Source organism: Parambassis ranga, chromosome 22 (genome assembly GCF_900634625.1).
Source record: "Parambassis ranga chromosome 22, fParRan2.1, whole genome shotgun sequence".
Lineage (NCBI taxonomy): Eukaryota > Metazoa > Chordata > Actinopteri > Ambassidae > Parambassis > Parambassis ranga.
The window spans coordinates 10,492,591-10,564,679 of NC_041042.1; the positions used below are offsets into that span (position 1 = coordinate 10,492,591).

At 39.6% G+C, this 72,089-nt stretch overlaps 1 protein-coding gene across 1 annotated transcript; it reads left to right on the forward strand.

Moving 5' to 3' along the window:
- The first annotated feature begins 4,228 nt into the window (after nt 1-4,228).
- lrfn5a (leucine rich repeat and fibronectin type III domain containing 5a) lies at nt 4,229-39,772 on the forward strand. Its single transcript, XM_028395295.1, has 9 exons — nt 4,229-4,275; nt 23,875-24,100; nt 24,825-24,953; nt 25,034-25,214; nt 25,310-25,465; nt 25,752-26,011; nt 27,387-27,854; nt 37,228-37,501; nt 38,073-39,772. Exons 2-9 carry the CDS (start codon nt 23,904-23,906, stop codon nt 39,000-39,002), a joined length of 2,595 nt encoding a protein of 864 aa, XP_028251096.1. The 5' UTR covers nt 4,229-4,275; nt 23,875-23,903; the 3' UTR covers nt 39,003-39,772.
- Nucleotides 39,773-72,089: the final 32,317 nt, after the last annotated feature.

A 72,089-nucleotide genomic window follows, 5' to 3' on the forward strand; every position in this document is an offset into this window, starting at 1 on the left:
TGAGTGGGTTTGACTTACAGATAACACAGCACTAATTAGACTTACTCATCTTGCGGTTCACTCCTGCACAGATTTGCATTTGTAAGGTAAGCTGAGTCAGGATCATCTTTATTGTCACAAAGAGGGCAGCAACAAAGAATAGAGGTGTAAATTGGAGACTAAAAGAAGCGAAGAGAGTGCATAAATTATCTTAGTTATTGTGATAATAAAATAACAGCTTCCTGGCAAAGGGTAATGAAACTGCGAACGCCTTTAGACAAGCAGAGATTGTATAAAAGAAGCGGAAAAAAAAGCAGCATATGCTTCAAAAACTTTGTATATACAAAGAAAAAAGAGGTCTTTCATCCTAATGGTTACACAACATGCTTCAAAAGAATCATGCAATCAAAAAAAAGAGTAAGTATTGCAAAACTCAAGCAACTTTCAGCAAACTTTACTCATAACTCGCATAACTGTGCCACATTTATGCTGTTTTTTTCTTCCCTTTACTTTTTTGTTTAAGCACTTGTTTGTGCATTCGATCCATTGGTGCATTAAATATCACAGCGGCGCAGATCAGAAGCTCCGCCTGCCTTCTTTATATTTATCACATCTAGGGACATTGGCTACCCTTGGTATTTAATCTGCCGCACTGTTTATTTGAGGGCTGTTTGCATGGAAGGAAAAAAAAAAAGAAAAACACTCAGGGACAACATGAAGAGCTAGGAGAGTGCTGTTAATCATCAACATTTCTAATACTATCATTCACTCTTTACAGAAGTAGTTTTCAGGTGGAGCAAGTCCAATGCCTTTAAGCTAATGGTATTTTTTTTTTTACATGTTTTCTCTTTGTATGTTTAGAAGTAAAATAAGCACAGGCATTGATTCCCTCTTTGCAGTGCTGGAATAGAGCAGAAAGCTTAATCTGTGAATCTGCAGACAGACAATTGGAAAACACACACATACAGACACTGTTCTCCTCCTGCTTACTGACCTGTTTCAATAATTGAGAAGAGTGACTTGCTGGATGGTTGGCAATGGGCTCTATCCATGGATTCAGTCAAGCATTACACACAGACAAACACACACACAAACAAGCAAACACACATAAACAAAACAAGCTGCAGAAATTTGATCCCATAACTTTTATGATGTATGCATGCATGCATATGTATTTTTGATGCAAAATGCCTCCTGCATGTGAGCTACAGCTCAGCAACCACAAGCGCTAACCATGTAGCGGTAAACGACAGCTAAGGGTGTTGGCTAACTAATGGACTGTGTGCATGTTTGAGGTGGTCAGCAGTCTGTTCTGCATTTATGCTCATGCCTCTGTGTGTGTGTGTGTGTGTTGCATGTATACATGTGTACATGCACAGGAAGTCAGACACTATAAATTGTGTCCTGGTGATTTTAGAGAATAATAATATTCTTATGTTTTAATGAAAAATATTGTGATTTGTTAGTTAATAGTTTCAGAATGCAAAATTTTAAATAAAGATGTTTTCATTCATTAAACTTGTTTTGTTTGCTAAAATAATTCTGTTGTAGACTGCATGTTTTTATAGGTTAACTTTTTAATTTTGTGTTTCTAACTTGAAGCCCACAGAGCCAGCTGGCATGTAAAACAGTTGGAAGGACTCAGACTCAGATGTAGATTGACTCATTACTGATTCCAAAACACATGTTTGTACAGAGGGTGGATCACTTTGTCATGGTTGAGGTTTGGGACTTGTGTGCATCTGCTGCCAGTAGAGTTACTGTATCCTAGCTGAGTCATTATTCCAGTTGGTGCCTGGTCAGAAGGTAAACACACTAGGCCAAATGTGTCCCATTGGCTGCCATGCTGTATTTTCTTTGGCATGGGCGTCTGTTTTAGCTAGAATTGAAGCTTATTTTATGAAATTAAAAAAGGCAAAACTACATAGAAGCAGTGGCAAAGTTTCAGAAGCAGACAATTAGCATTAAGCAAAAAGAGAGTAAAATGAGCCAACAGCGATGTGCATTAAGAAGTTGCTAATAATATGTTAAAGACATTTCTGGCTGCCATTTTCAGTCTGGAAAACCATTTGAGAGACTTAAAAGTGAAGTATCTTCCCTGTAAATGACCTTACTGTAATGGTAACTCTGCTAAGTTTCTCAGCTTTTACTTTATTGCCTACTCAAGCTGAATAGATGTATTCCCATAAAACAGTACAGTCAAGCCAAGCATTTTTTTTCCTCTATAAATTATAACGTTGCTATGATTACATACCTCCTGGCTGTGGCTGCAAGAAATCTACGTGTGTCTATGTTGTCTCTCCAAAGTATCCATGCTGTGAACTCTAAAAAGAAAAAAAAAACATTTTATAATTTAGCAGACTTCCTGCAGCTGCTCAGCCTAGTTAGAGCATTTCCAAGTTTGTAGTTACATAAGATATTAAATAATTGAAAGGTATTATTTTTAGGAGACCTTTTTCTTTTGGATTGGTCTTTCAAATGGGGATCATTGGAAGCTCGTAATCCATGTTATTTCACCCCAGGTACCAAGGCCTCATTAACAGATTCATGTGCAAAGTCAAGACTCAGTTGGAGTCAATAGCCTCACCTTAGAGATGCAGGTTTATTAGTCTGAACTGGTTGCATTACAATAGAGATAATCGACAATAAACTGCTAACCCACAGTTTTGTAATGCTGTTTGATGCAACATGAATATATAGTTTCAGAATGTTTCAGTAGAGTTGGGCAACATACATTAGCTTGGATTCAATAGATGACTTGTATTCCACCGTGCCTGTAAATAGCTGCAGCTACAAAGTTTGGTGTGGAGTTACATAATAGCCTTGGACTAGATTCTGCTGCACAAGCAAATTAGGAGAAGACTTTCCACTTTGTAGTGCAGTTGAGTTTCTTTCAGGGTCATTGTAAGGGTGGGACCGCATTCAAAATCTCATAAATAACAAATATATAGACGACGGAGCTGATTATGATTAATTCACTAAATCAATCATTCTTTAATTTGTGTTATTTAGCAATAAGTTAAGAACTAGCAAAACTAGATTTGCTGAACACACAGTATGTCTACTCAAACGTGGCAAATGGATGTAAAGCTCATGCCCTTGCATGCAGGTCAGGGTGTGGTTGCGAATATCAATAGCAGTCAGTCACTTTTGCTGCTACTGACAGATTTGCTGACAAAAACACTCTTTTACCACAGCTGCAGTGTACTTTTAAGGTCATATTAAGCTAAAAAACTCAAAACACTCATCCATCAGTGGGTCCACTCATATATTTTAAAGGTTTCATTTCAGTGCTCTGCATGTGATAAAATGAGTGCATGTGTTTGTGCTGCACTGGGCAGATTTCATAATGGGCTGTGTGATAATTCCTGTGTGTGTGTGTGTGTGAGAGAGAGAGAGAGAGATCCTGCTGATACCATACACTGCCACACTATCGATGTGAGAGCAATCTCTTAACTCTCCTCTGCATCTATCTTTATCCTCTTATTCTTCTCTTTCTCACTTCCACATACATCCACATTTCAATGTGCTTTTATCTCCATCATATCTCTTCTCTATCTCTCTCTGCTCATTATTGCCTCCATTTTGTTTTTAACCCTGTCCCACTCACCCTCTCTTCCACCCTACACTTTGCCCTCCTTCTTTTCCTCCTTTCCTCGTTTTTGATCCCTCCCTACCGCCTTCCCTCTGTGCTGGCTCAGCTGGTATAGAAGAGGCCTTTGTTTTAGCTGTGTCCTCTATCCTTTGAAGGAGGAAAGCTGCAAAGCAAGAGGGAGGGAGGGATAGAGAGAAGACATGGATGAGGGAAAGAGGGAGAAAAATCCAAGAGGGAAAATAAGTTAAAATAAAAAGAAGGACGGGAAGAAGCAAGGAGGGTAGAAAGGGGGGGGGGGTATCTCTGGATCAATGGCTAGGGTTGTTCAAGTCATTGATATCCAGTAGCAACAGCATGTGAGGGCAGATTTCCTGTGCAGGAGTATCCGTCTATGCACGATGTGCTTTCAACTTTGCTCGGTTCAATGGTGCACAGTTGCAGAGCTTTAGTTCAGCTGAAGGCCAGCCGAGCAGTTTGATGATAATTAGGCTGTTTTTGAATACAGTCAATGCTGCATAACCCTGAACACCTAGTGTTTCTTAAATTTGCCTGATTTTGAAACTTTTTTTTCTCTCTTTTTGTTCTATAGTAAGTAAAAACCCAACAGAAGATTCTGGACCTGCATCCTCATCCATGATGTTGTAGCCATGGTATCATGTGATTCCTGAAGTAGAGTCTTATCCACTATTACATCTCTGAAGGTAAGCTACTTTTTTTTTTACTTTTTTTTTCCTGCAAGAGCATTCGAAGAATTTGCCATCTGCCTCTTTTGTTCTTATTTAATGTCAATAAACAACCAGATCCAGTCTGTAAGTCTGGTCCAGCCTGGGTAAATGCAGCTGACTTTCAAGCAGGTGCCTGGATGCCAAATTAACCTAGTTTGGCCTTCTTAAAGAAACTGAGATCTAGTGGAAACCACATCACCACATTTAGGCTGTGTTTGGCCTTGTAGTGGAAACCTGAATAGTGTTATTTAGTTCTCAGTGAGTTGGCCTTGGAGATTAGTTTGGCCCTGCAGTGGAAACAAGTGTGATTAAACAGTGGCAGCTGGAGTGTTTAACAATGCTTTGCTATGAAAATCAGCAGTGCCTGTGGTCCTAACCAGTGGTGAGATTGTTCTTTCTTTTGATTATTAAGTCTTAACACATTTCAGTCCTGCTCCTTGCTCTTCATCTCCTCACCAGTGTTTTCAGGCAGGGAAATGGCAGGTTGTCATCTTCATGTATGTTTTCCCCTTTCAGAATTCCACCTCTAACCTTCTTACCCCCTGAGACTCTGCTACTGATTTCCTCTCTCGCATGCCCTCTCTCTTTCTTGTTCTGTTTTCCCTTTTCCTTTCTTCAGCTGGCTGCTCTACACTTCTAACCTCAATATGTCCCTCTGGGATGTGGCTGCCTGCTGAACTCAGCTAGAAAGAGGCAGGAGGAAAAGAAAGGGGGGAGAAACTGGGGAGAGGAAATTAGAAGGTAGAAGGTGGGCCAAGCAATTATCTGTTCATCCATCTGTACCATATTTCAGTCACATCCACCATCAGCAATTATTGATCATATAGGCCTACTGTATATTGATATCCAGTTATTATCATTTTATGTCAATGTTATGGCCACTGGGCTGTATTTGTGTGTGAGTGTATGTGTGTGTGCACGGACATCAGTACCACTGGTACACTGCAACTGTGTGGGAACTCTGCTGTGGTTGGCTGTTGAAAGACCTTTGGCTGTGTGATTGGGTCAGGGATACACCAATGGCAGTGCTGCTTCAGCGGGAGTTATGCTTTAAAAGAGCAGCATTGTTTTCATTTTGTGGGAGGCTGTTTAGTAATATGTCACCGCTGCAGTCCTCCCCAGCATTCTGTAGCTGTGTATTGCTGCTCTGTTAATTAACTGTGTTAGAACTAGAATATGATTCTATAGTGATTCTTGTTGTGGCATCATCTTTAGTGTCAGGAAATTACAATTTACGACAAATTTTTAAACATTTTATAGACAAAAACTGTAAACTAACAAAATAGCCTCTCAACTCTCAACTATAGTTTGTTCCTGTATGTCAGGTGGTAATACATACGCGACATGCACAACAGACGATGGAGGATGCACACACGGGCTACAGTATATGGAGCTCGTTTGAGCAGAGCTGTTTGTGTGTTTCGGTTCACCTGGTTCATCTGCCTTCTCAGCACCTGTCAATCATTCAGTCATGTGAATGTTCAGACACACTCAAAATGTGAGACGTGTGGAGAGGTTTTCACTGTTCTGCAGCTTCAGGGAGAGAGGGTGATGGTGATGCAGGGGAAGAAACAGGGAGATCAAACAGCAGCCTGTTTGTTTTATCTTTCTAATGAACAAAGTGCCACACTTTTCAGTGCTTTGGAGTTCACTCAGAGGCCTGTACACCCCATGGGGGAATTCGACTCACAACCCTGTAGCTTCTGAAGGCGACTTGGACTAATGGTTATTTAGAGCTGGATCCGTCTTCTGTGTGTGTGTGTTTCTGCTGGAGCCCTGGACGGTTCAGCACACCAGATCAAAATCAAATCTCCCTGGCCCTTACTTACTATGATGGACGGATGGATGGATGGATGGATGGATGGATGGATGGATGGATGGATGGATGGATGGATGAGTAGGTGACTGAATGACTGAAAGTATAAGATATTTAGAATGAACCTGATGGAGCCATTGGACAAGTGGATGGATGCATTTAACCTTTGTGCTTTCCCATTTTCTTGTACCTCTTGCCAATTTACTCTGCTAAATACCTGTTTTGATCTTTTTAAATTTGTATTTGAGCTCTTCGTTCGTTTTGTCTTTCCTCATCTCATATCCCCCCATTTTCTACTGCTTTCTTCCATTAACCTGCTCCATACCTCCTTCTCTGGCAGCCCCACTCCCCTCCCTGAGATCATATGTGTGAGGACGTAGAAGAGGAGACATCATAAAAAGCGAAGAAAAAGCAAAGCGAGGAAAATAATTTATACATGAGAGAAAATGCAAATACATAGGATACACATCCTAAGGTATTTTAGTTAGTCATGCTTACAGTTCCCCACATCTCTCTTCCCTCTGTTGCTTTTGTGTGCAGCTGTTAGTCATGCTGAACACTTCCAAAGCGGGCTTTGCTGTTGTTTTATTCCCTTCATCTTTGTGAAAACATACAGAAGCAAACACTTCCAGGATGACACAGATATATATATATATTAGAAAACAGAGACAGATGCATTTTGGTGTGACCTTAAAATCTTCAATTTGAGAGAATTACTTTGGTATAAAGCTGAGTTATATAAGGTTGCAAATTATACATATTAATTTTTATGAGTCAGTCGTAGAGGATTTGATTAATATTCTTTGGGGACCATAATTTGATTTAGAATGAATTATCATTTGAGAATATTCACATATAACATCACTACACACTAAAGTGTGTCTTGTGTTGTGTGCATCGTGACAGACGTATTAAAGAACCTTTTGAATTTCAACAAAATCAACCATTCTTGGCAATAAAAGCTGTTTTATGTCCCATGATGCAGGGAAGGATTGTATCAAGCCACTCAGACGCAGGCATATGTACAGTAATACCTTTGGATACTAAGCCTACATAATAATAATGCCAACTTTGCATACAGGGGAAATGAGAGATAAAAATGGATGTTATTGGGTTTATTTTTGTGATCAAGCTGCCATAACGAGCGCCACCGGTCATCTTGTCCATATTGTACACACCCATTCAGATGCACAGATAATTTGGGGTTTGATATATTGATGTTCAAATGTGGAACACATGCACACAACACAAGGATGCAATGTTTATCAGACGGATGATGCTTCTGCTGTGTTAGGGCACGGAAGTTTTTATAGTTCTGAAATGTAGTGGTATTTCACAGAGAATCCCCCCTCAGGATTTTGTTTTGTTCTCGTATAGGAAGTGAATTTCTGTCACTATTGCTACCTCATCACATCGTACACGGTCATATTATTTCTGACTACCTCTCTGAAATTCTCTGCTATTCTCTCTGTTGTCCTCTCACCGTAGGCAGATGTAGGAAATGGATTGTGCGAAACAGGATGTGAGTGTAGCCGTACTTGTTTATTTCATAGTTTAAAGCCCCATAGCCCTGCTGGAAACCACAGATAGATGACAAAAACTGACTAGGACACTGAGGCAGGGGACACAGACAGATGCTGGTTTTTATTGTTTGTTTGTGTGGTGCTTTATTTTAAGGGAAATACAAATCAATCAATCAATCATGAATGTGTTGTGTTATGTGTGATGATTTACCTTGAAGTTTGTTTCTATATTGTCACTTCAGCTCATGGTAAATTACATGAACCTCCGCAGTTTCTGTAGTAAACAGGTTGTGTAACATATGTGCAGCATTACTGCCTGTTTTTGCTTTTAAAACGCATCATTTAGAACTCCGCTCTGGGCAAATTTGTGTTGTAGATATCCATTCTTAAGAGGAATGGGGGTATATTTAAAATGTGTTGGCTTTATTCCCTGTTGTGCTCACTAAATTAGCTGTTTCATCAATGCACGTCGAACTCCACGTTTATGTTTCACTCACATGACCCCCTTTTTCTTTTATAACTGATGACTTCAGTCAGACAGCTTACAGATGGATCCTACATTCCCCTAAGCTAAATGTGCCTGTACCAACACGTCTGGCACTTTTCAGAGCTTGGGTCTCTTATGTACACATTTTTTCTCCTCTCAGCTCTTTTCTTCGTACTGGATAGCTCCCAGTTTTTTCTCTTTGGTCTGTGGTCGGTTTCTCTCTCTCTATCTCTTTCTTTCTACCTCATATCTTATTGAGCACATTGGTTCAATGCTACAAGGTCTTTCTTTTTCTTTTTTCTGACACCATATGCAGTGCACACTGTTTATTTTAGTCTTTGTTGCAAACCTGTCTTTGTCTGCCCCTCTTTGTAAACCTTCACCTTTTTGTCTCCTGTGGTAAAGTAGTCTACAGAACATCCTGGATTCTGTGTTTTGCAGGATTGTTCACGTCTTTGAAAGAAATGTTACATTATAATAATAGTTTATAATAGTTTTGCTTATTAGTTGTTATTTAGGCTCAAGTGCCCTGAACAACCATTTCAGAGGCATTTCTGCAGTGCCAGTGAATGAAACGCAGGCCTGAGCTGGGTAGATAATCCCCATGTTTGTATCTGTATTCATATCCAGAGGCCTCCCCTCAGTACAGCACCTCCTAAAAAAGATACATAAAAAAGAAGAGTGCTTCTTTGCAGATAAACACCACAGAGAGCTGTCAGTGACAAATATTAAGATACAAATAATATTTCAATATTAAATGTCTGAGCAATGGCCCAGTCATAGCTCAGAAAGTCTGCCATGTTTTCTCCACATGCTTAAGCAGAGCGCTCTGAGCTGCATGAAGATGAAGATGAAAACTTACAAATGCCTGATACATTAGATACATTGCCACTTTTCATATGGACTATGTGTCACTGTTTTTGTGAGTGCACTAAGTTACTTTGTCATGCTAGATTGGATCGGCTAACACCGCAGTAGACGACAGGATGTTCTTATACACTGAAAGCACTTTTGACTGGAGGGGCTATTTAAAAAAAAAAAAAAAACGGTCTTAATTCTTCAGGTTTGGTTCAGCCTATACTCTGACAGCACACTGTGGTCCAAGTGAGACAGTAAAAGCAAGCTTATTGACAATGCAACTTGTTTCAGAGGTACAAATATAGACAGGTTGAGAACTAGTACTTTTTTTTTCCCCAGGAGAGTGATTTACAAAAGATGATCTTTACATAAACATATGAATAAACAGCCAAAGAGATGTGCAAATTTAAAAATAGATTAGGTGGGTTTATGCTCAGCTGCATCTCTGATTTCGCTTCATTCTCCCTCCTGTCCTTTTCTTTTCATCCATCTGTCCCATGATGCCTTTGTTAACTGCTGATGTATGTGGAACATTTAGACAGGAAGTGGTCTGTGGTTGCACATATATGGACTGAGATAGCTGTTCTCTTTGGAGACATATGCACACAACTCTCTCAGCAGAAAACACACTGCCTACGCCTTCTTAATGAGTTTGTGTGTGTGCACGTCATCGCCTGCATTTCTGATAGAAAGTTGAGTCATGATGATGATGACCTGATGCATTCCAATGAATGTGAAAAATGATCAGTATGGTTGCTGAATCAATCAATCATTAATCAATACTACAATAACAATAATGTGTATGATTAATGTCACCGATACAATATGCCTCCCACCCTGTCCAGAGAAGGATCTGCCACCACCGACTGGAGACGCATCACAGGCTCCACTGCACTTTCTCCTTCCTCTCTCACCAGTATAAGCTTAACCACAGCTGCCTGAAGGCAACCACCATAGACTGCAGGGAACTGCTTGAACTGAGTTCCAGATCCCAGAGGCACATCTGCACCAGGCACACTTGCAAAAGATCCACTGCTACAACCTGGACTGATGATACCAAAAGGGCCTTAGGGACAGAAACACCACCTATATGTCCCCTTACACACACACAAAAGAGAGAGTGTGTGGAATGTGCATTTTCTGTGTTAGTATTAGTACTGTAGTCTAGGAAATCTACCACTAAACCTAGGATCTAAGAAAATTCGGGTGTGATGTTGATGCAGTTTGGGTACAATAGTAGTTTTAAACAGACAGTATAGTGGGACACAGCCATGACCATGTCAGACCAGAGTACAATTGGGGGGAAAAAAACGCTTGTTGCTGTACATACAGTTTGTACAATGAACATGGAAAAGACATTATAACTCATAACATGTCCCTGTATTTGTATTTTAATCATATAGAAACATACAGGCTCCCTACTCACGTTAGAGCGATCTGTGCTAAGGGCATGTTCAGTTCAGCACCACGGAGAGCTCTTCCCTGCTACTATACAGCATTAGCAGTCTTTTCAGCTTCAGTTATGGCAGCTATGTGGTTGTTAAAGCAGCAGGATCACAGATTTAGACCTTAAACTCTCAACTGTGCTATAATTTTATGATACATTTTACTGAATGCTACAAAGTGTTTTAGCGTCTTTTTTTTTTTTCGTAGGCCAGTTGAATCTAGTTACCGGCTTTCGGAAACACAGTGTGTCAGTAATTGTGGCCCGGGAGGTCGACACATTGAGATTCAAGCTTCAGTTGTGGAAGCAGATCCATCTACATTACGTGGGTAATTCAAATTTGATCCACCCACTGGCATTGTGATCTCCTAGGGGGGCAGCTGCATTTCACAAACTGATATTATAAACCAAACAATTTGTCTTATTGATCAGATGATTACTAACAGTGTCATTGTTTTGAAGTTTTAAAGTAGTTCTAGCTTATACGGTCCACACAACAGTTTGTGACACTATTTTAAAAAGTGACATGGTTTAAAGAAAATAAAGAAAAAAATAAAAATAATAATAAATAAAGAAAGTCTGTTTTTCAGTCCAATAAGCTGTTAAAAACTGAACACTGTTTGTCCACAGTGTTAATAACATTCACCTTTGCTAATTATGGGGGTGTCTGATGCTGAAATGGTTAATTATTCACGTTATGATGGTTTCTGTGACACATTTAAAAGGACTAAGAAAAATCGCAGGGTGTGTAATTCTGCAGCTTTTTAAGACACACACCATCAGCAGCATCATCATCATCATCATCATCATCATCAGCTTCCCCTGTAGCTACTCACTGATTTCATGACTGTGAAGTGACAAGTAGCTTTTGATGGATAAATTTAGATTAGTCACACTCCCAGATATTATAATGTGTGTATTAGCACCGACATAAAAATAGGCGTGCAGGTATTTTTAGGCACCTTACACATACTGTATTCAGTCTGGCTATTCTGCTGATTGTTTGTGTAGGCTAAATATTTACAGTATGCGTCCGCACATGCAAATGAACACACACACACACATACAACAGTGATCTGTATTTAACCTAGATACTGTGGCGATTAACTAGTGGCTATTGATAAGTCTCTGGCATGTTAAAGGCAACATGGTGTTCACACACTCACACACATCCACATGTATCAGATCCCAGAGTGTTACTATCAGTGTTAATTTTGTTGATGAATCATTTTTGTCATAGTTTTCGTTACAACTTTTTTTGCTGATAGAAATGAGACGATAACTAAATAAAAACGCACGGTGCCAAAAACGAAGACGAAATGTATTGACACTTTCATCAATGAATAAAAACGAGAATTATTGATGGAGATGAGATCCAATCAGAGCAAGTTGTCACTGAAGTATTTTGCTGTAGTTATGGAGTATTCATGAAGAAGGTCATGACTGAACAGTGTATTCAGGGAGAGCAGCTCACTGTTCACTGGTGCTTTTGTCAGATTTAGTCGACTAAAATTCTTTGATATTTAGTCGACTAAAACTGTACTAAAAGTTAAAAAATGTTGATGACTAAAATGTGACTAAAATCAAATGACATTTAGTCACAAGACCAAAATAAAAACTAAATCAGAAATTGCTGCCAAAATTAACACTGGTTACTATCCATCCACATTGTGCTACTATCTAATCTGCATCAATTACTGTTTTAACTTGTTACTGTACAAAGCGTCATCTTTGGCTTTTAGATAATGATTTGTGTTCATCATTTACTCGCAGACACTTTGTTGCAAAATTTGTTGCTTATGTTAAGATCTTAAAATTTGCATAAATGTAAAAATTTTTACTTTTGTCAGCAGTGTTATGATTTGTTTATAAAACTACAGCTGAGCTGCCTCAGTGGAGCACGCAGGGCAGGAAAAAAAAGCCTTTGCTCAAGGGCACCTTGGACAAAGCTACAAAGCTATGTAGCTAAACAAAGTGTAGAAAGGTATTGTCTGTGTACTGGTGGCTTAGGGGACAAACAGCACTGGAAAACAACAGTTGACCCCCTGTACTATTTTTATTGCAATGACAGGTTGGAAATAGAAGCAGCAAAGTAAACACTGAGAAAAAGGTTTATGCAATTTTAATATTTTCCCCTCAAAGCTGCTCTCAACTGATATCTTGCTCCCCTATTCTTTTTTTGTGTGTTTCTGTGGTGTCTAATCACCAATTCCGTTTTTTTACTGTGTTTTTCCCCAATACCATAAACATTAAATTAGGAATTTTGTGTGATTGTGTGTTAAGTGTTCCCTGTGTAAATAATGAAAGAGAGTGCTCATGTTTGGTTGTGTGTTAATTATTTAGCCCAGCCCCCCCGCCACACACATACACAATGCACTGTCCCCTGCGACGGACTGCTTGCACGCCATCATCTTACCTGTCTCTTTGTGCCTGTCGCTCTCTGTATCTCATCTTTTATTGAGTACCTCAGCTGAAAATTACAAGGTCAAGACGGCTTATTTTCCAGGAAGTAAACATCTCAGTAGGCTGGCTTAAAACCAGCAGTTACCATAGTCTGTTTCACTTGATATAGTAACTTTGATAACACCATGATGCAAAATACATTCAGAACAGGCCTCATGGAAGAGTCCATGGTTAATTCAAGCACAGTCTGAGTTTGTTTGTTGTATTTTGCATTTTCATTTATTTTTTAGACATTTAGTTGGCAGTGTACCCGACGTACCTTTAGTACCTCTACTTCTTTTCTAGGATCTGGGGTCCTAAAAATTTATCACAGAGTTTAAGAGCGATCTAAGAATGCACTCACATTTTCACAACAGACACTGATAAAAGTATCTTAATGTAAGTATTTGTTTCCCCCTTGTGCTGGCCCCTGGAGGCCAAAAGGTTTTAAAGGTTGATAAGTGTGACCTAGACCTAAATCATTAATACACTGTTGTACTTTACTACAGTTTACAGTTTACATACACTCTATTTTCCATGTAGAGTACATGGTCTTTATTGTGACTATATTTTTTGCAGGTGTTGCTTTACATTTTTGGTGATGAAACATATTTAAGAGTAAATGTAAGTTAATATTAAGATTTAAGTGTTTTTTTAAATGCCTTCTTTTAAATGCCTTTAGTCGCCCAGAAAGTCTTGAATGGATTGAGCTACATAACCAGTGCTTGGATAAAATGTAAAATGGAAAGAGAAGGAATGTAAGCAGAGTTCAGAGTCCCTGAAAATAATGGTGAGGAAAATACTCTTTAGCTCGACATAACAGGTAATCAGCCTTTGCATTGATAGCCATCAATGGCGAGCTCAGACTATTGATGTAGCTGCCAATGTTTTGTTTTGACTGAGTCCCCTCAGGGATTTAAGATGTTAAGCTGTAACTTTAAAAAGTAATGATGCTAATTATTGGGTCATATGTAAATTAGAAAAGAGGAGTCCTAGGAGGAAAACAAGGTGAGATGTGCTGCTGTAAAGGTTAAAGCATTATAGCAAAATGTGAAATTAATTATTATTTTACAATATTTTTAGGTGTGTGTTTTTATAAAAAAATCTATATACATACAATATGTTAAATTATCAGGACATTGCTCTTACTGGTCTTTCAAGAGGAAATGTAGTTCAATAAGAAAAAAAAAGTCCTGCAATTCACATTCAAGGTAGCATTCAGAAGTATGGGGGCTGTTGGGGATTGTTAGAAGCTGTAGCTGTTTGATTGCTTCTGCACCAGCACAGAAAAAAGTCAATAGTTGAGATGTGAGGGCCAAACTGCAGGATGGAGAGGCATTTGGGAGGAAGAAGCTGCTTCTGTTGTAGGAAATATCCTTTCAGTGAGATTTGCCACGCTCTGGTTTTCCCAGTGAGACAGCACTGTTTTATTTTTAATTGTTTAGAAGGAAAGATGGCTGCTTCTCATTTCAACCATTCTCACACACACACACACACACACACACACACACATACAACTACACACAGCAACTGGTATCTTTGCTGTCACCGGTACAGTACAGGAGAAAGACGAGAGACAGACAGGCGTAGAGATGAGAGTCAGAGCTTTATATGCTTCCACATTGCCCACATTCTCACAATGGCTATTTTCAGATGCCACACACAAGCACACACACAGACCAACAATGTGTCATTACAACTTAATGCCATAATATGTTTGCCATGCCCTCCCACAATCCTTTGCTCCGTAGGCTAACCTCATTTACCGATCTGCATATAAACAAACAAAAACAAGGTTTGTGTGTGTGTGGCTGCACATGTGTGCTGCATTGTGTGTGTGTGTGTGTGTATTCTTATATAAGCATGCAGCCTCTTCTTGCCTCGAGGATGATGATGGAAACTGTTTGTCATCCTCCCACCTTTTTCTATCTCTCTCTCTCTCTCGCTTGCTTTCTTCATCCATTGAAATCTAACATGCTTTATTGCCATAAAAGTGGCATTTCCACAGTAACATAACGGTGCTGTCATACACAAACAGGTAATTAATTATGAATTCCACACAACAAAGATGAAGAGGAAGTAAAAGCCACGTTTGAGTGAAGGGATCAATGAATGAATGTATGCTGGACAGTCTTTCAATATTCTTATGAAACATTACAGCTGCGTTGCATTTTATGTAGCTTATTCTACAGGAAATAGTCACTTAGCTGTCATAACATGTCTGCATAAATATAAAATAATGCTCGTGTCCTATACTCCGAAGCTTTCAGCTGCTAGAGTAATGGAAGAAGGCATAGTAGTCACATTCAGTCAACCTTTCTCAACTAAGTGTGTCCATTAGGCGTCTTCTGCAGGGCACTTTGCCATATTTGGTGCAGCAATTCAATGTCACTTTTCCTAAATTGAACAATTATAGAGGGTGAGTTGAAAGATAAACTGGTCGAGTGGACTTATAAAAACACACACAAATACACACTGCTATGTGAATCTATAAATCTGTAGCAAAGATAGATTTATTAACTGAAATAGCTTGCTTTAGTCATGTTGGTATTTATGTGCATTTATCACACCAAACATTTTTTAATTTCAATTTATATGACTTACAGAGCTGTAGCTGATAAGAATTTCAGCCAAGAATGTACTTGGCATCTGAAAGCAGAGTTATTTTTCTTCAATGGCTTGGCCTCATATTTTAAAGAGGTGCCCTAAAAAACTAAGTGAAGAAAGAAGAAGATCACTGTAAACTATCAGCTAAAAACTAAATTAAGTTTTCAGCAAGGTTGTTGTAAACAGGTAAGTAGCAGGTAAAACTTAAGGAACATGATTCCACATAAATGTCTTTGCTGATAGTGTAGCTAGCTAATGCTAATGCATGACAGTTTATATGGTAATGATGTGTCAAAGGTACATGGCTTATTCTGCTATGACAAAAGATACAACAACAAAGTTTTTTTAAAAAAAAATATGTAAATACAGTACAGTTGTAGCAAATTTGAATTTTTAAGAAGAAACTTTTTGGCACTTGAATGGAAACAGCGACTCCCCCCTGTTCCTGTCTCTGTCCTGTCTCTGTCAGTCTTTGAGTCCATTAATGTCACTGTCTATTTCTCATATATTCTAATATGAAAGAGCCTGACCCAATTTAAACTGCTTCAATAAAATATTCATTGCCCTTTCCCAATTCACGCTTAATACTTTTTTCCACCCTCGAGAGCTCATTATGAAAATAAACCCTTTTTGTGTATCTTTTTTTGTCTTTTTTCCCTCTGATTTTCTTTATAGTCATCTCATTTCAACCAGCTTCTTTTTGCATTAGTTAGGTTTTTGCTTTAAAATCACACTTAAACATAATTTGCTATTCACTTTTACTTAATTTCAATATTTTTGCTTTGCAACTACACAGCATTTGTATTATAAAATATTCATACAGATTAAGCCCATCATTCATTACAGTTTCCGTAACTTTACGTTTAGTTTGTTCCAACAGGGATTTCAAGCAACTTAAAATAGGCTAAAGACATAATACATAATTTACATTACACTGTATTTTCAGAAAATGTACACGTATATGTAAGAGGGAACACATTAAACTGTTGTCCTTCCCATTAAAGCCTTACATACTTACTCTGAAAAGAGTGGAAATAAATCAGAATAAAAAGGTAGCCACACACAAGCCCATATGGTTATAGCATGTAGGTTATCCTTAACAAAACAGACTGCTCAGAATTCCTTGTGATGCTGCATCACTCATATTGTTTGAGGGTGTACATGTGTGGGGAGATGTGGGTGTTTGCTTGTGTGAATGAGACAGGAAGGTGCAGTATTAGGGAAGAGAGGTGTGCATAACTGGCAGGTTGTCTCTCAACAGTCAGTCTACAAAGCGTCATTCATTTTAGTCATAGTAGTATAAAGGCTCTTTATAATATGACATACAGACTGGTCCAGGTATAAGGATGACCAGGTTGGAACGGGTTACATCAATATATGAGCAAAATAAATTGAACTGTTTATTCCAATGTCTCTGAGATTAAAGTTGTGTTTGTAATGATGGGGAAGATTAACTGGACTTTGTTGTGTGTTCACTCTTTGTGTGTTCCTCATCCTTTATACTTCTTTCCCATTCGCTGTGTCATATTAGATGATGTAGTTTTGGCAACATCAAACTAAACCTCTGAGAGGATGAAGATACACTACACTAAAACAACTACATCAAAGGAAAACAAAATTGAAAGATTTACTGTGCAGAAAAACCTCGTCTACGATGGACATCGAAGGCTTCTTCACTGAATAAATTTACTTCTGTTGCGTCAAATTTGTGTGATGCTTCAAACCATGTTCACTATCATTGGATTACTGGGTCATTGGTGTAGGGTGTTTCTTTGCTTTGCTGACTGCGGCTCAATATTTTTCAGTTAAAGCTGATCCCTTGACCCAGAACAGGAAAAAGCTGATGCCAGTAATGATTAGATCAATTCTATTGCTTTTTTTTATGTATTCATATTTTCCATCCGAAAGCACTTTTAGACTCATAGTCAGTGAGTTCATGTTTGCGTGCTGCTGAGCGCATGTTTCTCAACATGCGCTCATGCTAAATGTCAAATCCAGTATCTTTGTTTTTAAAAGATAGCTGCATTTCAAAGGGAATTTAGTGGTCTCTTACTGCACAGTAGCAAAATGCTCCTTTCATGTATTTAGAAAAAACACCCAGATGCTCAGCAGACATTAGGCCTGTTAACCTGAAAAGTGCATCGCGGAGAATCAGTAAACTGCCCTGGAGCTACTTGTGTTGATAAACAATGCGCGTTACATACCATTCATACACTAAATGAATTAGAGCTGAGTATACAGTACTTAGTTGCTTTTTACTCTTATGTTGGACATTTTACAGGTATTGATCAAGTCTACCATGAGAAAATTGAGCTGGCAGGTTCTCAGTAAAACTTTTTTGCTTTAAAGATACTGGAATTAATGGTAATTGATTAATCGTGCCATTATTTAAGCAAATATGACAAACATTCTCCAGTGTCTGCCCAGGATTTCTGATGATTTTTTGGTAATTTCTAACTTTACAGCAGCTGGATAATTAACTAAAATTCTTGACATCTTTGTACCTGCATAGTGCATGCATTTTTTAACAGGGTAGTTCCAAATCCAGTAAGCGCTACATTCATTCATCATAAATGACAATAGCAACCTTTACCTGGATAATCTACCTAGCTTAGAAGAGCTGCATTTCACGAGCAATGAATCATCATCAGGATTCACCTTCTGGTAAACGATCAATTTCACTCTGGATAGAAGTTGAAGACCAATCAATCGAGCATTGGAGGAGAGGTCGGGTAGTTTTACATGAATTATTGCTCCTCACATACACCTCTGTCAGCGCTGCAGTATAGGTTACATGGTGTAATGCAATTGAAATAGCTTCATTCATTCAAGATTTTATCCCCCCTCACAGCACATGATGTATGGACTCCTTTACAGCCTAAACCACGCAGTCACCGATGGTCCTTGATCCCTCTTAAAACAATGAGCTGAGACACCATTTTACATCAGACGCTCTTCAGCAGCTCTGATGCATGCACTTGTATACATTTTGAGGGATGGTGATACTAATGTTATGGCACAGAAATTGTCTTGTGAACATGATATCATCTGATAGCCACTGATGGATGCACTCTGGTGCCTTTTTGAAAAATAGTGCAATGATGTAATGTTGCAGAAATGTCATTGTAGTCCAGATATTACAAAGCACCACCATGAATCAGCCACTTAAAAAACACCACCGCTAAAATCCCCTGTTACACATCCTTTATTTCTCTTTTTTCCTCTCTGTTTCACTGCTTTTCTTCCTACCCATAATACCTATGAGTGCACTTTAACTAGATCTTAAATCAATACACAAGTGGTGCACATGTGTATTGATATACATCTATGATTTTGCATTCGTGTGTGTAAGGTGCATGTTCGCGCTCTCATTTCGCTCCTATCTGACTGACCTTGGCGGGGTAGCATCTCATATTCCAGGCAGCTCCCACGTAGTCCTATAAATCACTCGGCTGGCTGTATCTGCGTTTGATTGGTTTGATTTTGACCATTAAATCCAATTCAGTCATGTAGGGAAGGAGCAGGGGAGTGGGGGGGCTTCAGCCTTCATGCAATCAGAACATGCGTGTGCAGAATGAATTGCTAGTCAATGCAACAGAATGTAATTGTAACAACCCATACAAACGTGCAGTACATCCTATCTTCGTGGTCTCGTAATGAAGGCGCACCCTTCAAAAGGTAGCAGAAGGTTGTATACGACGCAAGACACCGTAATTAAGTTTAATACAGTTCTAATGAGTGAGTTGTATAAAGATTACTAGGTTGGAATTAATGTATTCTGGTTCTGGTTCAGGGACCTCCTGGGTGGAAATGGATTAATTTAAGCCCCTTTTACAAAAGCTCGGTTAACGTTTTGTCAACTGGAGACCAAGTAAAGGAGCTAGTGGGTGTTTTAATTACCTTACTACAACTGTTAAGAGTTAATGAGATTTCTTTCTGTCTGTCAAATCAAGGAGTTATTGTTTCAAAGCTGAATGGTAAATCTATCACTTTTTATCACAGTAAATTGCCTCTGTGTGCTCTTTGCCCTGTGTGTGTGTGAGAGAGAGAGAGAGACAGTGTGTGTGTAAACACAGTATGTATTGGCTTTCCCTTTTTTTAAAAATGCAGAGCCTGCATGCAGATTAGAGTCAGTGTGGTTTAGATCGGTCTTACTTGTGTGTGTGTGTGCTCGGCCTTGCTCGGTGCAGCGGACTCACAGTGCACTAATTGAATAAAGAGTAATTGTGATGTATTTAGGCAGCTGCTGACCCCTGTTGTTCGAGTGGGTAAAGCCATTAGCTGAAGCATAAGGTTTACTCCAGTGGACATACAGATAAACAAAACCAAAGAGTGGAAGCCGGACAACGGGAAGGTGCCAGGTTTATTTAAGTGGCTTGGGCATTGGTGCATTTTTGTTGTGCATTAGATACTGGTGCAAACAACTAAGGGTACATGCTTGAAGGAACAGAAGACCGTTTAAAACTATTTATTCAGTCAAGAAAAAAAAAAAAACAAGAGCTAAAAGGTTTTCCAGCAGCAACAGCAATATGCTATAATCTCCTCCATGCTTTGAATTCAAATCTGTGTACAAACACAGGGCTAAATGCACTCTCATTTTGCTTCAGCTGGGTCTTATATGTCTTAAATCCTTTCTTAATGTCTGCTGTGTTCCAAGGGCAACTCTGAGGTACTCAGAGGTGCAATACTGAGGTGCATAATAAGTGAAATAAACAAGAGGCTGAACATTTTGCTTAATTGTATATTACATGATAAAAAAAATAAACTAGCACACATACAATGGAAATCATCTGACCTCACATATATTCTAGATTTGTATAATATCTCAGATTATGCATTAAATAGTATCTAATTTAATGGAACTTTTGCACATGTGCAAAATTGTAGTATCTACAGTTTAAGGCTTCTGATACTGATACTGCAACTGATATACAGCATATAGATGTGAATGCTGAGTGGTTATCTGCATTAACATACTTATAGTCAACTATCTAGTAATGATATGTAATTTTTTTTAATCTTAATCCCATGATTGCTGATAAAACTAGAAATGAGTTGCACCATGTAAAATGAAATAGCTGAACCACTGCAGGGATTCGCATAGGCGTCTATATTTGATTATAGAATAACATGCAGTGTGAGAGAGGCTGTTGTGAATTATAGCCTCTGTAGTGGTCTAATTTTTTGTATCACTTAAATCTCTTGAGGCTGTACGTCCGTGTGGATTTCTGTGCTGGTTGAATAGAACGTTGTGGTAAACAACATTGCTCTTCTCAACAAGAGCCCGACGCTCTGAGACTGCAGGAGAACACTTCTGCGTATGAAGTGTTTTCCTAATCCTGACGGGACTAATCTATTTTAACACAACAAGTGCCATAGTAAACTCACCTGACACTCAAAGTGCAAAGAGCCCTGCAACACGGCTGGATGACACTTTAGTGTTGTCATAGTACAGTAGCTTTCTACCTGTAATGTCATGTCCAACCCGCTTGGTTTTCTCTGTGTAAAATGGCCATCAAGCTGTCATTTGGACATCATTGAAGACTCAAATCAATAGAAAAGACATTCGATCAAACATTGTTGGTGATAAAAAATATACTCTAGTTCAATTAATGGTGTTATAATGTCATATTTCCTGTTAGTAACCTTTATTTTGTTGTATAGAAGATGATTTCAGACTGTTTTAAACTATAAATTGAGACCTAATATAGAAAATATGTGTTTGGACAAATGAGGACACATATAAATATATGGCCACTAATGCGTCACTGGATATTCAGATATACATTAAGTGTGGAAAAAGCTGATCAAGAGCAAAATAAAGTCCACAAAAATCTTCAATCATGGCTTCTTGGCAGCTTGAAAAGAGTTTGAATGTGTGAATACTTTCAAGCAGTCGCTCGCAACTGCCAAGCCGTTCCGCTGGTTATCCCCCGTGAGATTTGAATGCTGCCTGAGATCAGTTTCAGTATATGGAGCGTGTGGAGAATCCATTTGAGCTGTCCTGGGAAGCTAGTTGTTCATCAGTGAGCAAGCCAGGGGTGAAACTGGCATTATGGGAAACCTTGGGGGGGGGGGGGGGGCTTTCAAAGAAGTAGATATAGCAAGCTGCACACATGTGTGAGAATCGTATTTTACACACCACTACAAACAGAGCTCAATTTGTCTTCCTTACCCATAATCCCTTTGGTTAATTCGCCATTCTATTTGATCCCACTGGTCCAACATGTCACCTCAAGCTACACCGTGTCACTGACTTGTCCGTGGAGAGTTTGTGTGAAATCGAGCCGAGTTCTATATGTGTTATTCTCATCTTTCCTGTGTTGTGGATGGTGTTTTTGTGTCACATATAAGCATGACAGCAGAACGTCAGCATCATCTATCCTACCTCATCTCCTCTTGCTAAATGAAATTTGTCCCTCTCCCCCTTTTCCTTTCACACCTCAGCACTCATTTTAATTAGCTGGCTCTCTGATCTCTCTTTTTTTCCCCTCTCTGATAATTCTCCCTTGTTTCCTTTCCATTTCTCTGTCTCTCTCACTCATTCCCTCTCATTACAGTCATTTCTCAGTGTAATTAATGAGCTGATATCGGCTTTCGTGTCACAAGGGTCATGAGCTCTCTGTTTCCTCTCTTTCTCTCTCTCTGTTGCACCACTGCATGTGAGTCATTCGACGCTCTATTTAGCTTTGGCTTTGTTTTTCTGTTTTTTATCCTTCTTCTTCTTCTTCTTCTTCTTCTTTCTTTTCACTCAAACAGACAGAAAAAACAAGGATTGTATGACCTCTGACACTGAAACACATTTCAGCTGAGTAATTACACCAAGGAGTGAAAGCAGTATATAGAGCGAGAGACTCACACAACTAGACTAAAGAAAGGTGAATGGCAGCTTAATCACTTCTGGCTATTGAGTTGGTAGCATGTTAATATAAAGCATTTATATTGGAAATATGTCAATTTCTGAAAAAAAAATAGGACAAAAATCAATCTGAGGCAACATAAAACCCATGATGGATGTATGGAACAGGCTTAAGCCAGCCACAAGGGTGCAACATGTCTGGGATGTGCAGTGCAGAAATACCACAGTAATGAATTCACACCACAGATGGATGCAAAATAGAACAAAAAAATAAATAAATAAAATCAGAAATCAGATTTTAACACCCTAACTGTGTGCTTGTTAATTTTCTGATGAGAACCAATCACTTCTGACAAGATATTTGTTACTGCATCATTATTATTGCATGTGGAATGGATTAATGACAATTAGAATAATTAGCCATAATTGATTTTGGAAAAGTTTTCTTTTCAAATGCCATACTTCATTTTCTTCATATCTATTTTCTTTTCTTTTGTTTTTTCTTTCTTTTTGCTGCCTACAAACACAGCTGCAGTCCCAGCTTAATGACAAGTGGGGTGCAATTTCCCTCATAACACAACCCTTCCTAATGTTCTTGTAGTTGTTAGATGCTATTACTAAGAACAATCTGGTAAATCTAAACGGTTGCCAGATTGGCTTCAGATTTGAAAAACGGTAATGAATATCTACAAAAGTTAGTTACTGGTCATAAAATTCCTTTTGTTGGAAAGTGGCAATTGTAGTTTGTCCCAAAATTACTTTGTTTTTTTATCTATTAACTCGTATGGCAATCATCTCGAAACACACCATACACAAAATGTCTCCATCATTATGCTGTTTTTTTTAATGATTCAAGAGAAGCAGGTTAATTCCAACAAACCCCTGACTTCTGTTTTTACACTCATCAGGTCTATGCAGTGTTTGACTATTGTCTAGAGTGTCAACGTTTTAATGGTTATGCATGTTGGTGTGTGTGTGTGTTTGCATGGTGATCCTTTTAATCCCCTTCCTCTCATGTCCTTCAAACCCCAATCAAGGTTGCCATTAATGAGCATTTTCTTTTTTCCCTGCCCCATTCTTCTCTGTCTTCTCTCTCTCTCCCTAATTAACAACAAGCCCTGCTGCTTCTAATGATAACTAAATATTTGTGCACGCATGTTGCATGTGCACACACAGCACCACTTGTGAGCAATAAATGGCAGGTGTAACAAATGTTCAAGAGGTCTATGGCAAAAAATGAGAGGGAAATGGCATCCATTCATGAGGGGAGTCATTCATCCTTCTCCATGCACTCATCGTCATATGTACACTGTATACATTGATCTTTTAAAATAGCATTCAGTATGGCAGTTTAGTTGTGTTAGAGTTTACTTTTCTTAGACTACAAAGTACAAGCTATGACTGTATTAAAATCTATAAATAAATGGATGATTTATTTCTTGAATATTCTGTATAATCTTTTTTTTTCAGTATGATTTTTTTTTAAAAAAAGCATTCATTAATATTTCAAATTCTGTCTTTGTTTGTCTCCATTTTCAGGTGTTGTGTCCAGGTGGGGGGTGGTAACCATGGAGAGGCTGTTGCTGTGTGTGATGCTGGTAGTTGCCATGGCAGTGCGGGCACAGATCTGCCCGAAGCGCTGCGTATGTCAGATCCTGTCACCCAACCTGGCCACCCTCTGTGCCAAGAAAGGTCTACTGTTTGTGCCGCCAAACATTGACAGACATACGGTGGAGCTGCGGCTGGCTGACAACTTTGTCACAAGGTGACACGTCAATAATATCATTACTATTGACACATTAATAATTAAATGCTGTGCAATACTCTTTTAATACTTCAATGACTACATTGGAAAAAAGTGTGAGAATTCCTAAAAAACTAGCTGAGACGCTGATCTATGATGTCATCAGCCTGAAGCTTCTCTGGCGAAGATGAATAAGTGGCTGAATTTTTGGACAGAGCGTCATCACCAAGGGTGCTTTTTATGGAGATACAAGCACATTATCCGCTGGCACTGGAATGAAATTAAACTCATTTGAGTGAAAAAAAAGCCTATTCTTCGAAGCCCCAGCGTAAGTCATAGGCAGTTCATAGTCAGCAGAGCAGCTCCAGGCTGTCTCCTGATGGCGCTGCAGTTTAGAGCCTCAGTTGGCTGCTTTGCAGCCTTTGGAGAAATCCATGCACGCTCACAAATATTGAATGAGCAGGAATGGATAAAAGGAATACCATATGTGATTTTTACTTTAGAATGGATTTTGTCTTGAAATATTAAAAGACTTTATTCCATTTCAAGAACCCTGTTAAAAACTAACAAACATCACCTTTGAAAAGAATACTGTCTCAGTGTAGATTGACTCAAATATACCAATGATATACTCTTGACACTTCTTTCAGAAATAGACAGAACAGAACAGATTTAGCACTTAATACAATATCCCACTATATAGGTCTGTCATATGATTTAATTTATGATGTTTTTTTCTTCACAGTGTAAAAAGAAAAGATTTTGCAAACATGACACGACTGGTGGACCTAACGCTCTCCAGAAATACCATCTCCTATATTACACCTTATGCCTTTGCTGATCTGGAAAACCTCAGAGCCCTACACCTCAACAGGTATGACCTGAGAACAGGGAGGAAAAGCAAGCAATCATTGTGATAAATTCTGATTCTGTTTCTTTCACCTTCTCCGACAGTAATCGGTTGACAAGGATAGGCAATGATACATTCAGCGGGATGTCAAAACTTCACCACCTGATTCTCAACAATAACCAGCTGGTGCTGATCCACCAGGGAGCATTCAACGACCTGCTGGCACTGGAAGAATTGGACCTCAGTTACAATAACCTGGACTCAATTCCATGGGAGGCCATCCAGGTCAAGATCTCTTTAGATCTCTTTAGTCCTTAAATGACTAAAAAACAAGAGTTTTAACAAAGGCAAATTGTGTTTTTCTTCTGTCATACATGCAGAAAATGACAAGCCTCCACACCCTGAGTTTAGACCACAACATGTTGGACTATATTCCAGAGGGAACCTTTTCCCTTCTACAGAAACTCAACCGGCTGGATGTCACCTCTAATAAACTCCAAAAGCTACCACCAGACCCACTTTTCCAACGAGCACAGGTATCCTTAGAAGTTTAATGAAACCTTCAAGCTCAAACCCCAGAAACAACCTGTAACAATGCATTTACATGGCAAAACTTAGGATTGCTTCTGTGTTTTAAGTGAGTTGCAGTAAGCAACATTTGTTATTTAAAGTAAGCTTACTTAATAGAAAGAGAAAAGGACCCAGGATACTACCCTAGGGAGCACCACTTTCAGTATCAAATGTAGACATTTGATACTGAAAGTGGTGCTCCCTACTTACCATGCCATTGAAGTTTTTGCATGTGTTCTGTCACACTCTCAGGTCTTAGCCACATCAGGGATCCTGACCTCTACTTCATTTGCGCTGTCATTTGGTGGAAACCCTCTTCACTGTAATTGTGAGCTGCTCTGGCTGCGAAGGCTGAACAGGGAGGATGACCTTGAGACATGCGCCACACCTCAGCACCTCTCTGGACGATACTTCTGGTCTATCCCTGAAGAGGAGTTCCTCTGTGAGCCTCCGCTTATCACCAGATACTCCCATGAGATGAGAGTCCTTGAAGGACAGAGAGTTGCGCTCAGGTATCAGTTCTTGTCTAAAATGCATGTTGTGTGTTGACACAGTGTGATGACCAGTTTTAATGGAATGGTTGGGCTCTTATTATAAAACACCCTTTTGTTATTATCCTACAACCGTTCACCACTCTATCTCTCCGAGCTGTACTGTTCAATGATGCACGGGACAGGAACATTACACAAAGAATTTTAGGAGGACAAAACTAAATCAAGACAACAACAGGTCTGAGAGATGATGATTACTTCATTTGCATATATATTGGTCACACACTTCCAATCATGATAGATGTTATGTTTCCAAATATGGAAATAGTATGATGAAAATGAGAAAAGGGTGGATACGAAAATCAATGAGTTGCTATTATTCCGCTTCCTTTATTGTATCCCGTCTGAAGCTCAACACAGTGTATAAGTGGAGATTAGCAAAGGGTCCACATTTTCAAGAGTTTCATATTTTCATTTCATCTTTTTTTCTGATTCAAATAAAGCCAGGGATATTGGGGATGTATGTGTTGATAAGACATTTCGACATTTTTACTGGGCCTTTTTCATGTCATAAAGTACATTACTGGGTAACTGGTAACGAAGTACCCTCAACAGTACATCCTTTTTTTGTTTCTTTTTTTTGTGAATTCACTTTTACAATAAAATCCATGTTTTATTAGAGCACATTCGGGACATATCATTACTCCTGTGTATAGAGTTCATACAAAGTTACAGGAAAAAAAGACCTCCCTTCCCAGTAATTATAATTACAGGCAAAGAGTCTGACATTCGTGCTCATTATTTTTAATCGCTTGTAATTTTGATGACTTAAAAGTGTTATTGCTGCCACTTTTATTCAGTCTAAAAACAAAACCTTAAGAAATTCAAGTGTCAACATGTTTTTTTTCTTTACTTCCTATATAATTTTAATACCTAACCCATGCTGTTTAGCATAATCCATGTCTCAGTTGTCATAAGGCTTTGAAATGTGTCAGTGTTTGTTCGGCTCTGTTTCTGTCCCATTATTTGTGTTTCTACTGAATGATGGGACTAACATTGATCCTTGATTCATTGTACTTACATAACAAACTGACATAACTGTTTTGGATTATTTTTACTGGTTTGCTTTGTCTTTAGATTTTTTTGTACCCAATATGTACATTCTGTACAGTTAAAGTCCACTTAAATTCAAAGGCTGTGTCCTAATACAAATAAGTGTGCTCTGTCGACAAGGTAGATAATGTTCAGACTCCTTTCCCATCCGCTCAAGTCCCAGGGGGAATGTGGAGGGATTCCAGAAACCACCATCAAGCAGTGCCCTGCTTTTACTGTACACTTGACCCTATTCTGTCTTGTTTCTAATAAGTTCCGCTTCGCTGCTTTTCTGTCCTTAAAGGTGTAAGGCAAGAGGTGACCCAGAGCCAGCCATTCACTGGATCTCTCCTGAGGGCAAACTGGTGTCTAACTCCTCCAGAACGTTGGTGTACAATAACGGGACTCTAGACATCCTCATCAGTACTGTGAAAGACACTGGCTCCTTCACCTGCATATCCTCTAACCCGGCCGGTGAAGCCCACCAAACAGTAGACCTGCTTATTATAAAACTCCCCCACATCACCAACAACACCAACAACATCCAAGAGCCTGACCCAGGATCGTCAGACATTTCCACATCAACCCGAGGTGGTGCCAACGGGAGCAACGTAACGGGAGATGTGAAGGGTGGTGTGGATAAGAGGGTGGTGACAGCTGAGGCCACATCCTCAACCGCGCTGATCAAGTTCAACTTCCAGAGGAATATACCGGGAATCAGGATGTTCCAGATACAGTACAACGGAAGCCAGGATGACTCGCTGGTTTACAGGTAAGACTGATCGCATCACTATGACATCATGACGTCCATCAGAGCAGAGCTAGACGGTTTACACAGTGGAAACTAAGCCATGATGTGGCTGGTGCAGAGGTAGAGAATTACACAAGTCTGAGCTATAAAGATTAGATTACCATAGATCAGATAAAACTTTAATGATCCTGTCCTGAAAATTGCATCTCAGGAACAAGAAGCAGAACAAAATAAGCTGACTAGAGAACTACAAGACTGTTGTAACAAGAGGTTGTTACAAGGACGCTAAACATAAGTCTTATGTACAAAAACCCACATCTGGCTTCAGTGGGACAATTATTATTATATAATATTATTATTTTTGTTATTTTGAAAGGAAACTCCCAGCTTGCAGGCCAGAAGGGAATTTCTCATTTGCTATCACTTAAAAAGTACAAGAGTGCTAAATGGACAATATGAGGCTATAAACATACAATATGTTACAGCTTTAGCATGTATGTAGAAGCATGTAGAATATGGCCATGGTATGCTATAGATGTTTCCTTGTCACAATCCATTATATAATGACAAAGACAGATAGTTCATATCATTACAACGTAGACCAATAAAGAAATAAAAAAAGGAAGCTAAGCAAAGAGACATGAGAAAGTTCATGATCCTCATCTTAAACCCTGTCAAACCAATGCAGCACAGTCCAGCCTGCTGACTCAACCAGGACGGCCTTGACGGGGAATGCTCCGCTAGCCTTTTCTTGACTTTTGCCGTTTGCTCAGGATTACAAAGATTAGATCAATCTCGCAGGGAATGATTGTTATTTGAGCTAAATATTTACTCCAGTGAAATGGGGGGGAGAGGGAATTAACAAACACATAGAGCTTCCGTAGGGAAATCTGCCAGCATTATCTGCCTTTCATATCGCTGCTAATCCCCACACATGCTTCATCACTATGGATCACCATCAGGAGGAGCTTCAGGACTGACCAGCTGGGTCACAATGACAGTACCAAGTCTCCTCTGAAGATGGATCTTTTGATCTTTATGGCTACGGAAATATGCAATTAACAAACAGATATCATTCAGTGATGAATCAGCTGGCATTATCTGCCATGCACATCATTGCTAATCTCTGTTCTCTGATTTATCAGCACTTAAAGCACTTTCAGAGAATGCATCACACAGAGGTGGCGCCAATGTAATTTATAGCTGTCTTTTCCTATAAAGATAACATCATAGCCTTTCACATTACGATAGCTGTTTCCCTCTCTACACCAAACCCTTTTGTTCTTTAAGCCACATAGTCAGTGGAAAATGTTATGTTAGCGAGCATCCCAGCATAGAGGGAAAAAACAAAAAAAACAAACCATGCTGCTTCCTGTGAGGGCATGGAGAAGGTGTAATTACCACCCACTCTGATTGTTCCTTTCTCTGACATGTCACTCTTTCTTTCTTTCCTCCTTCCTGTCCTTTCACCCTCCCCTCTTCCTCTGGCTCTCCCTTCCTCTTTTTGAGTTATTTTGCACTTCTCTTGTCTTCAGATAAGAGATTGATTTCCATTCAACACCTATGCTGGCACAAAGCACAAGCTCATTGATTCTTCGTTTTCATTACCCAAACATAGAGAAGAAAAAGTGGAGAAATAGGAGAGAAAATAGGGGGAAAAAGAAAGGATGAATGGAAAATGAAGGGGGACTATAGTGAAAGGAAATGTAGCGGGAGTAGGTGGAAAAGAAATTGACAGACAAGGGAAACACTGTCCCTTTTGTCACAAACAGGACACCTTTTCAGGTTCAATAAGAGTTTATTGATTTGCAGCACATTGACATTTCTGTGCTTTACACCTGCTCAGCATAATGCTGTAGTGTGTAGGAGGGTCTCTGTATGTTTTCTTTCATCCTGTGAATTCAGTGAGGCTGTTTAAACCTTCATATCCTCCTGCTGATGTTGACCTCCTAGACCTGTGATCTGCTGCCTATGTGAAATGTAATAGTTGTAATACTCGATTCAGTATTGATCCCTGCAGGGAAAACCCCACCCATCTCCTCCTTTCCTGAGGGAGGTCAGGGTCGGCTGCAGAACAGGACTCCAGCAACTGACAGGGATTCAGTGTCTTGCTCAAGGACACTTGAGACCGGCAGATGTTTACTGATACAGTACCGGTGTTTTAACGCCAGCCCTCCTGCTTAAGGATTGTAATTCTATTCCAGATGTAGGCCTGTTGCCCAGTTGGTCACAAACGTAAACCCCATAATCAAAAGCAAGATCAATTTTGGACTGTTATTAAAAATACAGTCATCTATTGGAAAGTCTTTTGGATCATGCTCCAAAAGCACCAACACAACCTATAATGCAACCCCAGAACATTCATTCTAACCTCCCTGCTATAAGAACACACATAAGTATGTGAGACAAAAAAAGCACCACTTACATCTGAATATTGCTTAGTTGTAAATTTCAAATTAAAGGTAAATTGAGTCGTTCACACAGGCTAAGCCATTAAGCCCTTAGTTCAGGGTCAGGTCAAGGGAAGGCTGGTGTTGAGGAAATAACTCTCTGACCTTTAACACACAACCCTTAAAGGTACGCATCACTGGGTTTATTGCGCAATTCACAGTCACATCAATGATGATAGTAAAACTCACAGCCTGCGTCGCCAGTGACGACCGTAAAAAAGCCTCAAAGGAGAATGTGTTCTTATTAAGTTGTCGATCCAATTTCTCCACTTAATTAAATGAATGAATGAATTATGAAAAGCAGGGTATTTCGGAAAAGCATCTCACAAATTAGGAAATGAACGTGTTGTTTAGTCAGTGAATGGATTTAACCAAGATGTAGTGTAAAAATGTATTGAATAGAGAAACTGATAAACATTTGATTTGATAATGTTAACATATACCTTCTCAATAATAAGATATTGACATTTGTGGTGTAATCTTTTGCTACACTAGGAATGGCCGTTGAACAAATGTGATTGGACTCACTCGAATTTGGACCCATTCTGACAAGGACACATTCAGGGTTAAAAAAACAATAGTATTTCAGTATAAAAAAGATATTTCAAAACATCCTCAGGGTTAAGATATTCTGTCCTTTTGTCCAAAATCTTTCTAGAGTTCATCTTGTATTGCTGAAAAAACAACGTATCATCACAGTGCAGTCATAGCAAGTGGCCTCCCTCATGAGGTATCAAGCTAGAAGCTGAACTAAACTAAGCTTTTAAAATGAATCAATAAAATGGTTGAAATGAAGCTAGAGGTCTGCAGACATAAAGCTAAATCTAAGGCAGTATTGACTTGCAAAGGACATAAACATTACTTTGACATCCCCTAAGTTGCTTAAACACACACACACACACACAGTGTCCATTCTCCTTCTATTATTCTAGTCCTCATCAGTTTTGCCTGTTGTTTTTTTCCCCCTATATTTTTTTTTGCCTATGTTGTTTCAGCAGTTGTTTTCCACTCCAGCAGATCCATTGAGCTACAGGGGCTGGTTGCCATTTGCCAGAAAAACTACACATCAAGCAAATTGTGTGGCAAGCTTTTTTTATGAGGCAACACAACAGGAGGTGGGGGATGAATCCAAGCTTTTAAAAGGCGTACTTTCCTTTCCTTCTCTCTCTCTCTCTCTCTCTCTCTGTATTTTATCCTTGCCAATGGTCCCTGTGGCCCAGGTATAACACCTAGCTCAGCTGTGCTTAAGGCGTGAAAAAACATCCGCCTTTATCCCACTGTAATGTTCCAATTCCGATTTTATAGCCCCATAAACATATAGTGGGAACAACGTAACAGCATTATTTTTGTAAGTAGTCTACGGGGTTTTAAACAAAGTAGACAAGTAAAAGAGGGGAAGTGGCATGATTCTGAAGGAGTGACAACAACAAAGCTGCGTGCTAGAAGAAGGGATGCTGAAAGAACAGAAGAGCAGAAAAGGAAGAAAGGATGGAAAACTCATGATAAAATAAAAAAAGCAGAAAGATAAAAATGCAAATAAGCAAAAACACCAAAATGCTACTGAAAAGCACTGACAAAGCAACTGATGGACAGACTTAATAAAAAAGGCAGAGAATGAAAGAACAAAAAAAAATAGGAAAAAAATGTATGGGGGGATTTAAAATATTAATGTAGAGAGAATGTATAGAACTATCCAAACACAGCGTTAAGAACAGATGACTCAGCTTTAGTGGAGCAGAGCGGGGCAGATGGAGGTCTACGGCGAGCTAGCTGCACGTAGTGCTGAAACATCTGCCCCACATGTGGGACAGCTTTCAGGGTGTGGCACTGTGTGTTCAGCAGTAATGAGATCTGAATAAATGTAGATCTTTTTCCTATTTATTAGGAAATGACAAAAGGAAATCACTCTTTTCTTCCATTTTCACCAGCCGGTTGCTAAAGGTGACATTAGGTGGTGTTCCTATCTTTCAGCAGCTTCAACACTATAAGCATCACCTGTCACATTATATGATTTTTTCTTTCTCATAACTGGAGCAGCTTTTTTAATTCATTTACTCCAGGCAAAGCTTATTTATTTCATGAGATCTGATATTCATACTTTTATTATCTGTAAGTAAAGAATAATTACCCCATTATTTCTTAAAACCTCTGACACGACATTGTTTAAACATAATATTAACAGATAGATAAAAAATACACACCACAGTGATGTTTTCAAACTATTCTTCTGAATTTTTTGGGCGAGGATGATTATAACGAAGGAAAATTAAAGGGGGTGGGGATAATTACAGTTTTTAGATAATGTTGATACACTTTGGCATTGAAATGAGGTCGCAATCTGTTTCCTTGGAAACTGTAATACTATAACTGTAATTAAAGCAGGATTTCTTACACTGTTTGTTGGTGGGAAAAAATAGCATCCTGACTTTTTTTGCTCAGTGTTGAACTGTTCTGTTCCCTAGGTCTGGCTTTGAGCTGGGTTTAATGAATAAAAATTGTTCGGGAGGTGTTAGATAAGCCCACCGGGCCTGAGCTCAAAATCCCCCGTTCCACCTCTGACTGCAGGCTGTGTGGGTGCTTGTTAACCATTAGTTCTGGCATCAGGGACATTATGCATGGTAAAACAGAGATAAGAAGCTACCTTCTGCAATGTTTTCTGTCTGCCCGAGAGACTCAGACCTATTAGCATGGCGTTGTGCCATCTGCTGTGTAAGCCACATTAGTTTTGAGGTCAGCAGTAATGGGGGCAGGAGTTGAACTACCATTAATACTCTTCACTTTATACTTAGAAACCAGTTGTTCTTAACTGGTTTGATTGAACTGGTGCGTCTTACAGCAGGCTGACATGTGTAATGGTTTACTTGTTTAATTGTTTAGAAAATTGAAATTTGAAAATTGCACTCAGTATCCCGTGAAAGAAATGTGAATTATTACTATTACATAATGCAAACCGTTTAGTGTTTCTATTACATAACAGCATGACTAAAATAACACATTTAAAAAGTGCAGTTTAAAGAATTTATTTAAACTAATAAGTGATTTTGCATGCTGTTTACATGACTTTATCTGACAAAGTTTGCCATGTTGCAGGCTATTTAATTTAGACTAGCTTGCATTGTGATACATGGGTGGCTACAGCCAGAAGCACTGAATACCATTTTCTGAAATAATTGGACAACCTACTTTTAGATATCTGTGACCCACATTTTGGGTTCCGTTCCAGTGTGAGCGCCACCGCTGTGCGATTATACATTGTGTTTTGTTCTGTTCTAATGACAGTCACAGTAGAAGTTCATAATAGCTGGATGTGAGAAGATAAACTATTAAAATGGGGATGACACTTAAATCTGACTTAGGGAACATTATCTTATAACATACGTTCTATTGTGCTGCTATTCTGGTATTTCTCAGTATATTGCAGGTCACTTGTTGTCACTGCTCCAGGATATATGCAATCTGTCCTTACCTGAGAAATGTCAAAATATCCATGCATCATCCTGTTGTTTTGTGAATATGAGCACGTAAAAGTCAGTCAGATCGGGACTAGTGCTATAAATCAAAATACATTCTCCTTGATATTGAGTTGTTTTTTTTTTCAAAATGTCAAACTACTTCTGTATCAAGTAGGCCAAAAGTATCTGTGCTCCAACTTATTAATTCTACAGACTACATGAAACTAAAGCCAGATCATCTGACATTGTTCACAGCTGGACAACTTTATTCCCCTTTGGCTACTCCAGACTACTAATGAGCTAGCCCAGAGCAGTGAATATCATTTACATTTAAAACATGGGAGTTGTTCAAGCAGGGTGTCACACATGGACTAAGTGGGCCGTGCTGCAGTACAGCTGAGTTATCCCAAGCCCCGTTCCCTTATCGCATGGCTCCAGCCCGACCTAGAAGCTCTGGTCTGGCATGTTGAATCATTGTCTTTGCCTTCTGGAGTAATACGTGTTTGTAACCGGCAGACTTTGTCCAGTGTTTAATCAAGCGAAATGACCTGAAATTCAACAATCTGGTTTTATACTTCACACGTCTGTGTGTAGAGGCTATCATTTGTCTCAAGACAAAAAGCTGAGTCTGACTAATAGACATCCTGGCTTTGTCCTGGGCCGAGGCGAGCAAAGCTAGAGCTGATTAACATGCACATAAATACAAACGCAAAACTTTCACACAGCAAACGTCTCGGGTGTACCAGCATGAAGAGCCGTATCAGTGCCGGATGCTGGCAGAAGGCCAGACACAATGACAGTCACTAGGAAGATGAGGCCGCCATGGGAGGAGAAGATTACTGTAATTGAACTCACACAGTCACACATATGCAGCATACACACATACTGTGTACACTGCACACACATATAGTATAGTATAGACAAAATGCATTTTCATGGAGGAGCATACAAGCAGACATTTTCTCTTGTGTAATGAAAGTGTAATGAAACCCATACACACACACGCATGTGCGCGCATGCACACGCCCTGAGCTGAAGGCTTGGCAAAGCAGAGTAGATAGATTAGTGTAATAGTCTCGGCCAAGGCAATCATCTGCCCACTGTAGGGCTTCAAACACTGGCAGCAAGATCCAGCTCAGACACAAAGAAATTAGCCACAATGAATGAGTCATTTTGGATGAGTTCACAATGCTAACGGCACACACATACACACACATACACACATAAGGACACATACAGACACAAAGTCAAGAAAGAATACAAAAAACTATTCTGAAAAACAATGATTTACATGAAAATGTATTTTATGAACTTGGTGTAACATAGATTATTGTATATACAGACAATCAATGTTGTCAATTGTAGAGTAAATGACTGCATACACAATGACACTGAACACAACTAACTTGGGTAATGCAAGTTTCATTGGTTTGAGAGGGACGGTATATGCGATAAGGAGTCATGCAACTAAAGTTACAAAATAAAAACATCCTGAGGTGGAGAAAAGAGAGCATGGTATTTATACAGTTGGAGATGTGGCGAGAGAGCAAACAAACCCTCGAGCTAGGTACATAATTACAGCCTATTCATAGATACCCAGCTGTGTTTTTGGAATTAAACTCAGTTGCAACTTTCAACGTCAATCATAAGTGCCTACTTTTATCATAAACAAAAAACTAATCCCTATTCAGGTAGCATATTTATTGTTGGATTGTAAGATTTAGAGCATCAAAACATTACGAGTGAAACATTGTCATGTCTTTCAATAAAATTCAGATTTGTTACACCATGTGGATAGAAGTGGTTCAACTTTACTGTTTGTTTCTAACAAGGACTCAACAGTCATTGCCTTTGTGTGTTATACACAGCTTGGGGTGGAAAGGGTTAATGATTGTGTCTGAGCCTTCATCAAACCAAATAAACCCAGAATGTATGTGCAGAGTTCTAAAATAAACATTTTTTTGAACACAAAGATACATGAATGCATTGTAGGCTAATGTAACACACAGCCACACACACACATATTCATACAAACAAATGAAGCCTGAGGCCACAGCAATAATAGGGACATTAATCTCTGCCTGTGTATGTGTGTGTATACAAATGTAGCTACTTGTATGTGAGGGTGTAGGTGTCGGTGACGTTCATCCAGTCGTTAACCTTAACCCTTCAATGTCACTTTATATGTCTCGGCATAGGACTAATGGCAGTTTGGTGTGTGTTAGTGTGTTTGTCCCCAAGGTTCATTACTATAGTGATGAAAACATCAGGAGAAGTAAAGAGGAGAACACTCATGGCCATCCAGTATTAGTATTCATGGGGTCATATGGATGATCTCACACACACCCACACACACACACTTAGAGCCTTGTGCTGTTATTCCACTGAGGGCACAGTAATGACCTACTGCTACATTCATCTGCAAGCTCTTAATACTAACCATTAAACCCTAACATGTCTCCGTAACCTTCGCTTATCTTGAACTCTAAACCAGATGCTTTAACCTGGCCAAAGTGGCCCTCTGCTCCTCTCAGTGCACTCAGGACCACGAGCTGTGAACTAGCTGCCCTCTCTGCTTTTAATGAGGGATTTCATTAGCATTTTAATAAGGAAATCTAGGAAAGCTGACAAGCCTTTTTAGAGAAACTGAAGGACAAACGTGCAAAAAAAAACCCATTCTAATGTGACATGTATCCAGTCATTTTTTAATTCAAAGAGGCGAGGTACCTTTGTGTTGGTCCAGAAGAATGTCTAAAAGCCTCAGCAGTTCTCTTTTATGTTATTTGTGAAACCGGAGGACAGAAGGTTTTAAGTACACTTTTGCTTGCTTGGAACAGTTGCATGCTGAGAAAGGACATATGCTTGGAACATCCATGCAATAATAAATCATCTAATTGGAGTCCTTTTTTGTAGATTCAGCACACGGCTATACACAGCGGAGCTGAGTGTGTTGATTCTTTATCATTTCCATTATTCCTTTCCTGTCAAGTATTTTTGCTCCTTGTTGTTTCTGGTGTCCTCTCTCCTTTTAACAATACACTGTACATACATTGTTTTCCTCTGGAGTATGCTGCCACAGGCTTTTAGAAACAAAGCATTCTGTATATGTATTATTTAGATTACACAGACGGCATATGGAGTCACACAATGGAGCCTGTTGTCATGCTGTTGGCCATCAGATCAGGATATTCAGATCACAGGTGTCCCCAAGACAAGGGACCATGCATGAGTAGTAAACACTGTTTTCTGAATTATTTAGACATGTATTGATTTATTTATTATTTGTTAGATATTTTATTTTGTATTCAAGTTAAATATACTATTTTCTGCTTGATGAAATTAAAAGTTACACAGTCTGGGAAAGTCCTTTTTTATGCTGACCTGAAACGCCAAACCAAACCACCAAACCTACACAATGTCACGGAAGCTTGAAGCCATGAAAAAATTATGTCTCAATAATTTTCCCTTTCTGTCCCTGTTTCTCCGATACAGAATGATCCCACCATCCAGCAAGAACTTCCTGGTGAATAACCTTGCAGCTGGGACGCAGTACGACCTTTGTGTGCTGGCCATCTACGATGATGTCATCACCTCTCTAACAGCGACACGAGTGGTGGGCTGCGTGCAGTTCAGCACCGAGTCTGAGTACATGAGGTGTCAGTTCATGCAGTCTCAGTTCCTCGGCGGCACAATGATCATCATCATCGGAGGGATAATAGTGGCCTCGGTGCTCGTTTTCATCATCATCTTGATGATACGGTATAAGGTGGGTCTCAGTTGGCCTCCTTTAATCCAGTCTGGCCAGAACTGAGTATGATTAGGAGGAGAGAGAGCTTTCATTCTGTCAGAAGATTAGTATTGTGGTCACACATAACACTGGTCTAATTCACAGTGGCAGACACATTGATGATTTCAAGGTCCATACAGGCACAGTTCATGGACACCTTAGATCTCTGGGTTTATACAGGCTTTGGCCACTTTTTAGGTAGGTGAACATTCATACACATATGCACAGCGATAGATAGATAGATAGATAGATAGATAGATAGATAGATAGATAGATAGATAGATAGATAGATAGATAGATAGATAGATAGATAGATAGATAGATAGATATTCTACAATTCTACAACCTTCAGCAGGATACACATTAATAACAGACAGCCTGGTGGAGGGACCTTCAGGTTGTAAAGAAGCATCTTGCATTATGAATTTAAAGTAGCAGACAGATGTGGAGGAGTTTTCAGTGTCATTTAGCCCTCAAATCCATAAAAGTCTAATAAAGTCTTTCACTTTAAAGTGACGATCGAACCGTCTTTTTTGTGTTTCTTCCTCAGGTGTGTAACTCTGGTGATAGTGGCAAAGGCGTTTCAATGTCGATGACCAATGTCCACTCACAGACCAATGGGCAGCAGTCACAGGGATGCACTGTGACTCCCAGCGCCTCTAAACATGGCTCACTTGGATTAGATGACCTCTCAGGAGGCACAAAGAAAAGGAGCGGGGCAGCAGCTGCAGCAGGAGGTGGTAAGGATACTCAGTCCTCTGAGTCTTCCCTGCCTGACTGCTCCACGGCTACGTCAGTTCTCAGCCAGACTTGGGTGGCCAGAAGCCCAACAGCAGGAGAGGAATGGGAGAAATTGGGTGAGGAGAGAGCGCAAGCCATTGTTTCATCGCCGACCGGCACCACCGGTTCCCTACACAAGCCAAAGCGGAAACCCGCTCCCAGTAAGCCTGGCTCAGCTTCCTCCAGCACTCCAGGAATGACCGAGAACCGTCCTGCTTCCTCCTCCACTACAGCTTCCTCTGCTCTCCTTGCCTCTTCGTCCCCCACACCTCTGGAGAATCTCAACACCAACCGCAACAACTCCACCTCCCTCAACCAAACCCCACCTCCTCCCTTCCCTCCATCACCATTCTCCAGCCCTCTCGCCACACCGAGCCCAGTCCTGTCCACGCGATTCAGAGAGACGCCCATCCTGCGCCGGGCTCCTCGCACAACTTCATCCACCTCCTCAGCCAAGTACCAGACTCTCCCCGTGGAGGAAGGGGGAAGGAACAGAGCGAGGAGGAGGTACTCACTCAGTGAAGGAAGCTCAAAGACTCACTTGTCCCATCAGGGAGGAGGAGGTGCACCCAAATTAGGGCGTATAATGCGGAACAAAAGGAGCCAATCAATGAGCGGGATGCTTCTCCCCAAAGACGGGGATGGAGATTCGGACAAAGGGCGGTGTGATTCTGACTGGATCTTAGAAAGCACAGTTTGAACTGGAACAAGGCAGCGACCATAAAATAAATGGTTTATTCATCATTGTTTTCTTTTGTGTGTGTGTGTGTGTACGTCTGCAGTGCGAGTGCTAATTTGACATTGTTTATAGGGGTGTGAATGAAGCCTGTTGAAGGCACATGAGGCAGTGTGTTTTGTCACTGTTTAGAATGTTTGTTTTCATGTTTGAATTTGGTTTATAGGTATGTTTGAAAAGATGATTGTGTGTCTGTGGATGAAAGTATGAATGTACTTTTTTTGTTTGTTGTCAGCCTGTTTTTTATTATTCTTTTCATAACTTTTCTCCACAGTTCTTTGTACTCAGTTTACAGTTATTTTTCCACTTCGACAGTATCCGTTTTTGCATTCGGTCATTCAGCGAGTGGATAACTTGCCTTGTCTCGTAGTGTCCTCGAGTTGTCTCGTTGGTTCCACTTTATAGCACAAAAGAAAAAACAAAAAAACAAAAAACAAGACAATGGGCTCGCCACGTCATTTCCCGATTCACACTCACCTTATCTGAAAATATCATGAAAAGGGAATTTATGCAGGAAAAAAAGAGGAATAATAAAAATAATAATAAAAAACAATACAGAACAAGAAAAAAGCACACCATTGTTAACTTTGTCACGCTCACAGACAGTGTGCATCCATACCGTGGCAAGAGAATAGCAGTCTGTGCCTTCTTTTGCACTAACAGACCCTCACTAACAGATACTGTAACTGGATTTAGGATTCCACCACGACTCCACGAACAAGGGATTAGTGCGAGGGGACGAACAGAGGAAGAGAGATTTCACACATAGCCTTTGTTACCGACTGCGGAGTACAGACCTTTTCTTGACTTATAGAGACAAAGAGTAACAAACAGATGAAGACTTTAAAGGACCTCTTATGAAATTGATATTTTTTAAAAGGAAGAAAAAAAAAAAAAAACACTTCGAGCTTTGAACTGACATTGGTATATTACAGCCTGCGTTGGTCACAAGCTCTGAGAAAGCTTCTGTACAGAAAAAGACAACATGTACTGTGTTGTTATGTTGTGTAAAATAAAAAGGGATAAAAAGAAACCTGGAAATGTGATGGCTGTTTGTTTTTATGACATGTCAAAGTATATATTGTAGTGGCAGCACTTTTCTATCACTGCACCTTTTCATCATTCCATTGTCTGACTGTTTATTTAGAGCAGACCTCCCACTGTTCCCTGACTGCATTTATTAGCAACTCAGAAAAGAAACTACTCACAGGAAGGCTTTGCTTATGTGCCAATGAGTAAGACTCATGGGATATGTCATTGGTGAGTGTTTAAAAAAAATTATATATTTATATTTGCTAAAAGTGTAACAGTTGGCTCGGAAAATAGATCAGAAAAAAAACCCACTAACATGATTCAGCTAATCACCTGTTAAATAACTCATGCTGGAGAGGATAAGAGGGCAGAGCCTCCAGCTCTCTATACAGTATGCTGTCATTCTCTTGTACAACGCTCTCCAAACCAACAGATACTTGCTTTAACACAAGAGATGGTACTCGTGCAATATATGTAATTGCAAAAATAATCGAGATTACATCCAGACAGAAGGCAGTAATGGAAAATTAAGTTTATAAGTTATGTTTATCATGGATTTACTTGAATGGGCTCATAGAAAAGAAAAAAAAAACAACACGATGTAACCAGCTGCAAATTAAAGATAGGAGCCAAAGCTCAGATGCTAATAGAAAATTATAAGCAATAAAATCCATACATGACATGACAATAAGACTGATCAGTTTATGTTGGTACATACACACCACACTATCATCTATCTATTCTAATACACATGTGCTTGTGTAGCACCAAATGGAGGTAAGTTAGTTTGATTCAAAAGTAAGTACAGACTAAAAAAAAATCCATATTCCAGTAATTTCATCCAGCTGTAAATACTACAATAAAAATGATGTGCACATGTGCACGGCGTCAGGAACGCAGAGGTAATCTGTTACCATAGAGCTGCACATACAGTAACAAGGCGACCTGTGGGCCGCAGCCAGTATGGGTGAAGTCACTTTCAGTTAACATCAACGCAGGAAATTGATTCACAAGGCAATTAAATTACTGAAAATTATTTGACATGAAACAGTTCTGACAGGCAATCGCCAATGGATGTTCTCACTTCAATTATCAGACACTGCAGTTTTAATGAAGTAAATTGAATTGACAGAACTGGTGGTGAATCATTACTGACCTTTGTAAGCATATTTCAGTGTTTACTATGTGTTTTTTAGCAGTACTTGGCTCCTGCTGGAGGCCCCTCGGGTTAAATTATTAGTAATAAAGTCAGTGAAAGTGACATGTTTTTATCCTGATCAAGATAAATTAATTAAAGAGAGTGAGAAGCCAATTCAAAACCAAATTACCCCCACAACCACCACCACTGCCGTACTCCTATCACTCTCTGGTTTTAGATTTCAATAGCTGATGACGCCAGCAGACATCGGGTGAATGTTTAAACAGGAACCTGAGTCACTGGAGAGATATAGTAGATGAGAGGGGGAAACAAAACACCTTCCCACAATTCTCTTTGTTTAATTTGCGCAAAAAGCCTGCACTCTCTGCAAGACAGCTGTTCTGTTCAGCCGCAAAAAGGAACTCTCATTCTTTACTTTAAAAATGTGCCTGCATGGTTCATGTCTCCTTGACTGACCTTTCAGTGCCTTTCTTAAGCTGTAAATGCTTAATGGTAAGAGGCTTTGGAGGAGAATATCCCTCCCTATATCCTTCTTCCTCATTTCCTCTTCCTCTCAGTCGCTCTCTCTTTTCCTGCTCTTCAATTCATCTCAGTTTCTTTCATTCATCTCTTCATATTTTGAGGATTTAGCAACAGCTTTTGTACAGTGACTGATAGTTTGTATAACAGCAGAAGAAGCTTAAAGTAATAATATGCGGCATTTATTCAGTATTTCAGCTAATAAAGACTCACATACAGAATAAGACACAAAACTATATGAATGAACTGAGAAGCAGAAACCCACGTGTTCTAAATGACACCATCATGATCCAGCAAGGTCATTTTGTGGAAGAAGAGGCCTGGATGGTAGGCAAGACCAAGAGGTTAACCCCAGAGAACCCCTAAAATGGCATCAATATAGTGTGTGTATGTGTACAGTGATTAAATTTGAGGCTAATTTTGATTAACTTTTAACATATAAAATCACATAGTGGACCATAAGCTAGCTGTCTTGAAAGGGTTAAGCCTTAAAGCAAAAGCTATTGTAGCCATGATCACTTAGGAACATCAACAGCTTTACAAAACAGGTTTGTACTCAGGCTTGCTTTTAGCCACTAGCCTGGTGCTGGCATTAACTTTTTTAAACTTCATTTAATTCACCAGTGAATAGGGACTGTTCACTACTGGTACTGTAGTGTGTGTGTAATGTGTGTGTGAGCCTTAGTCACAATGTCTCTGCCAAGATGGGCTTTTGCTGTTGTCTGCTTTCTTCTGTGTGTGTGATCTTCTTAGTTGGTCAAGTTTCCCCACCACAGTCTCACAGTCCTCTCCCCAAGTTCCCCAAACACCCACTCATGGTTCCTGCAATTACCCACATTACGCCATCCATATGGTTGTATGAGGATCCCATCCCACATGCGCACACGCAGAATATCCTGTGGCTTTGCACTGAATTTCCCATTCTACATTATCTGTGCCTTCAGGGGCTGTGGTGCAGTATAATGAAGACAGTAATTATCCTGCGCTTCGTGTGTGTGCATGTGTGTCTATGCATGTGTGCATGTTGTCTTTGCTGTATCAACTTTTGTCAAATGTCAAAACGAAGGATTAAAAAAATGATGATAAAATTGGGGACATGATGTAAAAATCCTCCAGAGAAAAGCAATGTGTGTGTGTGTGTGTAAGGACAGAACTATGCCGCCTTTCTCCCTTTGCTCATGAAGCCAGAAGGAAAGCTTAATGAGTGTGTCAGCATGTGCTGGCCAACTGTGGGGATGTGTTTGTGCATGAGAGAAAGAGAGCGTCAGCAGGAAGTGTGTTTGTGTGATTCTGCTCGTGGAAAGTCGTGAGTGAAGCCATCACCTCAAAACAACATAATAAGATTGATTTTTGAATAATATCCCACTATAGAAGTGCAACGCGTTAATATAGCCACATCATTTTGTATTAAGCAAATGAAGCATTGCAGAAAACAAATGAGCCACTGCTTTGTTTTTATTTATTTATTATTTTTTATTCTGAGAGTTACCAACTAAAGGCAGGAAAAAAAACTAATCCTCTGAAAAAATGAAATAAGATAAGATAAGATAAGATAAGATAAGATAAGATAAGATAAGATAAGATAAGATAAGATAAGATAAGATAAGATAAAACTTTATTAATCCCGAAGGAAATTCTTGTGCCAGAGGTATCAAGTTGCATTACATGCAGTTAAGTACAGAGTATAAGAGTATAAGTGTCACTATAATCCAAAAATAAGAGTACAGTACGCAGTATGAGCACAATATATGATACATGGATACAATATGGAGATGTAAGGTGCTAAGTAAGCATAAATATAGTGGAGGGAATGACAGTGATGGCCACTGGCAGGAAGGACCTCCTGTGGCGTTCTGTGCTGCTCCTCGGTAGTCTCAGTCTACCGCTGAATGTGCTCCTGTAGGACAGCAGTGTGTCGTGCAGGGGGTGAGACGTGTTGTTACGAATACTGAGGAGTTTCCTCAGTATCCTCCTCTCTGTCACCTCCACCACAGACTCCAGCTCCACTCCCAATACCGAGCCAGCCTTCCTAATGAGCTTGTTGAGTCTGTTGGTGTCGGCCGTCTTCATCCTGCTGCCCCAGCACACTACAGCGTAGAAGATGACGCTGGAGACCACCGAGTGGTAAAACATCTGCAGCATGGTCTGGCAGACGTTAAAGGACCTGAGTCTCCTCAGTAGATACAGGCGACTCTGTCCCTTCCTGTATATTGCCTCTGCATTTGTGGACCAGTCCAGTTTGTGGTCAATGTGGACACCCAGGTATTTGTAGCTGTCCACAATGTCCACGTTGGTACCCTTGATGCTGACCGGGTTAGGGAGTGTCTGGTGCTTCCTGAAGTCCACCACCAGCTCTCTTGTCTTTGTGACATTCAGCTGCAGGTGGTTCTGTCCGCACCACTCCACAAAGCTGTCCACCACACTCATATACTCCGCCTCCCGACCTCTGCTGGTACAGCCCACAATGGCAGAGTCATCCGAGAACTTCTGCAGGTGGCAGGACTGTGAGCAGTGTCACCAATTCAATTATGCAATATGCGATTAGGTGTTAACAAAAAAGATGCACGTGTCCTTTTTAAACGTTCTTCATGTTTATACACATTTTAAAAAAAGAAATCCATGACGGAAGGAAAAACGAAAATAAACTAAACTATCCTCAGAATAGATAAAAGCTCCTTGAGATGAGGCAGCTCACAGAAATGGTTGTGTTCCTAAGTAGATGTGGCATCATTTATCATCAAGGGCTTTCGTGGCAGCTTTGTGTGAATGTAAGAAAAGCTTTCAGATATTTTTGTTAAGAATTTCGCACAGGTGAAACACTGTGTGTGGAGGAAATGTAATGGCACGGGGAAATGTTTAAATGACTTTGACCTTTGACATTATGTATTAAATTCCTGATCCTCCAAGTCCATACAGGTAACTGTATAATGTCAGAATATGAACATGAACATAAAGCTCACTACATCCCTTTTTTCCTGCAAAGCACCAAACTTTTGCTTCCAAAACTTGGTAAGGAACATTAAAGTATTTAAAATCTGACGATCACACGTAGTCCCAGTACAGTAAACAGGCTCACACATAAACATGTATTTTTAGATTTGATTTATTTCACTGCCTGTAACTGGTGCCCAACTTCTTCCTCCAACTCCTAAAGTGTCTCACTAAAAACCTCTCTGAGTATGTTGATACGCTGGTAGCCAACAACAGGATGACAGTATAAAGAAGAGTCTGGCTTAGTTGCAGATTGTGTTCTTTTAAAGCTGTTCTGTCCCGGAAAACAAAATACACACTGTTGCTCGGTGTTGCTTTTACTCCTTGAATTTGACTTGCCAACCAATTAGTCACACAGCTCAGGCATTAAACAGAGTATGGTTGGTTGAAGTAAGAGAACAAACACCTTCCTGCAGTGCCATGCTGAGCGGAGGATGTCTGGCTTGCTCACACACCACGAAATGCAAAAAAAACTGGGTAAAGAGCCGAGTGGCAAATACACTTGAGAGGCTTTGCGAGGTGAGGGACTCAGCGGAGGGATGAAAGGACGAGGGAGGTGTACATACAACCCCCCTGCACCACGCTTTCATCTACTCTTTCTCCACCCTGCCATCCTAAAGCACCTTAAGTGTACACTCTCCTGCAGTATTCTCCAGGGGTGCCAGGCTGATTTGAATACTCCATGCTGTCTGACTTTTTTTTTTATTTAATATGGTGCCCCTCCTGGTTTCATGAGGCACAAATGAAAAAGGGAAGGAGTGTGACATGAAAAAGGAGGGGTGGAAGCGGTGCAGAAAGGGAAGTGTGATGAAAGTAAAGAGGTTTGAATCCATATTTATTAACTTGTGGGGTGAACAGTTTGTTGGAAGAAGTTCTGCACTTCTGAAAAGGTATAATTTCTATAGCAGTAAGTATAGATTTGTGAACAGAGCGTGTGACAAAGATGCAGCTTTTTTCAATGCATACAAACAAAACAGATTGCTGCTTATACATGCTGGGTTGAAACACTATAGAATAGCACTGTGTTATTTTGTATCTCTATAAGAGCGGATACCTCAATTTGAGGTCATGTCTTTTGTACTTTTTAGAATATGGGGGAAGGTGAACTGCTGAATGTAAATATGGCAGACAGAACCTGGAAGATGACCCCTCAGTTGGGAACCCTCATTACTCTAATGGCCCTCTCTACACTGTGTGTTTTAGCAATCTTATAAGACCACTGCATAACACTGCATAAAGGTGAAGTGTAGCAGCTGTCACACTTGAGTCATCCTAAATTTCTGACACCGCTACAAAATTTTACCTCATGATATCTTTGGTCGCAAGACGTTGACAACGGCCGTTGTGGTGTAACCTGTCTCACAGTGCGTCGTAAGACCACTGTTTACGATCAAAGATATGTCCACAATTCTCCTACGATGCTCGTCTTTTGTCTAGCCACGGCATGATCCAATAACTGTGTGCATTCACAACAAACTCCAAATGAATGAGACACTGCATACTGAAACATTTACCATTTACTCAATATGATATGGAACATCTTCCACCAGATCCCAAGAAATTTCTCCATCAATTTCTAACCAGGGATGAGCTTTTGAGGTCCAGCAGTTCCAACAAGAGAGGAAAGAATGATTCAAACCATCTTCAGTTTTCAAAAACATGTGAAGACCTCTATTATCTGGAATGTGATGTTGTCACAAAGTGTCAGAAGTCTGGCCTGAAGTTAAACCACATGGATGTTGGTGTGAAAGTATCTTAGATGATTTGGTTCCCACCAAAAAGTGTTTGCTGCCTTGATAAGAAGGTGTAGAGAATTTACAACCAAGTAAAAAAAAAAAAAAAACGACTAAAATTCAAATAATTGCTCTGTTTCCAATCCAAGTTTCAAGATTAAGCATGTCATTAGAATCAAACTCCAGTGCCAAAGTTTTAAAAAGCATTAGATTTTAGGAAAATGATCCCACAACAACAACATTTGCAATATTTATATTCGGAACTTTCAGGGAATTAGTGGAAGACTGAGTTTGATAGATACAGAATAAGTGCATACAGGAGGTAGGGTGATAAATATGGGTAAACGGAACTGTGGGATAAATATACTGCGAGTGAGTGAAAGAAATCAATGGCAAGGCGGCAATGAAAAAGAAAAAAAAAAGGTAAACGGTGGCAGCCTCTCCCTTTCCATCCCAAAAGCTTTCCATTCTGCTGTAATTTTCTTTTCTTCTGCTCCCAGTCTGTCTCCTCACCGATTCCCTCCATCCCAGCAGTGCAGGCAGTGTTTGCCAATTTACTCCACGCTGCACTATGAGCATGCTCTCCAGTCCCTCTCTGCAGATGGATGAATGAATGGTAAGTGGAAAGATGTTTTAAAGGAGAGAGAAAGAGAGAGAGAGAGAGGAGGCTGGTAGACTGACAAGGGGAAGGAGAGAGGGGTGAAAAGATGCATAAATACATGTTTTTTTAAGAGCAGTGTGTTGAGGAGGGAGTGGTGAATGAGAGAATGGAGAGATGAAGGGAGGAATACATGTTTTTTTTTTAAAAAGGATTTGAGGATTCATCAAGAGAGATAGATGGAGCAATCTGGTGGAGTACAGAAAACAACAGTGCGCCTCAGAGTCTGTAGAAATAGCAGCATGGCTTCAAAGAGTGTAAATTCTACATTTTTGAATGTTATGTAGAAATATAAAAGAGGAAAGGTCAATTAAACCCACACTACACAAGCCTTAGTCAGTATATATTTGAACATATGTATCAGTTGACATTTATATGTGTCTAAACTTCCCCATGTGGTGCTATATAGTTTAGGAAACTAATAACACAGAGAACATTTCAACATATAATCTATATAAAAACACAGGATTTGAAATAATATATATAACCTTCCTCCAGACGCCCACATGGGAGCAGGTGTATAGATACTCTAAATCAATTGGGCTCTACCTAATACAACCCCCGAGGCACTTATGCAAAGGTTACACACCCATCATCAAATCACCACACACTCAGCCAAGGAGGAGGCAAAAAAAGTTTGCCCAGTAAGTACAACCAAAACAAAATCATCACCAGCTCAAGGATGTATTTTATCATCCTCTCTTTCCAAAGAAAATACAAGGCACGGACAGACATAAACGACTGCTCGAGGAGTGTTGATGGAGAGTGACGGAGAAGTGAGGACGTACTTCTGAAAAGTACTCTTCAGGTGACCGGAGCATGAGAAGAATACGAGGGAGAGCGTGCAGGGAGAATAAATTTGAGGAGACCGAAAGAAGTGGATGGCAAGAGAATAAGAGGGAGAAAGATTCGTGGCAGGCCAAGAAAAATAGGAAGGCAGATGGACAGGAGAAGTCACAAAGATCAAAAACAGATTGAGTTGGCTGTTTATTTTATCAAACCAATATTTTCTGGTAGAGGGCAAGAGGGAGAGTTGGAGGGAAGGAGGAAGAGAGGAGAAAGGATACATCCCAGCATCAAAGCAGGGAAGTTTGTTTACTGTGACTCTTTGAGTGTGTGTGGATGTGTGTGTTGTTGTTGGCGCCTCTAATTGATGCTTAAAGGTATAGGAGGAGAAAATGAAAAACTGGTTACACGCACATGTCTAAACTTTTGAAAATGTATTATATTAATGCTTCTTTTTATGACCTGATGATGTCTGTCAGGTCAGTCACAGGGTAATTAACACCGAGTCAGATCAAATTTTTTTTTGTCCACAGCTGTAATTGCCAGTAATTTCTGACAGGAGGGTGACAGAAAGTCATAGCTTTAAGCCTGGTAAGATGATTATGTGTGAGCTTACAAACAGTCAAAGTGCTTTTGCAAAGTCAATACTGACCCAAAGTGACCAAACAGTCTATTAATGCAGGTTTGATGGGCCATGTGTACTATAATTATCATAGAAATACAAGCTTATAGTTAAAATGTTGTTAAATATGGGCCATTTTTGACAAAGTAAAGATCACAGCATTGTCTTATAGATATATAAACACAAAACCCTTCTAATCAGCAGAAAATGATGGCAAACAGTGTAACCATTATAAACATTGGTATCATAAGTGGTCGACAACATGCATTTATGTTTCTCTACTGCTATTATTATGCATTCATTAATTAAAAGAACCCAGGTGCTGCTTTTCTGGAACCAAAATTAAACATAGCAAAATCACCTTCACCGTCTCCTGCTATGGCATTGTTCTCCACAGTTGTCACTTCAATTGATTAAAAAAAAGCCCATGTGTGTTGGTAAAAGCAGCGGCTCACATGCTGTTAAGCATAATTTGTTATGTCCGGACAGTGCAGCAGAGAGCTGTTTTAGGGATTTTGGAAAATAAAGGGAGACTGTGAGGTAAATTAATCCTGCAGCAACAGACAGTGGAAGCTTTGTGTTAGTGTCCTCATTGGCTTTTTTAGATGTGTAAAAAAAAAAGTAGAGTAGGCTATATCTGTATGATGCTAGAGCAGCCATTTTTAATAGCTGTGTGTGATTGTGTGTATATGAGTGCAGTGACACTGATGTAATTACTGCTGCTGGCAAACGAACAGAGAAAGAAAGGATGTAACACAGCTTCACACTCACACACACACACAGTACAGAGAAGAAAGTAGAAGACAGCAAAAGTCCATCTTGGCAGAGACATTGTGACTAATGCTCAGCAAGCACGACAAACTTCCATCCAAAGCAACACTACTGACCCAGCGCTGAACCCAGTGTTCATTGTTTTGAACACTGCATGTGTATTTGTGAGGCCTGACTCATTACACAATATTTCTCAAATTAAGCCAGAACATGAAATTATGTAATTTTGCATTTTTACCTTATACAGCAAGTTATAATTATGTGAATTTCACAGGAAAATATACACAAAAAATACTACTACTGTAATAAGATAATATATATATAAGGCTACTAGATGCACATGCAAGAAACAAATACCATAATATTTTTTTCAATTATCTCTCTCTCTCTCTCTCTATATATATATATATATATATATATATATATACAGAAATTAGTTACTACTTTATGCAACTTTATAATCTGTCCAAATACAGTAAGTGTAAGAACCAAAGTTCCAAAATAAGATTATGACATAAAGGTCACACAGATGACTCACATCTTACTGCAATTTACTGAAGCATTGCACTCCATACACATTAATAAAAGCCTGGAACTGTTGCACTGCACGACTGGCCATTTAAATAGACATCTGTGCTTGTTTGGGTGTGGTGTGTAACATCCTATTTATCCATGCTTGTGTTTTATATATATATATATATATATATTTTTTTTTTTTCATCATGTTCTTTTGAAAACTCTCTCCACTCTGAATCACAGGGATGAGTGTGTGTGTGTGTATAAGCCTTCCCAGCTATTTAAGTGTGTCTGACATTTTCTCATTACCTTGCTGTTTGGCTTGATTTGTTTTGAGTGGTGTAAATAAAATGTTTGTCCTGCATATTTGCGTGCATAGTCTGTCTGCGCTCATGCTTTTCAGGCAGCATCAGGAATATGACTGAGAGAGCAATGTGAGGGATTAGAGGATTAAAAAAAAAAGGATGACAGTAATGCTGATTATTATGTGGATTATGGAAAAAGCACCTGTATTAAATATGAAATGATGATAAACAAACAGGTTACAAATGTATTTTAATTGTTGTATTAAACATAATTTGCATTAATAAGGTAAATGTTTTAGTAATCTTGCTGTAGTAAGGAATGAGATCTTTTGCATATATATATATATATATATATATATATACCTATATGTCCACACATTGACATGTATAACTGCAAAGCATATTTTCTGCATGTTTTCTCACTACATTAGACACCATGTGCACTATCATGAGCCAGAAAGAGGTGCTACATTTAGAAAAAAATCCTGTATCCATTAACTTTATGCTACTCGGTAATATGACTCAGGCTTTGGCTTGAACTGCATCATAACACACCCACTTCAATGCTGTGGGAAACTTGAGGTACGAGACTTTAGGACCCATGCCAGTGAGAGTCTTGGTAATCCTGTTATCAAATACAGACCTCATAATCCACACAGACATGCGGGCGGTCAGGTTACACAAGAGAAAAGGTCCTGAAACATCACTTTTTAAGGCAACGTCTAAGAAGTGTGGCCGGAATTTCCCTAAAGAAATCATACTTAGATTTTTAAATACACTGCTCAAAAACATAAAGGGAACACTTAAAGAACACAATGTATCTCCAAGTCAATCACACTTGTGAAATCAACCTGTCCAGTTAGGAAGCAACACTGATTGGGAATCAGTTTCAGCTGCTGTTGTGCAAATGGAACAGACAACAGGTGGAAATGAGAGGCAGTTATCAAGACAACCGCTATATAGGAGAGGTTCTGCAGGTGCTAACCATGTGTAGCTCATTAAGTAAATCAGTGGTCCCCAACCACCAGGCCACAACCTGGTACAGGGCTGTGGATCTTTGATATTGAGCTTTGAAACAGGAAATATATTTTATTTCACTTTTTAATTATTGGACTCTATAGGGTCTTTTATTTATAGATCTGTCTGCACATCTTGACTTTCACAGAACCACTGTAGAAACCTTGCTTCCAATCTCAACAACATATCTTTATGAAGGGGAATTATCTTCAATGACAGCAACCAAACCAAAATTACAGAGCAGCAGAAGCTATAAGAAATGCAGTAACTCTACTACAGAGTATCCATGCCACCCAAAAGCTGTCTTTTGTGTTACCGGCCTTTGATGCAAAACAGAATGGGGATTGCTTAACTAGATCCTCGAGCCAGTTGGTTATTGGATTGATCATATGTTGCAGTGGTGTCTGGGGACAATGGATGCAAAAGCCCCCAAAGCCCATGAGCCACAGAGCTGAAAGGAAGTCAGACAAAGACACAACAATATACAGGATGGAATCCAGGTAAAACTAAAAACGAGTTTTGAGCTAAAAGGCTTGTCCATACAGATTGATGTTTGTATTCCTGCATACAGATGCATTAGCACCACTGCATATGTTTATTTAATACAGTCCTTAGCGCTTCATCAACCTTTAACTCACCAGAAAGCACTGACTGGCCAAATGTTACACAGAACGAATCAATATTCGTCACACATTACTCTCTTTTTCCTCCGCTCTGTCTCCGGCCTTGACTGGTGTCGGCATAGCAACATTGCACTTCCTCTAAATTATGGCGTGGCAGCCAATCAAACACGAGCAGTGACCCTGGAGAGTCAGCGATAACAAATCAGCTTCAGAGAGGAAGTGTGTGTATGTGTGTGTGTGTGTGTTTGTCAGTGCCAGCATTGGACACTCACATTCTCATGTCTTGTTGAGCAGAGACCTTTGACTTGAGGCTGTCTGATCTATTTTTCATACTTCTGATGGCCCACAGCTCCTCCATTCTGGCCTCTCCCTCTTCTTCACCTCTGTCCATCCTTGTCACCTTTACACTGTCTGCTAACATTTTTCATGGTATCTCTTCTGCACCTCTTAGGCTTTATGATACTTTCTTTTTTAGGTCATTCCATCTCTGTACTTTTTTCCCCCTTTCTGACACATAGAGGATATCCAGACTCCTCTGCTGCTTCTAACAGTGAAAGCACCCGAAAGAAGAAAAGTAATACAAAAAACTACTCTTACTGCAGAAATATTTGTTCAAAGATAATCATAGTATGGGCACTGTTACACTGTGCCAAGTAGAACAGAGGAACCAGTCATATGCAACTACTGCAGTAACTCCAAGACTAAAGTGTCCAATATAGTATCTTTACTTTGTTAGACAAATTCTGCAATGATGAATCATTGCAACCACTGTTGATAAGATTACTAGAGGAAGAGATTAGCTTGGTACAAGAACTGCAAGGAATGGATGTTAGAATCAGACTTTGTTGGTGCAGTGATTAGATCACCTCACAGCAGGAAGGTTTAGGTGTGAGATTTTTCCAAGTAATCCAGGTTTCTTCCCACATTCTGACTTCCTGCTTGTTAGCTTAACTGGGGACCTTGGCCATAGGTTTGAGTGCAAATATGAATGGTCGTGTTAAAGGCTGGGAATCAGTTTGTACCCACCTCTCACCAGTTGACAGCCAGGATAGGCTTTGGTATGTGATTCCCACCAAAAACTGTAGAGGAGGATCTGTGATCCCGGCAAAACCAAGCTGGCTACCCCTAACCTTCTGTAGCACCATCCCATCTGCTTTGTGCCTTGTGAGAAAATTCAGGACAATGAGCCAAAACACATAGGGGATATTTGACCAAGAAGCAGAGTACTGCAACAGATGACCCAGCCACCACAGCCATCCTGCTTAAACCCAGCTGGGATGAGTTGGGCTGCAGTTTATAGGAGGGAGCAGCAAACAAGGAAATTCCTTCAAGAACTTCAACACAGTCCAGCAAATATATTAGGACTTTTATACTTCCACTTAGGGGTCTTAAGCAGGTTGTCTATTAACAGCTCTGGCTTTTGTTAGTCACTTAACTAACAACAGATCTATGTGTATGGTGTGTAATGTTGGAATAAAATGTAAGCCGTGGCACACTTTGGGTGTAAATACCATAACACAGCTGCTTGTCATTCCAGTCTTGTGGATAAATAGGTGCTGCTGTGCAGACTGGTCAGAGGAAAGCTGTCAATTTACACTGTGACAATAAAAAAGTAGATTTCAGCAAATCCTTTCAGACAGACTTTAACAATGCCAGAATATTACAGTCTGACCTTCAGTCATATGATTATGCATCACATTGAAATGAAGTTCTTAAACCAAAGACTTGTCTTGAAGGACAATAATAAGATGTCAGTCTGGCAGGCTAACTCTCTAAGAATGCTATTTTTACAAAGCTTTCCTTTCTTTTTTTTTCTCCTGTTTGCATATTTAGTTTTTTTTTCATGCGATCCCTTTACGGCTAACAACAGCTGCATATCTAATCTTATCTGCATGAAAGTCTTCATGTAATCTGAGGAGGAAGCCTAGAGACACCAGATTTACAGCGATTAGAGTGTGGTGGGTAAACATGTGGTGAACTTTATTGTCCTCTGGTAGTTTTCAGTGATGGTTTTCTTCCTGCCCCGCCTCCCTTTTCCTTTTTTCATCTCCATTTTACTCGATCATTGCTCTTTTCTGCGGTGTCATTTATTCTGTCTGCGCTTTTCCCTTTTCACTTGGCAGATCAATAAATAACGAGAGCAGGGATGGAAAACAGACTGCTGTTTATTTTTCAACTCGTATGGGTTTTAATACTCACAGTACTTTGGATGCACTAGTTTTGGCAACAGAAACTAAATCTTACAATAATGTAGAATAGGTTTAACAAACTGTAGGATTATCTCCGTCTCTAATTATCTTGATCTGTTTCAAAATAACTTGTCTCATTTAATTTATGCATCACTGCTATCTGCTTGGATAGACTTTTGTTCTGCTGAATTATGAATAGTTTTTTTCTTCTCCATCATTATTAATGTTTTGTTTCCTAGATGATCAATTAGTCTTTAAAGGTTTCCTTCATGGTCAGTTTTAACCATAACATAAAGCACATGCATTAACAAGAACACAAACATCCAGAGCAGCAACTGAGCAATCACAAGAAGAATCATGGACCAGAACAATTTGTGCACTTGGCTTAAACTCAAATTTAATAATAAATGTCCCTAAGAAGACATCCCATGGTAAACATATCACATCACCAGGGATCATAGCGCTCAGGTACATCCAGCTCCTCTCAGGTGTTGGACATAATGACACACAGATTTTCCAGTAACACCTACGACAGGCCCCACCTGACTATAGGGTAGGACCTTTTTGTGATCTCTTGGAGTAATAAGGACATGTTGTGCTTCCTGTTTCCTGTTTATTAGATTGCATTTGTACACATGGGTCAGAAATGAAGGTGAGTTGCTGCTGGTGGTGGCTCTGGCTAACTGGCTGCCTGTTTAATCCCCACTTTTTTTTTTAATTGGCTTAAACTCTGTGGGTGTCTGGGACCCAAAGAGGTACAAGTCAAGTGGATTCAAGCGTTTAGCATTCAATATGTAGAGTCAATTAAAGGATAGATGATGAGCAGGACAAGGCTGAACATCAGCATGTTGATAATGCCACTTTGAATGTGTAACATATTAGAGAGGACTATGATCAAAGCTAAAAAAAAATAATAATAAAACAAACATTTTCCAAAAATATTACTCTGCATCTGGCCATCAGCATTCATTTCACTCCTGGTTATCATCCTGCGCTGCTCCTCCATTCCCTAAATGTTTGCTGTCATTTGATCTGTGCTGCATTTTCAACAAGTCATTATCCTGCTCCTGCATTTGTTTGGTTGTTTTGTTCTCCACTCACTCTCTTCATGTACATTTTGGTTTTATGAGTATTGCATCAGTGCATTAATGTAATATGGAATGAGGTTAGCTTTGTATAATGCACTTGCACTGTGTAAGTGTTTATTCCCTCACTGTTGTTCTTCAGCTAACCATAGCTGAATAAAGGTAACAGGTGGAATTGTCTTGTTTTCCTGTTTGCTTTCAAACCTCAATAAGTCAGTCTGTATTTAAATTTTATTTTTTTTTTATTTTAATAAGACTTAATAGGAGAGTATCATGTTATTTTGTTGAGAACTGCTGGATGCATTCTAGACAGATTATGCTTTGTGCAACCAGAAAATGTTAATGTTCTTAATGGTTTCTATTATACATGAATGGAATGTTCAATGAGACTTTGTGTAAGTTGTTTTGTGTTTCTTTCCATCAGATATGATACCTTGTGCTTTTGTGATGTTTGACACTCACAGTTCAGAACAGTAGTGCCAGTAGCGTCTCCTGTGACATGGGCTGATGTAGGGCAAACACACAAGATAAACCCCTTCATCATCCTGTCATGCAGTCCTTCGAGAAATGGGATATAACCACCTGAACCTCAAATGTTTTCTTTCTGCAGACTGAAGGAGTTTGATGAGTGACTATTGGCTGTGTCACAGTGGAATCAGCACGCTCTGAACTCATGTTGATTTGTATTTTTTCTTTTATACCATTGATTGTACTTGCTTGCTTTTAAAGATGCTATTGTTACACTCCAACAGTGTGTGTAATTGCTTATTCTCACATGTCGTTCTCAGTGATGAGTCACTCCAAGCACAAAACCTCAAACTTTAAAAAAAAAAATCAATACAACAGATGAAGCAGTGTGCTGTCAAATCATCACACTCTGAACACACACTATCATTACGTGGTGCCTTTATTTAGGGCAGTCGGTAATGAACTGAGGCAATAACTGGCCTTTCACTTCCAAAAAATAACAGCAATTTTAAAAAGCATTAAACTCATTTTGTTTAATTATTTAATGTTTTCATTATTATGAACTTAATGTTTCTCTGTAGTTAGTAGTCATCTCTATTTAGAGTGTAAAGGAGCTAGCGGACCCTTTTTCTTGACTAATATGTGAATACAAATTAATACCCTCCCATTTATAACTTGCAAATGACTTAATTGGTTTCCTCAAATGAATTATTGGAACCTTTTTTTAATCACTAAACTGTGCCTAAAGGTGCAATTAATTCTCGCAAATTGATTTTGTCAGATTATTGTAGCAGGGGAAATTTACGCAGTCTTGTAGTGCCGAGCTAGACATCATAATCCGACTATACAGCACAAATAGTTCACTTAAAGGAGACAGTTTGCTTAATTTCCTCAATGTACTGCTGTCAGATTCTAGACACAAAAGTAAACACAAAAGTGTTCATTTTAAAGAAGGTGGTGTAACAGATGTTGATTTTTAGTGTCACTTTACTCACTCGCGTGAAAAAATAAACTGTCTCTGTGCTGGAGGAATATCAATGCTGCTGGAATGCAAACATGTCACTAAACCTGAAATGTGTTTTTAACTCCAGTTCCATTAGCTCTAGAGGAGTATAAATCTACATGAAACACTCAAGAAAGAAGCAAGAAAGATCCTGCAGTAAAAACATTGAGGTTTAGTTCAGTTTACTGTACTCCTCACCAACAAGAGAGTTGCAGTGTCAAAGGAGAGGAGGAGAAAGTTTCTATTTAGCATGTGCTTCCTGCAAACAGACAAAAAACCAAAAGGTGATCAAAGGTCTGAGAGGACTGTGTTCCTGGGTGTTACATTATGTTTCAGGAAAGAAAGGAGAGAAGAAAGCACAATGTACATATATCAGTGTGAGCAACACTACTGCACACACTGAATCTTGCTTCTGAGCGCAAGGTTATAACAAGAGAGGACGAATGAAGAGGAAAAGACAGTTCTAGTATTCCAGTCCATTGACCACAACTGACAAGGTCTTCCATCAGCTGTGCAATATGCTGATCCAGCCCACTGTGCTGTACTGGAATCTGTAAAAAGCGTTTTTTTTTTTTTTTTTTAAGTCCATAAAGGAGGAGAAAGAGAGTCATAGAAATACAAAGATAATCTATGTCTGATCTTTAATGGGACTTAAAGCACATGAAAATGTGAGCTGTAAACACAAATAGCTTGCAGTCAGTGTAGTACAGTGTGTTAGCATTAGAGGAAAGTCATCATGGGTTTTAGTGAAACAGCACACGCCTCCATGTCATTGTGCTTTATATAGCCCATGACTATTAAGTAAATAGGCCTACAGTAGTTCCACAAATGTCAGGATAAAATGAGCAAACTTGCATGGACTCAAAGATGTCCTTGTGCCACAGAGCCTCTCTGGTTTATCCATCCTCATTATTATTTTTAAGGTTGATAGTATCTGTGCTGAGAGGAAGAGGATATATATATAGCGCATTTGTATTGAGACAAAAAATACTGAGAAAAATGCAGCCACATTGCATTTCTATATGCGGATCACAATTTAATATCAGGTGTAAATTAAATCTGCCTCCGTCTCTCTTCTTCCTCCTTTTCTCTCCCCTGTGACTGGATTAGTGCTTGAAGTGGACTCCTCATCTAAAGCTGCTATTGCAACCCTGCATTAGTCGTGGCATTTTTATCCAACCGGGTGATATTAATATACTGTAGGTCTGGATTATTTAAAGGTGAGAGGAAGCAGAAGCAGCGCAGCAAAGCATATAGAACCAAGGCAGCAGATAAGATAAGATGATGAGAAAAGGCCAGTCCCTCACGCCCTCTCCCTGCCCTGTGTGATTTCCGCCAAGTTTTGAATCAAAGGCATATTGATCTACATAGGGATACATCACAACAAACAGTCTATTCAATGAAACCTGAACTGCATACTGTCAGTAAGTGGATTTTCATCTGAGTAGCCATTTAATGTCCCTTATTGATTGACAGAGGTTAGATAACAAATTTTGCTCCAAGTTTCTGCATACTGGAAAGAAATTCCACTCCATTTAGACAACCATAAATAGAACATGTGATGTAAGATATTAAACATAAATATAAACATTAACCAGAGCAAATAAGTTAAAGGCACCCAGGGTTAAACTTTGCTGTGGGCTACTTTAGTAGGTAGCTACTTCCAGCTAAATAAGTGAGTGCACTGCAAACTATATGCACTGTACGGCAGGCGAACACAGCCGAGCGATTAACTGTTAATTTATAGATTAATACAGAGAAAACATCACTGAATAGTAAAGTCATGCAACCAGAGTGAACACAGAAACATTGAGAATAAGAGGACATGATAGAAGATAAGATAAACCCAACGCTGTGCGGAAAGGACTACATCGACCTCGGTCTCTGTCCCTCTCAGTCCCATGTGTCTTTTATCTGGATTAGTGCCAAAGGTGATTGACAGGTCCACTAATCCAACTGGTGGTGGTGCGGGGAGGGGGTCGAGAATCTTGGACTTAACGCTCGATAATTGGCCTATCAGTCCAAAGCGTGAGCTGTTCAAGTAACTTAAAGGGGCAAAACTCCATTTCTAATACATATAGAGAATGTTAAAAAGGCATGGGAAAATTTTGTGTGTCACAATAGATGCAGAAGCAACACTATACAGTAGTGTATAATCAGAATGTATCATGTGCATATGTTGACAATGTTGGCAGGATTGTGTGTTTTTTCTCTGCTGATGTCATTCAGAATGTTAAGTGGAACTCGCAGCACAATGTGTTTTCCAGCGAGTTGACTCATGTGAGTATGTAAGCATGATAAATAAGGAGCTCGGTTGGGTGAGTAAGCATGCGGGTGGGCATTTAGCTACTCTGTGCGAGCATATGTGCATATGGGTGTGTTAGTGTGGATCGGAAATGGGCAATTTGCAGCATGACACCTGGACATCAATCACTGTCACATCGGAGCCCAGATGAACTCACCAGTACCGTATTATGGTGGCTGGCAGTAGGCTTTTTAATTTGCCCTCCACATCAAGATGATGTGGACTGGCATTTATTTTATGATCTCTAAATATATCCGGCAATACTTAAACTCTCTGACAGACTCAAATCAATAGCCTGCTTCTATTCAGAACAGTCTGCAAGACAGAAAATAGTCACAATAGTCACATTCACTTCTCAATCCCTGTGGACAGACAGTGTCTGTTTTGTTTGGCTGCATGAGCCTTCATCTTCACTCAAACCAAGTGTCTTAAAAAGCAACTTCATGCAAGCACGCCGCATGTTTTAGCATCATTTTCTCCACTGCTTGTATCCAATGTAAATAACAACATTGTTCCATCTGTTGCTGATGGAGTTGGTGCCTTTATATACACAGCACAAAGCAGTGCAGATGTACTTGTCCTCCTTAAGTGTCTTAACAGAGTCAAATGTATTGTTTTTGTTGCCAAAGAGACAAAAGAAGAGACCAGCTTAGCTCTTATTTCATCTGAACATTGTGTCATTTTATTCAAAGAACCATTTCAACACTGAGCACCCCTTTTTGTTTTCAAGAATGCCAGAGGAAGTGTGACTGTAACTCACAAAACAGTACCTGTTGTTTGATTCACACCACCCACTGGAACACAAACTGGGAGTCATCAGGACCCTGCAGCACATAGCACAAACTGTACCAACCAGCTCAGAGGGGAAGAAGAAGGCACAACGTCAGATCAGGAAGGCCCTGCAGACCCCCCAACAACAAGAAGAAGGACAACAACCGACGGAGAAAGAACATCTCCATTCCATATGTGTCAGGAGTATCAGAGAAACTCCGCAGGATCTTCAACAACCATGACATCCCGGTCCATTTCAAACCGATGACAACACTGAGACAAAGACTGGTTCACCCGAAGGATAAAACTCCCAGGGAGAAACACAGCAATGTGATATATGCAGTCCAGTGCAGTGAGGAATGCTCTGATCTGTACATTGGAAAAACTAAACAACCGCTCCACAGAAGAATGGCTCAGCACAGGAGAGCCACCTCCTCAGGACAAGACTCAGCTGTTCACCTCCACCTCAAAGAGAAAGGGCACTCCTTTGAGGTCAACAATGTCCACATCCTAGACAGAGAGGAAAGGTGGTTTGAAAGAGGAGTCAAGGAAGCCATCTATGTTAGGCTGGAAAACCTTCCCTTAACAGAGGTGGTGGCCTCAGACATCATCTTTCTACCACATACCATCCAATCCATCCATTCCCAGGAAGTTTGCACATACTCACAGTAAGAACAAAGGGCTGTCAACCAGTCCCCCTCCGGCAGTTTCATAGTTGTTAGCCAGTCGTTAGACAAACCTGGCCCAGTCAGCCAGAACATCACAGGTAACTATGGAAACATTTAGTGCTATTGTTTTTAAGTTTGACCCAGACCCACCCACTGAGGTCTGTAACCACATATAAACCATGTTTCCCCACCAAAACAGTTAGAACTGATGAAGCTGCTTGGATGAGCAGAGAAACGTTTTCAAGAAAACTCTACAAGTCCAGACGCCTTGCTTCAATCTTCTCTACATATGATGACCTGGATGACTGAGAATCTTCATCAACAAACTCACAAAATGTGTGAAGCAGCCTTGCAAGCATGCCCAGGCTATGACACAACCTTTAGCATGTCTTTCTTCACACATTTGGCTTCCCAGTTAAAATGGTAAATTCTAATCCAGCCTTTGGATTCTACATGCTGTTAATAAACCTGCTGTACACTGCTCCATAACCCACGTCTAATGAGTGCAATAGTGAATGGGGTAATCTGTAGCAAACCAGAAGTTGCAAACACATCAGTCTGTTGCCTTCAGATGGTGACGGGGATTTAATTAGAAGAGTGTGATACTGTATAAATCAGCGGTGGACAACAGATGCTGTCAGAATCCATCTAATTTATACATAAATAAAGAATGATTTACTAATGATCATACTTCAGAAACAATACATATTCATTTTTGATGCATACTTAAACACAGTGACTAGCTCAGAAGTGATGAATTGAAATCATTGTTCACATTTTGAGCATTATTATTGATGTGCTATTTGTTTGTAATGGATTTTTATTGAAGAAAGAAGGAGTAAACTTGTGCATTAGTTGTACTGGTCTGGGGAAGTTAGTGTAAACTCTTAATCAGCTATTTCCTCAGCCTAATAAAAAAAAGAAAAAAAATCTCCAGCAGCACAGCTTGACTCATCCCTCCTATCTAATTTATATTCGATATATTATTAATATACAATATGTCAGGCTTTATTTTTAGCTCGCATTGCTAGGGAGGCACACAGATAGAAAAACAGTGAGGAAGGGACAGGGACACGAGTGAAAAATACGAGGAGAGAAGAAAGTCAAGGATGTAAAGACAGGGCAGAGACAGTTAGAGAGACAGATTGACGCAGTCAGGAAGCTAATAAATGTGACAGTTTTTTTTTTTTGCTCTGTCCCCAAACAGGATTGGACTTCAACCCTGTGCAGTCTGCACCCATAGGAGGGAAATTAACAATCTGTCTGTTCGTTTAGCGACTTGTCGTTTCCTTACGCCTCCAGGGCACCTGCCAGGAATCTTAACAAGGACTGAAGCTGGCAGCAGGAGACGGAGATGGACAGTGACAAAAGGGGAACCAGAAAGACATAGATAGATATGCTGAAATCATTCTACACAGATTAATGCCATATTAAGAGTTTTCTTCTCTTTTGAGATGCCTCCACCTCACCTGGTGAGTCACTGAGGACAATAATACAGGACTCCTCCCAAAAGCTCCTATAGGGAATCACTTGCAAAGTGTAGAGTGATCCATTATGTACAAACATATTTGTAAAAACACGATCAATCACATCATGGCCTCATATGAATCACTACCTGGGGAATTAAGTCTCCTCTAAAGGACAGCAGGCTAATGAATGTAAATTATTCAATGCTGCACAAGTCGAAGATTTGTTCTGTCCCTTGACAGAGAGCTTGCTCACTTCACTCTGTCTGAATCTCCACAGTTAAGAGCAAAATGACATTTTTCTATTCAGCTGCAAGACTTTTGACTGAAGCGACGTAATGCATTATGCAGCTTCTTTACGTGTGAAGAGGCATATTTGAAGAAACTGTGAGCTAAAGAAAACTTCACCCACGGTGTCTCAGGAGCCTCAAATGAGCTGGAATGCATGAATGCATCTGTGCTGTAGCTTTTAACCATTAAGTCAGTATCATAGATACTAGATGTGATGTGAATACTGGAGGAGGAAAGCAGTGGGGAGAAACAGTGATGGCATCATAACTGAGTTCAGTGTGTTATATTTAAATGTGTCTTTTTGCTGCTTTAACATTCGCTTCTTCATAAAATACTGAAAATGTGAATGGACCAGATCAAGCAAAGCCCCACTGAGCTAAAAATGCATACCTATACTATAAAGGTCACTAAGGCAAAACATCAGATTTGTTTGACAGTGGGTGGTTTTGATGCAGATATCTGAGGTTGTTGATTTTTATGATTTGTCCTTTATTATTAAAGCAGAAACTGAGCATAAAAACAGAGCAAAATGGAATTTCTTTAATTTTCTTTATTCTGCCTTTAAGTCATCATGCTGAGACTCTTTTTTTGGGGTACAGGTATAGCTGTCAACTGCTGAATTATTTTAAAAAAAATTAAAAATGCAATAAGAAGAAAATGTATGACACCTTGGATACAAATAGTTCAAGAAAACACGAAAAGGGATGATTAAAAAAAATCTAAAAAAATTGGATCTTTGCAATGAATGTTTTACAAAGTGAATGCTAAAAAAAAAAAAAAAAAAAAGTAATCATGCCCTTTAGAGTTAATAAGTCTTCGTGTCTCTTGCAGGCGTGATATATCATTCATCTTAAATTCATAATGCATTCACATCGCATTCATACATAAAATGAATTCCTGAGTACGGAGACAAATTTGCACCAAAGGCATAAATCCAGTTAGAAAAAGGTGATTTTTTTTTTTAAATGAACAGATGTCAATGAGGGGTTCTTTTAAAATTATGTAAAAATACAACATCATATTTTGTTCACTTATGTGGCACACATTTGTGCACTTGTTCTTAGCCAGTTAATATTCTTTAAAGTGTGTTATTCCTTGTTAATGACTTAAGGTTAAGGTTCAGAAAAACCCATCAACACTGGCTTTTGTTAGCATCATTAAAAACATATGCAGACATCAACATCACAAAAACACTAAGAGAAGTCAAGTCCCAGAAATAGTCAATAGTCCCAGTCAATTTAATTTCATTATCTATACATACACAATTTCACATTAGCCACTTGGCTTCTTTGAAAAAAAAAGACCTTAGCTGCATGTAATCCAGCGATTTACAGGATGAGCTCAACATTACCTTAAAAGCTCAGAGATGCTTTTCTATTTGTTTGTTTACTTATTTGAAGACATTTTCTGCCCTGCTAAAAAAGTGTCAACAACCTCAAGGACATTACATCTCATATTTTGATTTTTTATTCTTAACTGGCTCAGACCAATTTGTTGTCTGTCCAGACATTGTTAAGCATCTTGGCAGCAGAGCAGAAAGATATTTTTAAATTATTTCTACAGTTTTATTTCATTTATCTACACTTGGCCTGAGACCTCTGTCACTCATGTGTAAAGAAGTTGTGTATGTTGTTTGTTATACTATGAGCACAGATAAGCAGAAAAAAGATCTGGATTTTACTTGCGACCTCTTGTGGTCGTGTAAGGAAGTGCATGCTGGTGGGTTCGAAGGTAACCCGTATTGCAGGTTCGGGAAAGCTTTGCAGTATAAAACAAAATTAAAAAGTGTCAGCAAAAAAACCAACTGCAAATTTCTTTACTCAAATAGAGTTTTTCCACAGTCTGACTGCCTAATGGTGTGTTTTCCCATGTTTAATCAACACCGAAATATCTCTGTATACGCCGTTCTCTTAATTAGCACCAAGACACAAATTACAAACACCAGGACCACATCCATTGGATCGATACAACAGCTGTAATGTTAGGCTATAGAGAGTTACTGCCTCTGCATGTGTAAATCTTTTATTGTATTGATGTCATGTCTGCAGAGGCAGCAGACTCCCCACAATGACATTGATTCATCCTGAACCACACTAATCAACTAATCAAAGACCTGCAGATTGGCTGACCAGTTTCATCGACTGTGACAACACACTGGTACTGTGGAAATTTAAAGATGTGACCAAACACATTATTGCTCATCTATGTGCCACGCAGTGTTGAAGAACATGCACCACTGTCCACAAATGTAATGCAATATGTCATTTAACTTCTCCTGAAAAATCTAACAATTCAGCTATTTGGCCTTCTCCAGATCTCCCAAGGTGTCAGGCAGACGTGCACGCTGCAGTGGTAAGGCCGTACGAGGAGTCATGCACACATGTTTCTTGTGAAATATGAAACGTCCGGGCTGAAACGAACTTTGTTCTTGTTCTTGTCACCTCAGGAACATGAACAGATTACTCTGTTCTCATGGAGTATGTAAGTAACAACCTTAGGTCTGCCAAATGGGAATGCCCCAAGCACTTACATGTGGCCAAGGGGCATCCTTAGGCTAAGACACCCGTGAGACACAGGGATATTTTCAGTATCAGCACACACACACACAAACACACTTTCAACAACGAGTTTTATCACCACCCTCTGGTGAGAAGGTCTTCATCTAATTGCCATCCTGTGCTCCTGACCTTGTCCCAGACATCTCGATCCTTATCAAACCTGCTTGAAATTTTTTTGAGGGCAGTCTATCCATGTAGGGAGTCAAACAAATCAATTTTCAGACAGAAACTGCACACGGTAATGTGATTTGTTGTCTGATAAAAAAACATGTCTAGCAGGGGGCTAAGTCTCGCTACATGCCAAACCACTTCATCTGGCTTCTGCCGGGAAACAGTGACTCAACATGTCGGCTCTCCACAGTCACTAAGCTTCTTACTCTACCACTAGATTTTGACAGTGGGTACGGTTTAAGTAGAGGCTGGTAAATCCAGGGCTTTGCTGTAGTGTTCATCTCCCACCTCACCACAATCATCAAAAACCGAGCTTGCACTTGAAAGTCTGAAATAATTATTATTCTTATGATGCTGTTGAGATTGGAACTGTGTGACTACACTAAAGGGAGGAGAACCCCTGTAAGGCTGACTAAAGAAAACTTAGCTCGGGAAACAGCCAGTCTAAATATATTTATTACAGTTTTAGCATGTACGCAGTAAATGCTCTTTTGCTTCACCTCATTATTATTGTCAATCTGACAAAGGGCTGTCAATCCATCCCAGAAACTCTTGTCAGATCCCAGGAGTGCTGCTATGACAACCATACTAATCAGGCTTCTGCAGCCTGATTACCATCACACAATTAATTGGAGCACAGAGGGATAAACACAGCAACCTATCAGGCCTGAAAAGTGTGTGTGACCTGTTACTACACAAGGTGTTTGTTACTCTGAAGAAAATAACTCTCCTTGCAACAACATTTTGATACACACTTTTCTCGGAAGATGTTCTACTTTATAATTTAACAAGGTTATTGGGGTCCATCCCCACAAGGGTGGAGTGGAAGGTGGGTACATCTTAGGAACAGACTCCAAAGTCAGACATATGGGCAAGGTAGACCATGGCAGAAAACAAGTGTGAACACAAGGAAAAGACAATAAGGTAATCCAAGCCGAAGTGTGAACCTCTGATTCACCACACGTTTTTTCGCTTGTATCAGAATAAAACCTCCTCTTGCCAAGCACTGAGTGCTTCTCATCTCCAGCAGACCATAATAGAAATGGACAGCACCTTGGTTGGGCAAGTATGCACTTCCTTCACTTCAGGCTTGAAGCCTTCTCATCCATTTTTATAGATATCTTGCTTTGCATGCCTGGCCTCAGAGCTTTTTTTTTGTTTTATTAAAGTTCACACTTCCAAGGGTGGAGGAAATGTCTGAATTTGAGCAACCTGCTTTAAGAAGCTGTTCAAAAGTCATTCAAGGGTTTCTGACTGTGAATGTCTTCGGGCAAGTTTTTTTTGCAAAAGGATTTTTTTTTCCTTTCATGTCACATTGACTCAAACTAAAATGAAAATCTAAACATTTTGGGAAATCCCTCTCCTGGCATTTCCAGGACCTCCTTGGGTTATAACCCCTTGAGACAGAGGTAGCAAATGACGATGACAATGACTATTTTCTTAGGCAGTACAAAGGCAGCTGCTCAGAGAGGAATCTTTTTGAATCCAAACACCCTTTGAACTTAATAATCAGTCCCACAAAACTTAGTGTTAATGTTGTTTGAAGTTACAAAATGTTACACTTAAATATAATAAACTGCCAGTGTAATAATAACCATGTGAGAGAAAATGTGTAATTAGTCTGAAATGGCAGATTATTCATCCTGCCACTGTTATCAATCAATGCCTCTTTATTAAACAAGATAGGGGGATTTTGTAATATCATCGCACACACACACACACACACACACACACACACCTCAGCACCTGTTTCTCATGTGAGTATTGACACTCTTCACAGCAGGTAAACACAGGTGCACACAGCTGCTGCAAGGCATACCATCAAACAATACATCCACATACACACACACACACACACGTCCTACTAAACCATACAAAGCGGATGTAAACACACACATACTCGCACACTTACAAAGCCTTCTCTCTATTCAGCGAGCTGAGAACATTTCCATGCATAATGAGGCTTGGTCACATCTGAATAATTGATAGGAGAAAATGGATTTGGGAATCCATTGTAATTTCTCCTCTGAGCAAAATAACCACCTCCCCAAAACAAGACAGTGCTGAAAAATTTATACCAGAGAGGGCATTGGGGAGGAGGAGATATAGAGAGAGTGTGTGTGTGTATGTGTGTATAAGAGTCAACAGAGTTTAGTGTTAATTAAATCAATATTCACATTTACCTGAAGCAGCCTGATGTTGCCCTTCACGCTTCCTACCCTCAGTTTTGCTCTGCTGTTAATCCAGCTCTTCCTCTCCATCCTCTGTGTTCTTTCCCCCTCTTCCTGTGTTTTTTTCATTCACTATCTTGGATTCTGTCTCTGTAGTACACTTCTAATGCAGTTAATGAAAACTGCATTTATAGACCCACAGAGCTCATCCAGGTACCATCAGGGTGCAGCATGAGATTTTTGAAGTCTATATTATTCTTTATGTCTTAATATGACCATTTACATTTCTCAAAACCCAGGACTCTCTCATTTTAGGAAGTAGATTGATGTCCTGTGAAGCGAAGAGTGGGCAAAAATGTAGGCAGTCCCAGCTATTGGATTAGGGATTAGCATTTTAGCTCCAATACCTTAGATGATACCTTTAAAAATATGTTAAATTATGTCCACGAACATCCATTTAGAGTCTGTCCACGAACATAAGCAAAAAGAATAGATTGCAGTATAAATGTTTCACTGTGTTTCTGTGTTTGGCCAAATGTGAGAACAGAAAAATGTCAGAGCTGCACAGCCACAGCCTGCGCAGCAACAAGCATGTCTACAGCAAGCTCCACCACCGTGCCTTTGACAGAGGTGACAACCAGAGGTATGCTGGCACACCGCGCATACTGAAAGATTTAAGTTCTGCTTCAGATATACCAAACTGTGAAACAGCCAAAATATATTCTGGGTCACTTTAAATATGAATGCAGCTGTGCTTGTGTTCCATGAAAATTGCAACATGGCAGGAGTTAATAATGCTGTTTAACAGGTCAGATCTGGCAGAGAAACAGTAGTGTGTAATATTATGGCCTATTTCCTACTGTACTACCTCTGCATGTAGCCACCATTTTTCCAGTGTTGCTTTTAATGTTACAATGACAGTTGTTCATATTAACACCCTGGAGAGTGGTTGATGCTTGTGACAGCCTTCACCATTATTGCCATTATTATTACTTATAAAGAGTATGCATGAGCCTGTTTCAGCTTTCACACTCAACCTTGATGCTACAAGATGGAAACGGGCGATGTGCACATAAGAGAGTTGAACATTTTCATCAAATTTTTCAGTATTTTTATATTGAATTCTGTATCAGTTTCCATTGAATGCCCTAGCTGATGTGCTGAAAAACCCTGAACAAACGCAAAAGAAAAGTTTGATAAAGTATGATTAAGTGTTTTTTAAGAACATAAAACTGAGCTTACTAAAAATAAATCACATTTTTCTGCAACCTCACAGGCCCAAAAGCAATATAATTCAACCAAAGAATCAATGTTTTGTTGAATCTTTGAACTACATGACCTCCAGTAAGTGTGTCTGTCGGATTCTCACAAGCTTCAGATGTCTCTCCTTTTAAAATTTTAGTCCATTTCTTATGTGTTCAGGCTTCCAGCTCAACATATTTTCATGCTGCCAGTTTTTTTTTGTTAAATCCCACCAAAGACTTCAATTTGTAATCAAAAGAATCATTAACTTACCAGATCCTGCAGCAGTGAAACACCCACGAAGGAGAACAGGCCTACTGCTATGTTTGGCTAGTGATGGGTCCATAGTTCCTGTTCAGCATCTGTATTAATGAGACAAAATTAGCAAGGTTAGATTATTACATCCAAATTAGGAATAAGAATAAGCAGCACTAAGAGAGAAAGTATATTTATATTGGCACATCATTTGTATGTAAGTCAGAAATGCTTGTTTCTTCTGGCAGACTGCTGTCTGTGTTTTGTTGAGATTGTTAACTGACAAGCTGCAGTCTTGTCCGTCAAGTGTTTGTTGGCCTGAATCCATGAGCTCTCCATCTTGTCAGTCAGGTGGGCTGTGCTCACCCGTCAGGTGGCTGGCTGTGATTAAATGGTGTGCATCACATTCATTTCAGAGGTACGCTAACTCGTTCTCAAACATCCTGGCTGGAATCAAAATAAATGCCTCCCTTAATGACTCAAAGTCATAGATAACCCTGAATGGTGAATATAAATGACCATATGTTCCTTAACACTAACCAGAGCAAAATGAATATAATTAAGGCTGATTAATATTACAATAAAATAAATGGTTATGTGCAGCATGTATGTAAATTGCATGCAAATTATGCCACTGTAGAATTTAAAATATATTTCAGGAAAGCACTGAGAAAAGTCAGTGTAGACAAGAAGGATGTGAATAGGAAGAGTGAATCTGTCTGTATATTGCCTTCATTTTCAATTTGGACAACATCACATTGATATTCCTCTATCATCACTGCTAACATCCCAGATGCTATGCAGCTCTTGCCAATAACTGTTAACCTCTGACTTCCGTCACATGGGAATCACAGATTTCCTGTCTTTCTGCTGCAGATTTGAACAGGTGACCCTTTCAATCGCATGCTTGTTCCTGCTCAACCAGCCAACTGCTCTGAATTATGTAGAAGAAAGTGACAGAGAGAGACAAAGTGAGGTGGAGGAAAAGTGACTGAGCTGGACCTTAAGATTCTGCGAGACTCGATATGCCCCGAGAAGTGTGTTTAAATAAACATCAGACAGGGAGAGAAGGTGAGAGCCATGCACAGTCATACTCGAGGATATACAGCTCGACCGAGTCATACATTATTCTTCTTGGCTTCCAACATATCAAGCTGCTCTGATTTACTATGAGATTATGCTTACATGACCTGATGTACAGCTAGGCACGTATTTGCTATGTGCTATAAGGGCATAACCTCACCAAACGCCTCATCATTCCACCTCATATTCAGCCGGACTTAATGTTCACAACAACCATAAAAGACGACAATTGTCCATAACAGAATAGAAAAAAATAATAATTCTGTCTCCCAGACAGAAAGGCCTTGCCGATAAGTGGGGTCAGAGGAGAGAAGGCCAGAAAGTCTGGAGCTGGCAGAAGATCACAACTGTGCTGAGTTTAAAAAACAGCTGCAGATGATACTTATATTGAATGCTGCTATGGTGCAATCTGTCTTTAGTTTATCTGGACCTGCTGAAGCTATCTGAGGTTCTGCCATAGTCTAGCATGACAGTGAGTTCATCCATCCATCCATCCATCTATTTTCTTAACCCATTTGTAGCCTATCCTAGCTGTCAGTGGGTGAGAGGCACCAGTTGCCTGTCAAAGACAAACAACCAATCCCACTTACACTGACAATGGGTTTAATGGCGGTGTCAAGTATCATTGAAGTTTATTATGAATCCTTGAATGTATATTATTCTTGTCCATTAACTTTGTGGTAGACTAAGAAAAATATGCGTGTTCTTTGCTAACTTTATCCATCTGCTGATTTATCTTTAGCTGAGCTTTTTCACTCACAGCAAAGCAATAAACTATTTCAAGTTTAAGGCTGAAAGTGTAGAGTTAGGTAATAAGTCTCTGTTGGTTTGTAAGCAGAAGACGTTACATTTTACCCTTTGGTGATATAAAATTATTGATTACTGCAGCTTCAAAGGCAATACCTTTATAGGAAAAGGACATGACAAGGTGAAAAGTCCATGTCGGAATTTTTCAACACGCTCGTAGGATGAAGAAAGATGTTGAGGTTTTTTGAAGAAACCTGTGGGCGAGCCAAAGCAGATTCTCTCTGTACACCCATGGCACACATAGCAGGTGTGAATAAACAGCTAAACTCCTGGATCTCTTTCTGCTTTGTGCATAACCAAGTCCATCCTGTTTCCCCTCGTAGACTTGCAGTAAATATTCATGACCGCTGGGAATGGCCTAAAGGTGATGGCAAGCCACGCTCAGTCAGTTCAGCTTCTGGACCAAAACATGACGACCATGCATATACATCATGAGGAGGATCATAAATATTAACTTGATGGAGTTTTTGAGATTCTGCTCAGAAGTTTCTGTTAGAGTATTGACTGATGGGTCAGTTTTTAAATAAAACCACAACACGTTCAAACCTCAGTGTTGGTCATAAAGAAGCTCACATTTCAATTCATCATTCATCATCCTCATCAATGTGATTAGGTCATTGGTTGGAGTAGATAATCTCTCAAATAACTCTTTTAAAATCATAATTCTAGCCACCAGTTTGAATGAGAAGAGATCCATTAGTATGATTCAAAACCAGCAGCATGTGTTTCTCAGTCCAGTGTTGTCACAGGCTTCTGCAATAATTGACACATGTTGGTAATAATGGAAAATGGGATTCAATTATGGATCTATACTGCATAAAGTATTCAACACTTGTATTTATTCATTACATTTATTTAAGTGGAATGTTTGCACACTGCAAATTCTCCCTCATGTTATGCATTTAGTTAGCTACTTCATCATTGCCATCTATATGTCTATAACCATCCATAATCCATGAACCTATTTAACTACTAGGATGACTATATTATTTATTAGATAAATGACATGTGATGTAAAAATCCTGTTTTCATTCACACTCAGAGGGCCGGGCACTTCAGAATCATCCTGTGGCACTCACTGACAATGATAGGTAATTTAATTACATCTGCTTTGGAAGCAATTAATGTCTGCTTCTTGGTGCTTTAATATCAAATGAACAGCAAACAGATAATGAACCATCTGATGCGTATTTATCTAAGATATTATACTGAAATTGGCAGCGCTGAGTGCCTCTTCTGTGGTCTCCTCTCAATAACCTTCATGAAGGTAGCCAAAGGAGGAAAAAAAAAATAGCAGGCAGGAATAAGAGGCGCATGAGGGAGATGTGATTAACTGCTTTGAACTTTAATTGACGACAAGCTGGTCATATCTGCTTAGTATATGTATAACCCATTCTTTCTTAATAAGGCTCACATGCTGTTCTCAGCTCTAAGTGTTTTTCCAGTGTTCTTGTGATTGTTATTGCCACTTTTGTTGCCTAAACCTAAACACTTTGTACATTTGTCATCAACCCCAACCACCCTCTGTCTTCTTGTCTACAAGATGAGAAATACAGTTCCCAACGGGTCCCCACTCCAACGTTTCCATACCTTCTCTCACCCACACGGGCAGACTCAAACTGCAGTATATGCAGTAAATGTAAACGTCTGCTGCGTCTCACTTAAATAACTTAGTACTTTGCTGCTGCGACCGTATTGGTCCCACTGAGCTAGACAAAATCCATCAGTTCACCCACTGTAACTGAAATTGATTGCATCTATTTCCACCAGCCCTCTCTCGACACAC

Bases quoted from the DNA above. Each gene is read 5' to 3' on its own strand.
- lrfn5a (XM_028395295.1), top strand. From the start codon at position 23,904: ATGGAGAGGCTGTTGCTGTGTGTGATGCTGGTAGTTGCCATGGCAGTG. The intron at 24,101-24,824 runs GTGACACGTCAA...TTTTCTTCACAG, and splicing joins GCTGACAACTTTGTCACAAG to TGTAAAAAGAAAAGATTTTG. The intron at 25,215-25,309 runs GTCAAGATCTCT...TCATACATGCAG, and splicing joins TTCCATGGGAGGCCATCCAG to AAAATGACAAGCCTCCACAC.